Source organism: Bidens hawaiensis, unplaced genomic scaffold (genome assembly GCF_021521415.1).
Source record: "Bidens hawaiensis isolate Kalapana, Puna unplaced genomic scaffold, B.hawaiensis_p1.1 tig00010983_1, whole genome shotgun sequence".
In the NCBI taxonomy this organism is placed as follows: Eukaryota; Viridiplantae; Streptophyta; class Magnoliopsida; order Asterales; family Asteraceae; genus Bidens; species Bidens hawaiensis.
This window is the reverse complement of record NW_027491848.1, coordinates 463,540-535,628: the sequence shown is the minus strand read 5'-3', so window position 1 is coordinate 535,628 and position 72,089 is coordinate 463,540. Positions and strand designations below refer to the sequence as shown.

Below are 72,089 nucleotides of genomic sequence, written 5' to 3'. Positions count from 1 at the left end.
CCGGTGTCATCTTGCTTATTTCTGAAGACCCATCTTGTATCAAGAGCTATCTTTCCTTCCGGCAGTTTAACCAATCTCAAAACCTTTAACTTATCAAACTGATTTAATTCTTCATGCATAGCATCAACCCAACTAGGTTCTTGAAGAGCCATTTCAACATTCTTTGGCTCAATTTGAGAGATGAAGCACGAAAACATACAACTGTTTTTGTGTCTAGTCAGACTTTTGGTGGACACACCCGCTTCAATGGGACCTATGATATTTTCAATCGGATGATTCTTCTGGATTCTCGATGGAATTAAATGATCGGAAACATCATTGTTAGGTTGAAGATTTGACACGTTCTCACCAGAATCTGTAAGGGGATTCTTCCAGCCAGTTGTTGTCGTACTGTGGGAGTACGAAGTACCGATAACGTATTCATCTGGAATGGCATCGGGAAACAGTGTGCTCCCGAATATCTGGAGAATGGAATTCTCCCCCTCAACAGTAGCAGCATCTTCAGACGTGTTCGGCGAACAGTTGGTTTTTGAAGATTCCTTGGGCTGAGTGTCAGTTGTAGATTAATCATTACTTAACTCAGCGACATCATCATCCAGTAACGGAGAAATATGAGACACTACCTGTGAGTTATCTTTCGCAACTTCCACTATGGGACCACTTGGAGATTCTATGTTGATGACTGGAAAAACGTTGAATGGTCTGAAGATTTCGTTGTAATCAAATAACCAATCAGGACCAACACGAGCGTCTGTCTCATTTTCTTCTAACCAATAAACTTCGTAGGACTCAAGAATCTGTTTAGTTGATTTGTTGTAGACCCTGTAAGTTGTATTACCCGTGTAACCAACAAAATAGCACTCATCAGCTGCGGCCTCGAACTTTGGAGTAGATTCAAGATTCAGCAGTGTGCATGGACAGCCAAACACTCTGAAATGTGCGATGGTGGGTTGGTGACCATAAACAATCTAGTATGGATCTTCATTTTGGACTTGTTGATAATAACCCGATTCTGAACATATCATGTTGTATTGATAGCCTCTGCCCAGAAGAACAAAGGTAGTTTAGAGTCACACAACATAGTCCTTGCTGCCTCGATAAGAGTTATGTTTCTTCTTTCAGCTACACCGTTTTGTTGTGGTGTTCGAACGGCGCTATACTGACGAAGTACTTCCTTTTCTGAACAGAAAGGAGCATTCTTGAATTCCGTTCCATTGTCACAACGAATTCCTTTCAGCTTCAAGTTCAGTTGGTTCTCCATAAGTATCATGAACTTCTTGATTAAAATCAGCAGTTTCACTCTTATTTGACAAGAAAAATACCCATGTAAAGCGTGAGTAATCGTCAGTAATAACAAGACAATAAGAGCTACGAGAAAGACACAAAACATGAACTGGTCCAAAGAGGTTCATATGGAGTAATTGAAAAACGGAAGATATAGTATTAATTAACTTTGGCTTGTGAGACTTTCGATGATGTTTTCCCAAAGCACAAGCTACACATTTTCAATAGTCACAAAATCTTTGATTGGTAAACCACGAACCAAATTGTTTTTAGCAAGATGATTCAGATTTTTAGTATTAGCATGACCTAGCCGACGATGCCAAAGAATTGCATTATGTTCTGACACTTTTGTAAACAAGCAGGTTATTTCGTCAGGAACATTTTTGTTCATGTCGATCACATAAGCATTTTCTTTTCGTTGTGATCGAACAAGAATCCAGTCTTCTGGTATAATTATACCAGGATTCAAAATCAAACACTCCTTTTTAGTAAAATGAGTTGAAAAATCTTTGTCACAGATTTGTGACACGCTCAGCAAGCTGTGCTTCAATTCTGGAACAAAATTGACATTTTCAAATTTTAGAACACCGTTACTTACAGTTCCTTCTGAGTGATATTTCCCTTTTCTCCTCCCGCAAAGGACACATACCCACCGTTAAAAGTTTGAATGTTGTGTAGTTGGGTAATGTCTCCTGTCATGTGCCTGGAACAACCACTATCAACATACCAAGGTCTGATGGTATTCCTCCATAGCTGTCCCTGCACAAAATGCCGGATTAATTAGTTTTTGGTACCCAGTCCATACTTACACTGGGTGACCCTGATTCATCTACAGTTGTCACGGATTGCCATGACATGTCCTTTTGATCGTCAAACATGGATTTTGTAGAAACTTTCGCCGGAGATTTGGGCAACCATCTTTGTATGTGTGACTTGGAGTTATAGGTACGAATGGTTGTCGTAACCTCAGGAGTTTTGGATGTGGAAGGAGGCGAATCAGCCTTTTTCTCCTGTTTTGGTCTAGACTTAGTGCTCATGTTTAAATTAGAGTTCGAAACACCTTTTCTGACCTTTCTTTTAGGTGTGTTGGGTTTGGTCTGATGAGGGCTAAACCTGCCAGATTTGTTTCGATTCCAATCATCGTCAAAGGAATAAGCCTGATAGTGCCTGAAACCTTGCCTGAACACATTATGAGGCATGTAGGGCATATTCCTTTGATAGAATCCATAATAAGGAACATATGGACGATGTGGACAGTTTCTGGCAATATGACCAGGAGTGTCGTAATTAAAGCAAGTTTGACGTTTTATGAAAAAGTCATTTTGAACAACTCCTTGTCTGGACTGGTTGTGTGGACCAGTCTGCTTGAATTTGCGAGAATTTTTGTTCTCGTCTTTCAATTTATCACCTTGTTTGTCATTAGAGCATCCCTCCTTGACAAACTTAGGTGCAACATATTTGTTGGATGTTTTTTTTGTTTTTAATTTTATTCGAAACCACATTATCAGAATCCAAAGTTTTAAAAAAATCAACCACACAAAAATCCTTGCTCATTAAAGCAGAGCCCACATAAACAGTCGGAATAACCGAATTCAAAACAAGAAGTTTTAAAGAAAAATCAGAAACAAAATCATTATTAAATTCAAAACAAGGGTCGTCATCCTCATCAGTCCACTCCTTCACAATTACTTTTTCTACACATGAAGTAGATACATTAGCATCTCTCCTGCAGGGAGTACGACCGTTGTGTATATTTACGGGTACTTAACTAAGTCGAACGCTGCGGTGTTTGCTGAGGTGACCTAGAGTAGAGGCCCAAGTTTATAATGTGTTATTTAAATTTTTTATTCCTAAGCCACGTTGGGCCGAGGCAGGCGTAGTCTCGAGGGGTAATAAAGTAAAAGAAAATATTTTGCGTCAGCATGTTCACCAGCATTCGTTGCTGACGTATTTTCTTACATTTTGCAGGTGAACAAGTTTAGCGCTTGGAGTATCGAAGTGCTACCTATATATATCCGATGGCTCGGATTTCTTTTGTAAACTTAACATATTATGGTGGTTTGTAATCATAAACAAGTAAATGTTTTGTTAACTCAAACGGGTATTTTATAATCCCGTCTTTTTGAATATATGTAAATATTATATTTCGATCCTTAAAGTTTTATAAGACTTCCGCAAACAAACGCAACTCTGATTTATTTACAATTACGATACCAACTGTTGGGTCACACGCCTAGGCCGTAGATGGGGGTGTGACAGGTTGGTATCAGAGCCATCGATCTTAGCGAATTGGTAATCATAAAACAATACCCAAGCTTCGATCCAAGTATAGGAAATAATTGTTTATGTGTTTTAGGGATAAGATAGGCTGGTAACCTTTCTTTCCCTCTCTACATTCTAAACCACCCATAATATTAGATGTCATTTAAAGCTCATATCAAAAACTTTGTACGCAAGGCAAAGGAGGCCGTAATCGCCGAACCTTACCCCGAAGACAACATGAGTGATGGGTACTATGAGGCGTACTTTTACCAAGATGTAGAACATGACCTGACCTATCCCATATACTACCCCGGAAGTAGACACTACCCGATAGTCCACCAAAACAAATGATTGAGCGGCCAAGACACTCAAGTTACCATCCACCAACAATAGCGATGTATAATCCTTCTGAAGTACCGATGTACCACCCATCGAAGATTCCAACTTGCCAATCCTCATAAATACCACAATACTTCCCGACTGGATATGTACCGCCAAATCCACATCCGTCATATGCCTTCCTTTCCAACATACCCATCAAGGAGGAACCAAGATCCCCATCTTCCGAATGGATGAAATGCCACTCCGATCCATGTCGATGGTATACCGGAAGCTCCACTTTTAATGAAGTCAGTTCTCAACCAAACAATAATGAAGGGCCATCCCGAAAGCCCAAGATGAGGATTATGATGCCTGTCGAGAGTTTCCAGATGCCTCCAATAAACATTGAAACCACACAACCAATAGAGGAAGATGAACCGGAAGAAGAAGAACCCGAAGAAGAGGAGGATCCTGAAGAAGAAGAGGACCCTGAGGAAGAATCGAAATAACAACAAGATGTCAAGCCCAATGGAGGGATCACTCACTTTCCAAAATGCAAGTTATGGTTCTATGGATCCGTATGTCCAATACCTTGAGAAACTTAGGATTCGAACTTCATCAAGCTTCCCACCATTCCAAGGAAAGATTCCATCAATCCATTCGAGAGCAGAACCAAGCTGTCAAGACTTACCTCTACCTTTCATCTGACATGGACTATGTTCCGTATCCAGAACCGAGGAATCACTAAGAGATGGTGACACTGGGTTCCCGTGACCCACCTCCACAGTATGGATACCCCAACGTAGTCCCGCAATCGTATGAAGAGCATTTGGATCGTGCTTTACACGAAACCGACGATTGGAGAAAGAAGGTAGATGGGGAAGGAAAGAAAAAGAAGAAGGTGGGAGAAACACTCCTTCGTAAGTGTACCAAACTAACTAAGATTGTTAAGAAGTTCATGAAGGACTGAAGATGGTGGAATACGATGTTAAGTTATGTGTGTAAAAATAAGTCTTGTATGTTATGTGTATAAATAAAGAACGTTTGAAACGTTCTTATGTAATGATAGGATAATCAATATATATCCGTCAAAATGATATATATATGTGTGTGTGTGTGTGTGTGTTGTACAATAAAATATATATATCATTGTGATATATATATTAGTGTGAAATAAAGATATGTGTTTAATAAAGGAAATGTTGTTAAAATTTCAGACTTAGTTGAAAAAGAAAAAGAAATATGTCTAAACAAAGCAATAATAACGAGAATGCTCGTAAAGAGAGAGAAATAAAAGATAAGGGAAAGGCCCCGAGAATGTGAATGAACGAGAGGAAGAAATTCCTGAAAAATACATGAATAAAATTCAAATGATGATTAAGAAAGTCGTTAGGGAAGAATCCGAGTTTAGATCTCAATCTAGACAATCCAAACATTCTCGATCTGTTAATCCTTCTGTTAAATCTCGTCCGAACCCGTCTCGTGTCGAGGAAAGTGTGCATGAGTCTAACGCCGATGGTGGAGTTAGACATGAGTTCAAGAAACTCAAGATAAGTGGGTGTTCATTCAAAGACTTTAAATACTATGGACCGAAAGAATTCCATGGTGACAAAGGAGCCATCACAACCGTGAGATGGCTTGAGGAGATGGAGACTATCGTAATTACAAGCAAGTTCTCTGAGGAGGAGAAGATTCAATATTCCGCCCTAATGTTTAAAGGAGAAGCACACGAGTGGTGGAATGCTTTGTTAATGAGTAAGGGAAGAAATGTGATGTATGGCCTGACATGGGATGAGTTTAAGGCCATGGTGATGGGAAAGTTTTGTCCCATGCATGAAACCGACCAGATCCAAACGAAATTCCTCAATCATTAGGTCGTGGAGACAAATCTTCGTGAATACAATACTAAATTCCTTGAGTACTGTCGCCTTGTTCCCCAGCTGGTTAACCCTGAGTCCAGCAAAGCTACAAGATACATATGGGGACTACCGTGGGAAATCCGAGACATGGTGAGGTCTCATTTGCCTCAAACCGCTAACTCTGCAATGGAGTTGGCTGGTTATCTGATGGGCGGCTTGGTCCGCAACAAAGAGGAGGACAAGAAGGTTATTGCTAGAACTGCTCAAGGAAGGACTGGAGGAGGTTCCAACTTCAGAGGCAAGGGCGTAAACCGAAACAACTCTACGCCATGCAAGACATGTAGGAGGTACCACAAGGGTCGATGCAATTTCGCCCCGCCTTCTAAAGTGTGCGAGTCATGCAATCGCACGGATTATGCGGCTGCTGACTGTTGGAAGAAGAAAATGACTTGCTTCAATTGCAAGGAAATGGGCCATTTGAGTTTCGAGTGCCCAAAGAGTAAACCCGCAACTGGTGGTGCGGGTGGAAGTGTCAAGGAAAAAAAGGGAAACGCTCGAGTCTTTGTACTCGATACCAAAAAGGCCGCTGACATGCCGGAAACCATAACCGGTACGTTTCTAGTCAACGACACCTATGCTAGAGTTTTGTTAGATTCGGGTACCAATTTAATATTTACAGATTATAATTTTTTTAGTCTATTAAACGAACCATTAACAAAATTAGATAAAAATCTAAGCGTCGAGACTGCTAGTGGCGAAATCGTTAAGATCTCTGAAGCCCTTGAAAACGGAAAAATGCTTCTAGCTGGTTATATTCTGCCTATTTGTTTGTTACCCATGAGTCTGGTTGGTTTTGATATTGTACTTGGTATGGATTGGTTATCCGTTAACCATGCCCGTATCATTTGCAATAGCAAAACTGTTGAACTTCAAGCCCCCGATAAACGAACAATTTAAATTGAAGGGGACAAAGACGCTGGCCAAGTTAGCATAATTTCTATGATTAGGGATAACAAGTGTTTAAATCAAGGATGCCTCGCATTCTTGGCCTACGTCACTGAAGAGTCTAAGCCAAAAGAAATCAAAAACGTTCCTATCGTTTCCGATTTTTCTGACATTTATCCTGATGAACTTCCCGGAATCCCTCCCGATCGTGAAGTAGAGTTTAGGATCGATCTTATTCCCGATACTGCTCCGATCGCCAAAGCTCCATATCGCTTAGCGCCGACTGAGATGAAGGAGTTAAAGAAAAAACTCGATGAGCTACTTGAAAAAGGTTTCATTCGACCGAGTTCGTCTCCTTGGGGAGCGCCAATTCTATTCGTCAAGAAGAAGGACGGATCTATGCGTATGTGTATCGATTATCGTGCGTTAAATAAAGTTACAATCAAAAATCGATATCCACTCCCTCGTATCGATGATCTTTTTGACCAACTTCAATGTGCTAGCTTATTTTCTAAAATCGATATTCGTTCCGGCTATCACCAAATCAAAGTCCAATCTGAGGATATTCCGAAGGCCGCATTTCGAACAAGGTACGGCCATTATGAGTTCACCGTTATGCCATTTGGACTTACTAATGCACCGGCTGCGTTTATGGACATGATGAATCGTATTTGCAAGCCCTACTTGGATAAACTTGTTATCGTATTCATCTACGACATACTTATTTATTCAAAGTCCAAGGCTGATCATGAAGTCCACCTCCGAACTTTGCTTGAAATTCTTAGAACCGAGAGGTTGTACGCCAAGTTCTCGAAATGCGAGTTCTGGTTACACGAGGTGCAATTTCTTGGTCACATCATTAATGTCAACGGTATTCAAGTGGACCCCGCTAAGATTGAAGCTATCTCTAAGTGGGAGGTCCCAAAGTTGCCAACCGAGATCCGAAGTTTCTTAGGTTTGGCCGGCTACTACCGTAGGTTTATTGAAAATTTTTCTCGTATCGCCGTTCCCTTAACTTCCTTAACGCGCAAGAACATCAAGTATGAATGGGGGACGAAGAAACAAGAGGCGTTTGATATACTTAAGCAAAAGCTCACCCAAGCACCTATCTTGGCTTTGCCAAAAGGTACTGAGGATTTTGTAGTATTTAGTGACGCGTCTCATTCCAGCTTGGGATGCGTACTAATGCAACGTAAGAAAGTTATCGCTTACGCCTCTCGACAACTAAAGGTACACGAAAAGAATTACACGACTCACGATCTAGAGTTGGGCGCCATTATCTTTGCACTTAAGATATGGAGGCACTATCTATATGGAGTAAGATTTACCATGTACACCGATCATAAAAGCTTGAAATATATCTTCGAGCAAAAAGAACTCAACATGCGCCAACGGCGATGGATGGAAACGCTCAATGATTATGATTGTGAGATTGTTTACCATGAAGGCAAGGCCAACGTTGTGGCTGATGCCTTAAGTCGCAAGGAACATGAGAAGCCCAAAAGATTTCGAGCGTGACGTTTAGAACTCCAAATCGATCTCATCGAACAAATCAAATCTGCTCAAACTCAAGCGATCAATGAAAACCAAATTTCCGACGAAAAACGAAATGGCACCATTGACTCGCTAGTCAAAGATGACGATGGTATCCTTAGACTTGGTAATAGGATTTGGGTACCAATCGTTGGAAGTTTGCGTGAGAAATCCTGAACGAGGCTCACAAATCTAAGTATATGATGCATCCCGGAAGTGATAAGATGTACCATAATCTCAAGGCGAATTATTGGTGGAATGGGATGAAAAGGGATGTCGCTTCGCAAGTTGCGAAATGTTTAACGTGTTTGAAAATCAAGGCTGAACATCAAAAGCCTTCAGGATTGCTTCAGCAACCTGAACTTTCTGTATGGAAGTGGGAGTTGATTACTATGGATTTCATTACCAAACTCCCGAAGACGACTTGACAACACAATGCTATTTGGGTGATTGTAGATCGATTGATGAAATCCGCACACTTTATACCCATCAATGAGTCGTACTCAATGGATAGATAAGCGCATATCTATGTAAACACCATTGTCGCTTTGCATGGAGTACCGATGTCTATAATATCTGATCGAGACAGTCGTTTTACGTCTCATTTCTGGAAAAGCTTCCAACAAGCTCTTGGTACAAAGTTGATCCTTAGCACCACTTATCATCCACAAACCGATGGGCAAAGCAAATGGACGATTCAAACGTTGAAAGATATGCTCCGCGCATGTGTGATCGACTTAGGTGGAAGTTGGGATGACCACTTGCCCGTAATGTAATTTTAGTACAATAATAGCTATCACGCAAGTATTCAAACCGCACCATTCGAGGCGTTATATGGCCGAAAGTGTAGAACGCCCGTGTGTTGGTCTGAAACCGGAGATAGTCAATTGTCTGGACCTGAAATTGTCCAAGAAACCACCGACAAAATACTCCAAATTCGAGAACAACTTAAGACGGCGCGTGATCGTCAAAAGAGTTACGCCGATGTCCGTCGTAAACCGTTAGAATTCAATGTTGGTGATAAAGTGTTATTGAAGGTCTCGCCTTGGAAAGGCGTTGTTCGCTTCGGTAAGAAAGGAAAATTGAGTCCTCGATTCGTTGGACCTTTTGAGGTACTTGAGTGAATCAGCAATGTTGCATACCGATTGCGACTGCCCGAGGAAATGCAAGGGATACATGATGTATTCCATGTTTCGAATCTGCGTAAGTGTTTAACCGATGAATCTTTGGCTATGCCATTAAAAGACATAGAAATAAATGAGAACTTAAAACTCGTAGAACGCCCAATTCAAATTGAAGATTCGAAAATAAAAAATTAAAAAGACGAACATTGAAAATTGTGAAAGTTAAATGGGACTCGCGTAGAGGGCCCGAATATACGTGGGAACTCGAATCGGAAATGAGAAAGAAATACCCCCACTTATTCTTGTAAAGCAATCTCGAGGACGAGATTTGTTTCAAGGTGGGGAGGATGTAACATCGTGAAAATTTCGAGTTCAAGATTGTAAGCTTTCCAAAGTCTAGGAACTAAAAATGCCAAATTCCAAACCTTAGGGTTTAAAATGAAAAATCTGTTTTCCTGACCCATCGCGGTACGCGATGGATCAGAAGGGAAACCCATCGCAGTACGCGATGGGATGTCTGACACGTTTTGACACATGTGCCACGTGGCACACGGTGGCACTGCATGCTGCCACGTGGCAACACTGCAGCCACGTGTCACCACGTGGCGCAACATCTGCCACGTGTCGCCACGTGGCAGACCTACTAGGTGACTCGCCTGGGCTATGTCGCGGTACGCGACGGGTGCCCAGGGAGCGGGCGCTGTACGCGATGGGACACCAGATGTTGCCTATAAATAGCAAGGTCGGGATCTCATTCTTGGCACAACAAAAGCAGCTCTCAAACTTCTCTCTAACATCTATCTAAATCTCGACAATCGTATACCCGATCCACCTCGATAAACGTACCATATTTCCTCGTAAAGCGTGTCTCGAACCTTCATTTGTGTACCAACGTTTCTTCAAAGTTTGTGCCACCCTCCACCCACATACGATCAAGAAGGTGTTGTTGTAATGGCGAGGAGTCTCGATAGACGTGCCGACGAGTGTTGAAGTTGGCATATCAAAGTTGATCAAAGAAGTAAAGCAGCGTCGGAGTGCTGCTCAATTTCGTAGGGTTTCCGATACGCCACTAAGGTTAGGTGTAATAACGAATTCAATATAATTCAATATTATATTAAAGGCTTAAGCCTTAAGTCGAGGTTATACTCGATACCTCGATAAAAGAAAAGAAAAGAAAACATAGCAAAGAAATGAATGAATATTGAATATTGTGATTTCATATATATGTGTGTAAGTATATATGTATATATTCTTTGTTTTGAAAATATTATTTAATGAATAAAGAGTATTCTTAAATAATAAAAGAAAATGATTACGTTTCTTGGAGAAGAAGAAACGTCGGGTTTCAATATAAACTAAAGGTTTATAATTTACTTTTAAACTAAAGGTTTTCAAGTAAAAGAAAATGAACTAAAGGTTCATCGAGGTTGAGATATAAAATAAGACTAAAGGTCTTAAGCCGGATCGTGTATCCGACTAACAAATGTTTATACTAGTACTATAGGTGCGAGATAAAGAAGGGAAAGACCCTTGGACGGTGATTGAAGCCGATCCTAAAGAGATAAGATGAATACGCCGCCAAACTTTTAAACTTGTTTTCAAATGAGTCAAACTTGTTATATGAAATTTTTTACAAGGAACTATGTGTTCCTAAAACCGTTATAACTAAGGGTATGAACCTAGCCCTCAGATTGTGGTATACGTATGTCTGGATCCTTACATAGGTGGTACTATGCGATGAATGTGCACGTCGCACCACCCTTGGTCGTAGGACGCTCTCCTGCAGGGAGTACGACCGTTGTGTATATTTACGGGTACTTAACTAAGTCGAACGTTGCGTTGTTTGCTGATGTGACCTAGAGTAGAGGCTCAAGTTTATAATGTGTTATTTAACTTTGTTATTCCTAAGCCACGTTGGGCCGAGGCAGGCGTAGTCTCGAGGGGTAATAAAGTAAAAGAAAATATTTTGCGTCAGCGTGTTCACCAGCATTCGTTGCTGACGTATTTTCTTACATTTTGCAGGTGAACAAGTTTAGCGCTTGGAGTATCGAAGTGCTACCTATATATATCCGATGGCTCGGAATTCTTTTGTAAACTTAACATATTATGGTGGTTTGTAATCATAAACAAGTAAATGTTTTGTTAAACGGGTATTTTATAATCTCGTCTTTTTGAATATATGTAAATATTATATTTCGATCCTTAAAGTTTTATAAGACTTCCGCAAACAAACGCAACTCTGATTTATTTAAAATTACGATACCAACTGTTGGGTCACACGCCTAGGCGTTAGATGGGGGTGTGACACTATAAGAACTTGCATGATTTATTGCACGTTGCTTATCATCCATATCACATGCTTTAATAGTGGCTATCATCTCACTCATACCCATTCTGTTGAGGTCCTTAGTCTTTTTGATAATCGCAACATTCATGTCCTAACTTTTTGGCAATGAGTTCACCAGCTTGTTGTTTTTTATGAAGTTTGAAGAAAGATTTCTGTTGATCTCATTTCAGTCACAAGATATATGAATCTTTGAAGTTGGGATTCCAACGTTTCTCCCAAAACATGATTAAACATATTGAAATTCTGTCGCAGCAGATCTTGGCGACTTCTCTTCATATCTTCATTCCCTTCATAAACTTCTATCAATGCCTCCCACAATTCTTTAGCATAATGATGTTATTTAAACTGAAGGGCAATCTCAGGTGAGAGTGTCATGGTTAGAGTGGAGAGAGCCATGTCATCTTCCTCAACTTTAGCAAAATCATCATCGTCATACTGTGCAACTGGTTTCACAAGAACTTCGTCAGAGCCATCCCTTTGATAGGTGATCCTTTGAGGTCCACTCACAATACTTTTCCAAATTTTAGAATCTTCCATCTTGGCATAGTGTTCAAAACGAAATTTCCATTCACTGAATCCCTCATGAGATAAGAGACGGGGTATACGAGTGGCAGTCCCCATGATGGAATCAAGTTCTTGATGAAGTGATGAATTGGTTGAGTTGCTACCATTCGTTAATTGGGCCATTATGATTAGATTAAGGATTGTTTTTAGGTCCAATTAATACTTAAAGTCCAAAAGTTACTTAAAGTTCAAATATGAAGCCCAAGTCCAAATCAAATAAACCCAAACAGTTAACTGGCTGTAAACAAAATCACACTGGTTGACCGAGTCAGACCGAGAACTCAATATAAGACTGAGTTTGACCGAGAACACTGTCGTTGACAGAGAACAGGTAGTGTTGACCGAGAACTGTTATTGACCGAGAACACACCGCAGCCGAAAACCAACAATAACCGAGAACTAACGGTTGCCGAGAACTAATGGTTACCGAGAACTACCAGTGGCCGAAAACTAATAGATTTTCAACGAACTCGTAACAAACTCCCGAGAGAAGGGGGATTTTGATTTGTTTCCAAACCAAAATTAGTTCCTTCCCTAGAATAACTTCTTCCTTTTCTCCGGTTACTGTTTCACCGGAAAACACAAGCAAATCACCTATGAACCAAGATCTTGAATCTTTGATATCACAATAACGAGCCTGAAAAGGTCTAAGGCTCTGATAACAATTGTAAGTCCCGAATCTGGATCACTACAATTATGATATCAATATAACAAGTAATGGTGCGGAATACCAATACTTGGTGATTCAAGAACACGAGTAAACAATAAGAGTAACACGGAATTGCTTCAAAACACACGTATATTAAGATACGTCGGTTGCTTAAGCAATTATAATACTCGATACCAAAAACAAGTGAATGAACAACCTATTCCTTATACATGACATCAACTATATATAGGGAAACCAAAACACTAGCCCAAATAACCAAAAGCCCACCGAGAACATTAAAGTGTTCTCGGTTTACATAACAACCCGTAGCCCAGGCCCAATACAAGTAGACTAAGTACAAACCACATAAAAGAGGCCCAACATTTGTGTTCTTGACTAGTTTATGGTTAATTTGCAACAATATCATAAAAACAATAATAAATAATCAAATAATATAAATGTGGTGCTAATCTAAATATCTGTGAGGTGATAGAGTATTGATAGGTCTTGGTTGGTAAATTGTTATATTTAGTTTTTCGTGAGGAGTCCGTCTAAGTTTGGTTTGTCGATTATGTCTATCTAGTCGAGTTAATGCATTAAACTATCTTTGATTTCCAAGCTGTGAGGTATGATTTTATATAAAGGTACTTTTTTTTTATAACTGTGAGGAAGTCTGACATTATAAATGGTGTTTTCAATAACTTAATAGAAATCCATAGGTGTCTTATTGAGAATGGTTAGGAGTTATGTTCGGGTTTTCTTTAAGTGACTATTTTACGATCCCCGTTCCATAATAATGCATATTCTGATTAATTAATAACTAATACATTGGGGATTCTAACTAGGTGGTTCATTTGATTAATCATTTAAATTGTCATTTGCTTATTTAATAGTTTAAACTTAGTTTTTAGTAACCCCCCCCCCCCCTTACATAATATAAAGAAAATAGTTGTGTCAATTAGTTGAGTCTAATTAGCTAGTTTACGTAATTTAAAGAGTCTGGCGGGTTCGATTATGCGGACTTAATTTGTTGTACTAGAGTCGACCAGCACACTTGTCGATTAGTAGTTTTAGTTAAGTTTTAAGAGTCTAGAATTATTGCTTAGTGTCTAGATTATTTTATTTTTATTTAATAAATTTTTAACTACTTTTACACATAAAAAATGCAATGACTAAAACTGGTTAATTCCCTATGAGGGCTAAAGTATAAAGTTTACTTGTTTGTTATTAGTTAGCGTATAAGTAGTTAACGATGTTAATTCCATTTTTCTTTGTAATTCTTTTTCCCCAAAATTGGATAATGAACTTTTGCTCTAATTCTGTTCTTGATTCGTCTTTCTTGTTTGATTAATTCTCTGGTACCTGTATTCAACCTTGTCACATTCATCTTTGTCCCCGGCACTTGAGTTTTTATTCATGAACACGGCCACCATTACACAATTGCATCGCCATCTACTATAATTATTACAACAATACTAACATCTTTCTTACAATTACCTGTCATGTCCACTCGCTTATCGTTGCTATCACCATTACCTATAATATATTTGAGTTTTGTCATCATGCATATGGCATATCTTACAATATTTCCACTTTTACTTATAGTATGCATATGACTACAAAAAGCTAGTAATCATCAAATCATGCCATATTATCACTGCTCGTAACAATTTTCTTTATTTAAGTGCCCACGTTTTATTGTTAATTATTAATGTTGGTCCATACTTTTCTCTTCTCTTGACATTCTAAAATGGTCCACACAGAGCATTAGGTTGCGTGGTCTCCCCTTTGCACCATCTGCACACATTAGTAAGGCTGAGGGGTGCGGAGCGCGAGAAGGGGCGCGAAAGCCCTTCCGGGCGCGAGCACCACACCACCGAGGCGCGAGAGGGGCGCGAGCGCGGAAAAAGAGGCAGGCGCGGATGGGCTAGCGGCTGGGAATGGCGTGAGTGGGTCCTTGGGTTGCGTGAATAGAGCCGTTGGGCTCGTTTTTTATTAAAAAAAAAATTTTTTTTTCTCTATATATATCTATATCAAATACAAACCAACAACAATATAAAACATACAATTTTTTCTCTCTATTAAACCTATATCAAACCCAAACCAACACCAATATCACATACCAATATCACATACCACACCCAAAACCCAAAATCACCCCATCTTCCAAACATTTTTTTAAAAACATGGCTGGAAATTGGTACCCAAACCTAGATTCAGATTACAGTTACGACGATTTATGGTCGGCACCGGACCAAGCGATGTTTTATTCGGGGTCGCAACAATCATCCGGCTTTCAACCATCCAACATACAACCGTCTCCTAACTTTGTAGTTCCGGAGACACAAGAACCAGAAGGTGAAGCTGCGGGACAAAGAAGACGCGTCCACCGGAAAAAACAAGTTGCAACGGACGGGTCGGGTTCGGCTTCGACTGGAAGGACGAAACGGAAAACCACTCCGTGGTTATCATATGAGAAGGAAGCCCTGTGTCGGGCTTGGATAGTCATTTCTGAGGATCGGCGTTGCGGTAATTGTTTTAACGTTTTTAAAAATGATTTTTAATAAAAAAGTTAAATAAAAAAGTTAAATGACTTACAAATTTATTTATGCATTTTGCAGCGGACTACCAAAAGAGCAAGGTCTTTTGGACAAAGGTTAGGGAGACGTTCTATTCGCTCGTTGGGAGTACAGAGCGGAACGCCGATATGATTTCGGGTCGGTGGACCAAAATCAGAAAATTTGTCGGCTTGTTTACTAATCTGTTCAACAGGAACGCCGGTCATATGAGACCAAGTGGCAGTGACGATTTGGCGGTTTATAATTTCACTGTCGAAGAGTGGAGGCAGGAGTGCCTGCGGAGGTATGGGACGGTGAAGACGTGGGACGATGTAAAGGTGTGGGAGAGGTTGAGAAGGTGTTCTAAGTGGGTTGAGCTGGTGGCGCCGGACGTTGATGCGGAAGTAGGGCCGAAACGGACTAAAACTAGTTCGTCTGGAGCGTACAGCACTTCCGCCGGGTCGGATTGCCGGGTTGGATTCGACCTATACGTTGCGGGGGAGGAAACGTCTTCACCGCCGAGGAGGCGGCCATTGGGAAGGGACGCCAGGGGCAAAAAACCGGCTGAGGGGGAAGCCGTAAACATCAACGATCTTGTTGAATCCCTCAATAAATTCAACAAAACCATGGAGGTGGTCTCTAATGACAAAAAGGAAAAAAAAGAATGAGAGATTTGGAATTCCTTACAAGAGACTTCAGTAACCTAAATCCGATCGACCAAATGCTGATGGAAAAACAAAAGGAACGTATCCGGAAGAGGTTGATCGAAGAAGACCAAGCCGAAGAATAAGAATAATGTTTTTTTTTAGTACTTTAATTTTTTTTTTAGATATTAATGTGTTTTTTTAATTAATGTGTGTTTTTTTTAAATAATTTATGAGTTTTTTTAATAATACGTTTTTTTAATACATTTATAAAAAAATAAAAAAAAAAACCGCTCGCGCCCCCTCTCGCGCCCCTCCACACCATGTCCCGGGGCGCGAGCACCACAACCAATACCCATCTTATCAAGTTTCTCTCTCTGCCACACGTCACAATATTATTGGCTGGCGCCCCCACTCGCGCCCCCTCTCGCGCCCCCCACACCCCTCAGCCTAATCATTTCTTACTTTGTCACTTAACTCACTATATAATTCAATCTATTTCATTCCAATTTAGTCCTGTTACAACCTCATATGTTTATTGCGGAATTAGAAAATTTTGCTAAACATAAAAAAAAGTCTGTGTTGAGAATCAACACGTTTTCAGTCTTTTGATTTTGATGCATTTAGGTTCATTGTCTCCCAAAGTTGTTGTGTTTCTGAAAAAAGTTCAACGGGTCGTGCGTGGTAACTCATCGACGTCGAAGAACCATAGCTTTGTTTCCAATATGATCGGTAAAAGAGGGTTTCGACCCAAGTTATTGTCCTCTTTATTGTAACTGTATTATTTTTAAAATTGAAAATTTATTTATCTAATGTTAATATTTTTGTATACCGCAAACTAATAGTGTATGCATAAAACAACAAATCATAAAAACCCAAAAACATAACAAAACAAATAAGCACAATACCCATATTGTTTAGTTATTCCGGAAATGACAAGTTTGTTCTAACTCAAATTAGATCCATTATATGATGCAATACCTTGTTTAATTTGATTGGGAGGCTCGGTACATGTTTAACTTTGTTAATTTTTCTTTTTAAATATATAATTGACTTTTTTTTCGTTCTTTTTTACTTCTTATATGTTTCGGGCTTTTATGACGTGCAATTGTCACGATTTTTTCTTTAATTGATATTAGCCATTAAATAGAATGACAACTATATTTGAATTTATCTTAGCATTGAATTAAGCATTGTATGATACCGTGGGCCCTTTAGCCAATGAAAGTCAATGGTGGATAACTAAGGTTCCGTCCGTCCGGATTCATGCCGGCTCGGGCTACCTTTAGCTAATAGGGACCGCGTATGAAATACCCGACGTTTAATTGGTCGTTACAAAAAAATATCGTGGGTCCTTATTCCGACTTAGGGGTTGTTTGTTTACATCTAAATGAAACCATTCAGACGTAAAAATCTGATTCATTCAGACTTCAGACTGTTTGGTTTCAAACAGAAAAACATCTGAATAATTAAATTAGATCTTAATCATTCAGACTAATTGTTATTGCTGAATGAGACAGAGACTTATTTAGATTTGAATAACCAAACAACCCCTTAACCAATAAATAACAATATACAGTGGTGGTAAATATTAAATATGTCATAACAAAAAAAAGAGAGGAAAGTAGAAAAAGAAAAAAAAAATTTATGTCAGAAATGCTTTCGGCTGAAACAGTATACTAGCATTGATAGATTCGTAGCCTCGCCAACCAATACACATTATAAATAAGTCAAACCTTGTCACATCCTCTTGTTTGTAGCCTACACCGTCACTCTATATAGCATTGACTTTCATTATTATTTAAAAAAGGTAAAAAGGTCACTTTACTACACTGAATTTGGTATAAACTTGAATATTTCAAAGATTGTTTTTACGAATTCTCTTTTCTATGTATAAATCAACAATAGTTATTTATTCACACAAGAATGAATTAGTGAATTACAAATGGTTTAATGCATCATAAGTTCAAACTTAGAATATGAATTTTGTAGCCTTTGTTTATTCGTTAATATAATACAGCTGTTAAAAAAATCACTAGCTTCACTAAATAGACTATGAAGTATGATATGATGAATCATTGAATCATACTTTGAACCAAGTCTTCAAGGTGAAAACTACCATAGATTGGTAGAAAGATCAATTGTAAGGTTCGGGTTATTCATATTTTTTATCACTTCATTCTTTATTTTTTTTTTCAAAACAACGTTGTATCTTATTTTTCTTATTCATACTCTCGTCATAAACTCATATAGAGGCACATATTTCTCATCACTTTCATTCTTAAAACATTTTTAATTTTAAATAAATAAAATCAAGTTAATAGTAATAAGAAAAAAAAACAATACAATAAATTATGATAACATTAGTTGCAACATAATAACGCTGGTAATAATAATCAAAACTTAAAGTAACAATAATGAAAAAAAACCTTTTAATACTAAGAGTTATATAATAAACTATCAATTATAACAAACATAACACACAAATATTCTAATAATAAATAAAATAATAAACTAATTGTAATATAACGTAGAAAGTTAACGTACAAATGAAATTAACGTGTTAAATGTGAGAATCATGTAGAGTAGTTATACATACAAGTACTCTATAATGTAATAACATAAGTATTATATTTATATATATAATTACTCTATTTAATTATCACAATTAACATGTAAATTCATTTGTATTTGATCTAAACCCGTAATATAACAAACCCAAAATCTTTTGGAAAGACAAACACTTAGAAAGATTTTTTGGGGGCCTTGCCCTTGTGATAATTAAACTAATTGTAATATAACATAGAAAGTTAACGTACAAATGAAATTAACATGTTAAATGTGAGAAACATGTAGAGTAGTTATACATACAAGTACTCTATAATGTAATAACATAAGTATTATATTTATATATATAATTACTCTATTTAATTATCACAATTAACATGTAAATTCATTTGTATTTGATCTAAACCCGTAATATAACAAACCCAAAATCTTTTGGAAAGACAAACACTTAGAAAGATTTTTTGGGGGCCTTGCCCTTGGGTGGGGCTATGCTTTAACCCGCCAGAAGGCTCTCTCCTCTAACACCATAATTCATATAAACTAATTTATAAAATAGTTACTTTTTCCCTCTAATTTATTTTACTTTAGGATTTCACTTGAAAATTATTACTTTAAAGTATATATTATATAACTAATGATAAAAGAAAAACAATCAATTAAAATTATGGAAAATAGATATGGGGTGAATAAAAAAACTAGAAAACAAGAAGAAAAATCAAAATATTAAACGTTCTAAGACGTGTGTTAAGGCATAACACCTAATATACTATTTATTTGAAACTAAATATATAATCTATATAATTTTGAAGTTGTTAGAAGTCATAAAAATGCTTAGAATCACACACAAGTAATTAAAATTCTGATTTTTATATAATCTTTTAGCTTCTTAGGCTATCCTCGATGGAAGGGGGCAACATTGCCCTACACAATACCACGTCACTGCCACGTAGGCAACGAAGCCCCTTTTCTTAATGCTTCAATGTGGTTTGTCGCTCATTTGTTGACCATTATACACACACATATATATGTATGTGAGAGAGTGAATATTCAGATCCCACCAATCCCCTTTGTCACCCTTTTTTCGTGACTAAATCCCCCCACCCCCTGGGGAGAGGGGGGAATCGTCCCTCCTTTTATCGCCCCCCACTAGTGTTCTCCCCCCCCCCCCCCCCCCGATCATCCATATTTAGCCCTATTGAAGCTCATAGTGGCCGGCCTTACTACTAATATGTAATATTTAACCACGTAAGTTTATAAATTGAAATTTCTAGCGCACACCTAAAACCCCTAAACCAACCTCTTCAAAGTTAAGTATTAAATACCACTTTTACAATAAAGTATAATGTCATACGGTGTACTTATCACTCATAATTCATCGTATTATGTTATCTTAGTCTTACGGTATCTCTTTTCTTCTTTCATTTTTTGAATGCTTGCAAACGTCATTAGTTTTTTATTATTGTTGGTGTAGTTTTTAACATGCATTTTTCAGTGAAGTTTTTTCACAATAACTATAAAAAAAAAAAAAAAAAAAACAAACAAACACGTGATTTTTGTAAGTGGTTGGGTCATGTGATGATGTGACAATTTTTGAGTGTTTTTAGAATTCTTTATTGAATGAGTTAAGATATTTTAAAGAATGACATTTTCGTGATATAATTGTGATATCTAACTACATGGCCGGCTCCGAAAAGACGGATTTTTTTGGGTTAAAGGCGAACTTTTTTTTGGGCCTTAAGTAAAAGAAACATTTTATTGGGTTTAAACAATTTAATTATAAATCAGCTTATTTGTTTATGATTTAAGTCATGTAAAAAACTTTTGTATAAAAATAAGCTTTAAATTGTCTCAAACAAGATTAGAACTCACAAAATTTTAGTTAGATGTCATACCCTTTTACCATTAGACCAAGTTACTGGTTATGTAATTGTGTTGAAACATTAATTATACACATGTTTTTGATAAAAAAAATACATATAAATTTTTTTTGAAAAAAAAAATTTTCAGGCTTAGCGGGGTGTCGGGCCTGTGGCCGTCGACTACCCTGCCATGTCTCAAAGACGGCCCTGTCTAACTAAACATGTTTTTATTAAATTCTTGTTGTGGATGCTCTTATAATTATTAATATACATATTTTTCACCACCGAACCTTTTAAAAAACATCTATAACCGAACGTAGCAGCCTCGAAGCCTTGACCTCGACCAGACATGTCAACTCTAGGTGACCATACCCTAGAAAACAAAAAAAAACTTGTACCATATCGGACCTAGTGATGTCTAATAAAGCGTGGTGACATGAAGACTCCACACATAGGGTACAAGCATTAAAACCACCTTTATCTGCAAAAATTACCCAACAAGATTAAACTTGGTTCTTATCTTTTCCGTGTAAGAGGACGATTGATATCGGCATCGATCCACGTTTTTATTGAAAAGGGTAAGACAGAGGGGACCGTATTTTGGACTTTCTGCTTGTTTCTTTTCTCCCTAACACACCCGATCCATGTATCCACACCAACAAGCATTTATAAATAATACAAACAACATCCCACCATAATAATATTATTATTCATTAGGGTTTGTTTTTTATTTTCTTTAAAAATGGGTGATGGAAACTGTGATGTTCGTTTGGGTTTGAAATCTGAGTATTATCAAGGTGGGGTTATGGGGGCTTCTGGGAAAGTGCTTTTTACTGCGTCTCAGTGGCAAGAACTTGAGAGGCAGAATAAGATCTATATGTATATAATGGCTTCTGTTCCCATTCCACCTCAGCTTCTTTCGCCTTCGTCTGTTCAATCAAACAGTACTTTCTCACATCTCTCACTTTCAGTATCATTTAATTGTTCTCTTTGCACACCAACTGTTTGATGAAATGTTTGTTCATAATTTCTAAAAGGGTGTCCTTTTCTTGTTCAGAAATTTAATATTGGGATTTGGGGGTTTTCAAGTTTTGATTTTTAAGCCCCACGTCCATTAAAAAATATATAATTGTTTAATATCAGTGTTGTGATTCAGTATGCATACCAACTGTTTTGATGAAATGTTTTTTTTTTTTGAACATACAAGCTTTCCTCCTACTATTTACATTATACCGCCAATGCCAGGAATCGAACCTGGACCTCTCACCAAAAGGCCAAAGCCTTTACCATCCCACCAAAGTGGTGATGGCAAAGAAAACGGACTAAGGGACTCGAACCCGCGCCTCCAGCCGTTCACAAGAACCAAGCCAACATGCACCAGCCAACTGGGCTGGCGTCTAACCCTTGATGAAATGTTTGTTTCGAATTTCTTAAAGGATGTTCTTTTTAATGTTGTTAAATGTTTAGAATTTAATATTGGGATATGGGGTTTTTAAGTTTCATGCTTAAAGTTTCAATTTTTAAGCCACAACTGTCACCTCCATTAAACTAGAATTAATTCTTCAATATTAGTGTTGTGTTTTGGTATGCTCACCAACTGTTTGAAGATAGATTAAATGTTTATTTTTATTTGTAAATGTTGAGAATGTATTATTGGGATTTGGGGTTTTTAAGTTTCATGTTTAAAGTTTCAATTTATAAGCGCCACCTATATTAAGATAGAAATGATTTTTGAAGGGGTGAGTACGGGTTTGAGATTTTCAAACGGGTCGGATCCGGAGCCGTGGAGGTGTAGAAGAACAGATGGAAAGAAATGGAGATGTGCCAAGGATGTGGCTCCTGACCAGAAGTACTGCGAGCGCCACGCCCACAAGACCTGATCCCGTTCAAGAAAGCCTGTGGAATCCCAGTTGCATAACATTAAAGAACATCATAGTCAACAAACCAGGTGATCAGTGTATTCCTTAATCTTATGTTATTAAACGCGTCTGTTCTAGCTTGTTCATTGTGTAATTTGGTTATTGTGAACTTATGATTGAAGGTTTATGAAGAATGGAACGATCCCCGTGTCACAATCTAACAAACAATTTCAGCTGCCATTGCAATCAGCAAGTGGAGGATCAAGAAAGGATCATATTATCAAACAAGAGTTTAAGGGAAATCATCTACAAAGTTCATGTTTAGACTGCGGTAATCATTTCATAAACACTAGTGGTGGTACCGATTGGTCAAGAATAGGAGGTGGAGACGGGTGTTCTCTTACTCTATCAATGCAATCGGGTGCGAACGATATTGAGTTTGATCATGAAAGCTTTCAGATGGCGGTTGGAATGTTGCGTGGTGATAAACTAGGGTGTGGAGATGGGTTCAAACCGGCCACCAGTGGCTGAACCAGGTTTCTTGGGCGGGGTCGGTGGGGCGCCTGGTGGACCTTTAGGTGAAGCGTTGTGTCTCGGGATGGCTAGTAGTCAAAGTGAGTCATATTCTCACGGCTATAGCTATAGCACGACTACAAGTGGCTCGTGTGAGGGCGATGGTGGTCATGGGCTTGATTTCAATTTTGTGAACCCACATGATGGTTGAGCTTAAATGGGTGCTTTTGTTGGATGAATTTAGAAATGTTACTGATAATGTCAAGTCTTGTTTGTTTATGTTAGTTAACCTATATGTTGTTACCTATCTATATGATGAGTTGATTGCAACACGACTTACTTACACGCCCAGAAACGACAACTTGTATTTACTTAAACCGGTTTTTAGTCATCCTTGAAGAGAGTTTGGTTGGTGGTAACACTTGCCACACGCCCTTGTGGAGTCAATTCTAATATTGAAGTCCTAGGTGGCACATGGCGTCCTTGAACTTAAGGACAAATCCTCTTATCATTCATAACGAATAAAGTAAAGTTAAAAGATAACGAACTTATATAGACGATCCATGATGGTTGAGAATATACTCATGTCTCAGTATTTTTTTTTTCCACTAACTTCAAATATGGATGATTTGATGTTTTCCAACTTCCAAAATGACTCCCTATACAAGTCTGATCTTAAATTCTGATTCAAAGATATCACCACGTACAAGAACGAATTTATACTATACCCCAGTCAGGAGTCACTAATAAAAAAAATTGAAGGACCTTTTAAATATGACTATTTGAGTTTCAATGCCAAATGCTTAGTGAATTTCATGCCATACATATTTTATTTCTTGGCTAACACACTCCCTCAAAATGTTATTTGTGTGATTAAAAGAATCAAGCTTAAATAATTTTATGCAGGGCCGGCCACAACGGAGGGCAAGGAGGGCTTAGGTCCCAGGCCCATCCTTTAAAGAGGTCCATGATTTTCTTAAAAAAGTTTTTACATATATGTAGTTTTGGGTCATACAGTTTGCTTATTGATTACGTAAAAGGAGAAACACCAAATTTAGAGTTCCTGGAATTTTTTTCCGGCGAGGCCGAGAGGACTGTGAGGCGGCAGTAATATAGTTAATGAAGAAGACACCTTAAACTAAAGTACAATATTTATTTTAATGTTTTGTTTGATTTTTTAATTTGACGGATGGGAGTTACGAAGCATCACTTTGTTACATTAATTCATAAGAGACAAACTTTGTTATTTAAATTTCCTTTAATAGTGGGTAACATTTAGTAAGACTTCTTTTCACATTTTTTTCTTATCTGCCATTCAAAATTATTTTTTTAACCTTTTATATGTATTATTTATACTTCAAATACCAACTAAAGTATTATTATACGAAGGCGTAAAGTATTCTCACGTATAGTACAACTATCGTTTAAAAAATTACCTACATACACTTGTGAGTTATAAAATAAAGTTTTATTCAAACCCCTTAGTTAAAATTTCTTAGTTTCACCACTGCAACAAATAACGGGTGACGAAGAAATGATAAGCTAGAGATTACCTTATTTGCTCCTTACTAGTACCATAGTTGTGATATCATAATCTTCGAACATAGACCACATACCTTCAAAAACTGAATTAACAAATATTATCGATCAGATTTACTACCCCCTCCCCCCCAACCAAAATAAAAAAATAAAGAAAGAAAACTAATGTTTATTAAAAATTTTCATTAACATGTTACTAAGTTATTGATGCTTAATGACCATAGTTAGATAAAAAAAACATAAAAACAGAAATAATATAGAAAAGAAGTTAAAAAAGGCACAAATCGTTTAAGAATTTAGTTAGATCAGTTTGCTAAAAAAGCCTTTTGTTTTGTTTATTATTATCATATTCGTTTAAAATAAAATAAGCTTATATTTAAGGGCCTTTTACTTTTCATGTCCCAGACCCCGAGTTTTTTCCGTATTTTCAGAGACGGCCCTGATTTTATGTAAGTGCTTTTAGTAACCTATAAGGCTAAAATAAAATAATTGTTCATAAGTTTTTTTTTCTTAATATCTCTAATGCAGCAAATAAGTAGAATTAAAAATCAATAGGAAAAAAAAACATATTATGATTTATGGTTGTTTTATAAATAAGCGATTGAGTTGTGATTTATGTCACCCGATACTAGGACAAGTTCTTGTATAACAAAATTTATTATTTAATATACTTCTTATAAAATGAATTTAAAGATTTGTTTGATTGTAGAAAAACAAAAATAAATAGAATATTAATCCTAACTCGTCGCCACCCTACATTTAAGGTTTTGACAACACGTTTGGGTTATAACGTGTCGTCGACGCCCCGTTTATATCATATCCCGTCATTTCCACCTCCTTTTTATCCAGCACATTCAAAATTTAAACTCCCACACAACTTTTCTGTTTCCATTGGCCCCCTCTTCCTTTTGTCATTTACCAAATTTGGGCCAACATGTTTAACTTGTAAACACGTCGGCGGGAGTAACAAACACATCGCTGGCGATGAGATAGGTGAGGGACAATTTGGAAACTTGAATTAGGAGGGACAAACTTGGAATTTTTTTCCATTAAAGGGACATTTTGGGAATTTTTCATTACTTAATATCCTTACATAATCTTTAATGGTCTATCCGAATGATGAGTGCTACGTCAGAATTGACATATCGATGCTCTTTCTAAGACATAATTCAAAATATGCATGTAAGAAAACGATAATCTATTCTTAGGAACGTCATTTAAACCATACAAATACGTGTAGAATACAGTATATTTGACCATAAGTAATGGTTATTGTCCTTAAGGGGTTTTTTTTTTGCTACATCATCATTTTTGTAGTGAAAAATATGTGTAATGGCTAATATCCCTCCAATTATTACCACTAATGTCATTTATGACATTATTGTAGAAAATTCCATGCATATTCAATATGTAATGGCTAATACCTCTTCGAATTTCACAGAAACCCCCCCTCCCCCCCCCCCCAAAAAAAAATATAGTTTTCTTGTTGACATAGACCATTTTTACACACATGGTATGTTGTGTAGAAATACTCTTAAAACACCTAATTTCATATAACAAACGACCATTTTATTTACCATACATCTTCAAATTCAAGCCCTAATTCAACAAGCCCGACAGGGCCGTCTCTACGTTCTTGGAGGCATAAAGCGTATTATAATTTTTGGGCTTTTCTTAAAAACCAAATATAAACCCTCATTTTTACCCGGGTTTGAGACCGGCAATAATAAACTAATAAGTTTTATAGTTGGCGAAGTTAAAGTTTGTGTGTGTGTGTGTTGATATATTTAAATGAAATTCACTCTTTGTGCTTTAATTGATGCAAACTGCTTATTTGAATATTCTTAATCAAGTTCTTCATAAAAATCTTTTTCAATCGACAACATAGCTAAACCATTTAATCTTTCTTGCGACATTGTAGATCTTAAGTAATTCTTAATTAGTTTTAATTTTGAAAGGCTACGTTCTGCAGAAGCTACAATTACGGGAATAGTTAACATAACTCTATAGAATATATGCATTTAAAAAAGAATTAAATGTTTTAATATAACTTATACTCCCTCCGTCCCATTATAAGTGTCCTAGTTTGATTTTTCAAGTGTTTCTTGTTTAACTTTGACCGACAATATTTTTGTTTGTGTTATATAATACGTGATGTAAAATATATGAATGGATTGGGTTTTAAATGTATTTTACATTGATATAATTTTCATCAAGTATTATATGACATGAACAAAAATATTTACGGTCAAGGTTGCAAAAGAAAGACTTGAAAAGTCAAACTAGGACACTTATAATGGGACGGAGAGAGTAGTATATTAATAGGCGTGTCTAATTCTAAATGTATAATATCTCTTAACATGCTTCAATAAATTTTCAAGAAACATACACTTAGTTTTTAAACTTTCTTCATTTAAGGATTTTAATTTTTTTATACTAAACATAAAATCGTAACTATTTTCATACTCTTTAAATTGATCAAATCTATTTTTAAGAGATGAAATAGCTTAATCAACCATACACAAGAAGTAATCCGTTCTAAAACATTCAATAGGAGTTTTCAAAGTTTCATTATCAACATTTCCTTGAAATTTTTTATTTTCACAAATAATACTTTTTTCACGAAAAATAGGTTCAATGCCTATCTCTATAGCAATTTTCTCAGCTTCATTCATAGCCTTTTCAAACCTTTCATCTCTATACTTTCAAAATAAAAAATAAGTGTATCTAGTTGTTTTATAACATCATCAGCACACATATCTTTTGCTTGTAAGTTTTTACTAACTATATTCGTAGCATGCAAAACGTCATACCAAATAACCATCCTCAAAACTTGCAAACTCATTTTCAACTAACGATTTAGCATCACTTTTAGTTTTAGGATCGTCACCATCATATACATATAATATGGCTTCTCTTAATTTTGGAGCTTGAAACCTAATTGCTTTAACACTTTCTAGTCAACTTTCCCAACATGTTTGTGATAATGGTTTAAGAGTTAAATTTGCTATAGCATCTAGTAAAATTTTCCATCTTTTAGGGGATGATGCAAACAAACAATAAACACATTGTATTGAACCAAAAAAATCTTCAGCTTTAATACATGAGCAAGCCATATTAGAAATTACTAAATTCAAACTATGAGAACCACATAGTGTATAAAATGCTATAGGATTAATATCTAAGAAACGTTTTTGCACTCCTTGATGTTTTCTTTTCATGTTTGATCCATTATCATAACTTTGTCCTCTGATGTTATTCACATCAAGTCCTACTTTATTAATTTCTTTAATAATAGTATCAAAAAGATCTTTACCGGTTATATCAACTACTATTGAAAAACCCTAGAAAGTATTCTTTAACTTGTATAGGAGCATCCGAAATATCTAAACATCGTAAAATAACAGACATTTGTTATCTATTACTTATACCGTGAGTATAATCAAGTATAATTGAAAATATTTAGCTTCTTTAATTTTTTTTAACAATTTTTTTGATTTCACTTGCTAATAAATCAATTAATTCGTTTTTGCATATTGTGTCCAAGGTAATGACTATATATTTCATTATTAGTTATCCGTCGTAAATGTTCTTGCATTATCGAATCAAATTCCGCAATCATCTCCATAATACTTAAGAAGTTACCGTTGTTTTCTTCATAAAGTTTTTCAAGTTTCCCACGAAATGGTATATTATTCTTGCGAAAAGTTTTTACAACGACGAGAATTCTTATTAACACATTTCTCCAATCTTCCTTATCTTTATTTATTCGATCTTGAGTTTGTTTATCAATTGTTTTGTTTTTTCCATTCTTGTTTCTAACTCAAACCATACACCCATATTAATAATATGTTCTTTACTTGCTTCATGTTATTTTAGTTTAGCGTGCATATTTCTCCAATCGTTACTACCTTCATCGTCTAACTTACTTTTACATGAATGAACATCAAATAGCTTACAACAAAAACAAAACATTATATTTAACTTTTTTGAGTAAAGCAACCATTTTCTTTCATGTGTTTTCCCCATTTGCCATCCTGTGCATATATAAAGAAGGAATAAAGTTTCTAAAATATTCGTCTTTTGGAAAATTATAATAATAAATATTTAGTGGTCCTTTTTCTACAAGTAAATCTCTTTACTTAGTATCAATACTAGTCCATAGACTTGGATCATCTAAATTTATCGTTTCGTCTACATTTATAGGTACATTGCTATTATTTTCGTCCACATTTATAGGTCCATTGCTATTATTTTCATTTTCATCAACATTAACAGGTTCATCGCTATTATTTTCATCAACATTACAGGTTCTTCACTACTATTTTCATTAACAAACACCGATTCATCGCAATTATTTCATCAACATTTACATGTTCATCGTTATTATTTTCATCAACATTTATAGGCTCTTCTTCGTTATTAAGTTCATAATCTTCTACATTTATATGTGCATCACTGTTAGGTTCTTCTACATTCAAATGTCCATCGCTATTAATATGTTCATTATTGTTATCTTTTAAGTTCGTTACATATTTTAGTAAAGATCCTTTTAGTGACTGCATTTCAGCTTCTTGTTCTTATTTCTTTATCCTTTTAGCATGACCCGACTCATACTTCCTATTTCTATTTGACATTATAAATTCAATAGTTGCTAACAAGTTTACAAATAATCTAACCTGGCTACAAAAATCTAAGTGCATAAGTATAAATAATCTAAGATGCTAGGTATCAACAAAGTAACAAAAATTTCTAACAATCCGCATAAAATCTATGTATAAAAAATTAGGAACAACAGTCAAAATTCACAAATTGGAAACAAATTTAAAACAAGAAGAATTAGTGTACCTTGAAGACTGCAAAATAGGTTCAAACTTCAGAAGAATTCAAGTCCCGGCTGCTCAGAAATTCCGAATAGCCAGTTGCTCGGTGAGTCAATTTTTCCCTTCGGTTCTCAGAATGACAAAAATACAGGGCAGAGCCTTCAAAGAAGCATTAATGAATTTTAGATATCGGACTATAAGCCTTTGAATTAATAAATTTCAGATTTCACAATCAAGTTTCTCAAATTAAATCTTACAATCGATTTGGGATTTGGGGGTGGGTTAAATCAGATGAAATCTTCATCTTCAATAGTTAATACATCAAAAGAGAGAGCCTTGTAACCTGCAGACTTGGCATCTGCGATGGTGAAGATGATTCATTGTAGGTTCCCAGCCGGATCTACACGAGATATCTCGTTCTACGTAGGTGCGGAATCCCTACGTAAGACGTTACGAGCGTAGAAGACGATACGATCGAACACACGTTACAATAAACACAAACACGTTGTATTGCAACCGGAAACACGTGATACAATGATCACTGATTACACAAACTCGTAAACTCGAATAACTGATTTTCTTTTTAATACTGCCGTAACCTAGCTGATTATAAAGGCGATAACTTCGCCTGGCATGTTCAGGCGAAGTTGTCCCTAACTTCGCTTAGTTCACAAGTTCGCCTGTATCAGCGAACTTGTGAGCTAACTTCGCTTACATACAAAAACACAAATCTAACAAACTCGATTACAGACACTTGACACTGAACTACTGACATCATGTACCAACAGACTCCCCCTTGGCAGTAGCTTCATATCTTTATCTTCAAACACGTGTCTTGTAATCTTCAACAATCTTGTATCTTCATCTTTAAGCATGAACTCCTTCACGTACACAAACTGATACAATTCTTTGATATTTCTTCGCTTCGTCTTTCCAAGCAGGAATATAAAATATCTTCTTCTCATTCAGCACCTGCAGATCAGCTTGCGACAAGTTCACTAGATGCATCGGATCATAGACTCTCAGCAGCTCTTGTTCATCTTCGTCTTCCATTACCGCTTCAGCTGTCTCACAATCTATATACCATCACTTCAGGTCTTTGAGCACATCCTTGGGCAATTGTTTCATCGGCACTTCTTTCAAACACCGGATCGGCTTATACTTCATAATCATCCAAGGCTTGCCATCTGCTCTCAATCCTCTATCTTTGTCTTCGATAAGTTTTCCCTTTTGTGGTTTCAACAGCTCGAACTTCTTTTCCTTTATACTCTCCTTCCATACTATCTTCCCGATGACTCTAGCCATATTATCATCACTTCGATTTATCAATCCCAATCTGGCTAAGTCTTTCACTTCACACTCAGGCAATGTATTCAACGATCTCAGCAGGCTTTTGAAGTACTGAACACCATCATATCTCTTAATCACAAAGAGCCTCAACTGCTCATTATATATCCTGCATATAATCCCTTTTCTCGCTTCAGCATAGCCTCTAATGTTGTAACTCTTCTTGAACATAGTAGGGACCGCCAGTTTCTACGTTTTTACAAACCATTGAGCATAGCCTTCTTTCCATCTTGGCTGCTCTTCCCATTCCGTCTCATCATTTCCAATCTCTTTACTCATATCTGCGTTATCGACTTCTGGTATCTCATGCTCCACATTCTCCTCTACTATCTCTCCCTCTTCAATATCATTATCAATCACTATCTCTGCACCAATCTTCTCTATCTCATCAACCGGTAATATATCATCATCACCTATATACTCATCATCCATCTCCTCAACGTCCACTACCACCACATCATCACCACCAGCTGCACTTGTCGACTCCCCCTGAGTTGTGGAAGTCCCATGAGCTTGTTCAGTTCTTGGAAACTCTCCACCTGCACCTTTCGATGCATTGGGATCATCGTCTCTATCATTGCGCTTCTTCGTCCTCAACTCATCGCCTTTACAGCTCGTCTCCCCCTGAGATGCCAAGAACTCCTTCAAAGCATCTATGATTTTACCATGTTCTACCAGCAGGGACGACTGCATCTGATTCTCAGCAACTAGGCGTTGAATAGCCTGGGTCTGGATAAGTTTAATCCTTGACTGTTCTGCCACGACCCGTTCAAGTGCTGCTATTCGTTCAGAGTCTGATAAGGTTGCATCGAAATCAAACCTCAGATGTGATATATCTTGAGTATACTGAGGAGGGATTTCCGATGTAACCGGGACCTCAGAAGTAGGCATAGACGTAACCTCAGGTGGTATCGTCACCGATAACCCTGTAGTGGCCACAACCGTCGACTCAATAAATCGTGCCACGACCTCCGTTGGAGTAAGAGTTGGAGGTGGCAACGATACAATCTCCGGAGCCAATAGTTGGAATGTAGTGGGTGGGAGGCCAAAGGCAGATGAGGTAGCCACCACGGGAACATCCGTGGCGCTTGGCCTTGTAACCTGTAATGATGAGGGAACAATAGTCATACCGGACAGTGCGGGTGGGGTGAAACGTACCACCCATGAGCTCTCACCGGCTCCCGATCCTGCACCTGCCCGTTCCCTTCTTGATCTCCGAATCAACTGATGTACCTCTTCTTCATAGTCTGACTCGCTGTCATCATCAGTTCTCTTTCTTTTTCCTTGAACCCGTTCTTGGTTAACTAGAATTTGTCTCGCTACAGCCACATCATCTTCTGAATCAGAGTCAGCCACCGTTGTAGCTGCCCTAGTGACATTCACACTCGACACCCTCTCAACTGAGACTTGCACATTCTCTTCAGGGTCCACCCTCTCCATGTCAAAGAATCCTTGACCGCCAAACTCTGCGTCAAGATCTACGTTCTCCTCCGTGACACAACAGGAGCAGCAGGTATTACTTGAGGTGCTCCTGCCTGTTGTGGTGCCGGGTCCCGAAACTCGTCCCCACGAGCAGGCACATACTCCGGGTTGTTCAAGTACCCAAATAGTGGAGTATGCCGAGGACGGAGCTTAGGTTTGCTCCTCGCACTGGAGGATCTGCATTGGGCGAAGATCCTTTTGCTCACACTTTCAACGTATCTGATCGGGCGGCGCTGAGGTAGCGTTGGAGCAACATGATTCAAGATCATTTGGAGGAATCTTGGATTAAATCTCTCACGCGCCACCGCTCTTCTCTGTCGATCAATCTCGTAGAAGACCATCTGACTAAAGCTGTAACGCTTATTATAAGTCAGAGCAGTCATCGCCGACTGCATGGTCGCGCCCATGCCATCAGTGCCCGCCTTTCTCCCTGACATGCATACTATCATGACATGCATGAGAAAGCGCCACTGGTCAAGCAAAAACCCCTTCATTCTCTGAGTATCTCCCAAGGGACCAGAGTATCCCATCCTCAGAAACGCTCCATCTCGGAAAGGAGCCACAAAATCTGTCGGGTCATCCCTCGTCTCGTCTCCAAATCGTAAAGCCGCCCGAATCTGTTCAGATGAGAACTGAACAGTGTGATTGTTGACTGTTGCTCGCATCACCGGGGGCTCGCCCCTACAGTCATATTCCACGGTCTGCCAAAAATCCTCAATGTTTGGCAAGGATATTGGCAGTGTTGTCGTAATCGCGTGGAATATACGCGAGCGTAGTAAGAATGTGATGATTTCGCGGAAATCATCAACTCCGCTCACCTCCGGGTCTAATGTTATGTACATGTTATGACCCGGGAAGAACTGTCTTTGGTTATCACCACCGTCATCACCGCCTGCACCACCTACAGCAGCCATATCTGCATCAAACAGACTAAGTTAGATAAACGTCAAAGCAAATCACAAGTTCGCCTGTTACCATGAGCGAAGTTGTGATTTATTCTGTATAGGCGAAGTTAGAGGTGGGGCGAAGTTGGGAACAACTTCGCCTCAACTTGAACTTCGCCGGATAACAGTTAAGTAAAAAGGGCCAGGCGAAGTTAATGATAACTTCGCCTAACCACAACATCGCTTAAGTACTGTTACACAATTAATTATAAGGCGAAGTTAAACCTCAGGCGAAGTTACGGATAACTTCGCCTAAACTATAACTTCGCCGAATATGAAACGGCAACGGATTCGACGATTCAAACTAATTGATTAGGTCAATTTGGAGATTGTGGTCAGTTAAGCACATGTTTTAGAGACGATCTGGACGATTAATATGTTTACGATCACGTGAAAGTAAGTTTGAGAATCGGTTATTGAAGGTTCGAAAAACGAGGTCGTGAATCGGGTCGATACGACCTCTGAAAAACATCAATAATCAACGAATAATCGATGAATCGACACTACACACCTTTAATCGGAGTTGAAAACGAGAAAGAATGAACACAGAATGATCGATGGTTAAGTTCGCTTAGGGTTACGTAGGATAAGTTCGCTGGGTTTTTGAAATTAATGAACAGTTTGACCTTTACTCTTCTTTATATAGGGTCAGATTTATTCAGGCGAAGTTATGGATAACTTCGCCTATTGCAGGCGAAGTTATACACAACTTCGCTGATATTAAAATTTTTCAAAACAAACACCATAATTTGAACAATTTGCAATTAAGTTAGAAAACATCCTTTAAAGCGTTAAATGATACGATCAAGACCAAGTAACCAGGTAAAAAATCATACAACTACATAAGTAGAAAAATTTTAAAATTAAAGTACACGGGATCAAATTTCAGTCTCGATAGTGACTACCATGTTTTAGAAAAGGTCCGAACAGGAACCATACTAACTACGTGACTGTCACACAGATCCGTGTTCAGCCGTATTATGACATAAAGAAACAGGTTGTAAGCAGGTAAATAACTTTGAATGGTTTTCATCGTTTCTGTGATACGGGTTAGGTTCAATTAAGCTCAAAATTTAAATGGGCAACAACTCAGAGATTATGATGCCTCCTATCTATTCTCAAAGCGTATTTGGCTTTCCCCTAGTCACCCCGAGTTGACCTCGACCCGTAGTGTCTGATTAAATAGTAAGTACTCTTCGATCTTCAGACTCTTCTTCCCGTTTTCTTTCTTACATCATGATTGAGAAGTATTAATTTATGAACTCTAGAATATCTCAATAACTCACAATTTTTTTTTTGTTTGTTTTTTTTTTAATAAGCATTTACACAAACTTCAGAGTAGTAAACAACTGCAAGTCCCGAATCTGGATCACTGCAGTTTCTTGACACACTATCTTCACGGGAATCAGAACACTCACGGGCTCGTGTATGACTGGGTAATCGCTTTTTTGCCTATCATTCGGAAAGATATAAATGGAGACATGCACAACTCTTAAGGAGTTTCCATATAAAATCGAGTAGATTTAGTTAGTATCACTTATACTTTTACGCACCATAAAAAGCTACAATGACATACAATGACTGTTCTAAAGTCTTTTAGGCCTTATAACTTCACTAGTTAAGCACACAGAATCAGTATATCTATCACTTTCCAATGTTGGATCAATTTTCTGTTAAACATAGTAAAGGAACTTCTTACGAAGTAGTAGACTTGAAAAATAATTTCATTTCCCGTAAAAAAATTTTAACTTCAATCGCCCCGATCAAATTGAAGTTTTCAGGTAAATGGCTATCCTGAAGATCCAATGGATTAGCTGGACCGACCACATACAGGTATGTGTCCTTCTAACTAAGTATGATCGACTAATTTTCAGCGAAAGAATAAAAGCACATCATAAACCGCCCCGGTCACTTTCAGTCATCTGGTTAATGGCTATCCTCATATTCTACAAGTAGAAATGAGGACCAAACATATCCGAAGATATGTCCTTCAAACTGAGGCAACCGACATAATTCTAAGCGATAGTGACGTTTTTTTTTTTTTTTTAAACAAGTCACAAAACACGGTTACTCGGGATTGATCATCCCATTCAGCTTAACAAGCATAACTCGGACTTCGATTCAGTTGCTTTTGACAGGAGACACGATTCTTCTGTTGCCATCTCAGTCGACCTCATGTCCATAATATACGTATTCTTTTCTCTTGGAGCCTTCATAACAATCCAATCCTCTGGTATCTTGAAACCAGGATATAGCACGATCGCTTCATTCTTGGTAAAGTGCACGGTGTAGTCTTTATCACAAATCTGCGAAACACTCAGCAGATTGTGCTTCAGTTCTTCAACAAAATTTACTTTCTCTAACGTCATCTTTCCGTTAGTCACCGTCCCAATTCCTGTGATCCTTCCACCACTCTCTCCAGCGAAACTCACTCTTCCTCCCTGAACAGGTTTCCATTCGTGTAACAAACTCTTGTTACCCGTCATGTGCCGGGAACAGCCGCTATCCACAACCCATAGATTGTTTGCAGCCCTGTTCAACTGTTCCTGCACGATTAAAGCAGATGATTAAAATCTGGGGACCCAAGACCTATTGGTCTTGGGTCGATACATCCCGTACCTTGGCTGTCCAAAGTTAGTATCAGAATAATTTCTATAAGTCCTAAAAGGATACCTTCTTGGAGATTGACTATGAGGCCATCCAAACCTTCTAGAATTAAATGAATTATTTCTCATGATTTGGTTGTTAACGGGGAAAAACTGAGGTTGATTTCTTTGAAAACCTGGATTAGTCCAATTTCTGAACTTTGAAGAGTTTTCATTTTTACCATTATAGTGATTAGTTCTATTCTCAGTTTTTGAAGGTCTCATACCTCTGAATCTCTGCTTCAGAGGGCAATCAGCAATTAGGTGTCCTAATTGATTACATCTGAAACAACTCCTGTGTTCAACTTTCTTTTCAATAGTTGTTTTAGATGATGAGGCTGCATTACTGCCCGTTTGTCTCACATATGGTGGGACATACGGGTTTAGTGGAGATTTCTTTTCAGTTGTTTTATGTTTCTCTCCACTTTTTGGTAACACTGCCTTTTCTTTTGTCTCACTCGACTCGGACGACTTGTCCGAGTTTGATGAGACAGGAATAGGAGCAGAAATCTTAACACTCGAAACAGGCTTACTTGTTTCGCCTTTACTAACTTCTGGATCTTTAATAGTTACCTTAACCGGAACTGTCTGACTATAATCAACATCAACAGATTTCTGATTACTAGGATCATAAGTGTAATTATGATTGTAAGGTGGTGGAACTTCATGATAACCAATTCCTCCCCTTTTAACTGGGGAACTTTGATCACTAACGAGGTGATCAAGTATAGCCGAGGAATTTCTAAATTTCTCAAGTTTCCTGTTAAGTTCCACCACTTTCACCTGGTGATCAGCTATCTGTTTATCCCTTTCAGCTATTAGTTTGGTTTTTTCTTCTAACACTTCATAGCTCAGATTAATTACTTGAATTTTTTCAGCTAGATTTGCTTTAAGACTCCTAATATCTTTCTCACTAGCTTTTATTTTCACTTTATAACTGTTTTCTCTAGCTTTAGTGAAATGATGATCTTCTTTTAAGGTTTTAAATTGAGCATCCAAACTAACATACTGATCAGTTATAGTTGTCAATTGTTCAGACAGATTTTCACACTTAGTACAAGGGAGTTTGGTACTTACCTCAGAGAGCTGGTCTTTCACATCTGCCATGTAAGCTTCATTTTGAGCTTCTGCCATGTAAGCTTCACTTTCGCCAGTCACTTTCTCAGTATCTGCAGTTTCGATGTTCGCCAAATTGGCCTGTTCGAACACTTCTTCAACATGCAGATTCCAGTTATACTCCCCATTCTGTCTGGATATCATGGCTCTATTATCATTACCACCCCCACTCTGTTGCGTAGACCTGTTTTGACTGCGTTCTACACATTCATTTGTGCACTCCTTCGCAAAATGGCCATTCTGTTGACAATTGTAACACCTGACCTTCGACTTATCGAACCCTGGTCTTTCACCAACAAACTTCCTACCTGTCTTCTTCATAAACCTCTTAACCCTTCTCACAATCATCGCCATCTGCCACTGCAGATCCATCTCTTCCAGATCATCAGCATCGATCTGATCATAGTCTTCATCCAATGTTGCAGGATCAACAATCTTACCCAGAGTGTAATTTTCATACGAAGCAATGAAAGATGCATAGAGAGCAAACTGCTGTTCAGCAGATTTAACACTCATGGGCATCTTTGAGTAGTTGTTGTTCGAAACACTTGGGGAAAAACTACTCTTGGTTGCTTGAGGTTTAGAAGCATTTGATCCACCAGCTACAAAACACACATCACCATTCATATTGAGAGATACATGACATTCATGTGTTGAGTTAGCGCCCGAGTCTCCCTTAGAGTAGTAAGCAGACGATTCAGACTTCGAACTTGAACTTGAGTTAACTTTTGCACCATACATTCCTGGATCCTGAATCTGATCAGTTGGTGTCTCTTTTCGAACCATGTTAAGTTCAAAAGTTCTTAGTTTGTTGACTGCTGTTTCCAAGTCATAGTCGGCAAACTCTTTGTCTTCTCTCATCAACACAGTGTACATCTCCCATTTCGGTGGGAGAGCATCAAGAAGCTTTTCAACAATCTCATCTTCTTTGTAAGTAATTGAATAGTTGCTGAGTTCGGTCATCAGATGATAATATCTCGTGATGATATCATCAAGTGATTCATTCTTCAGATACTTGAACACCGAGAATTGGGTTTTAAGTAGTTTAATCTTTGATGCGCGAATTCCCACATTACCCTCAAAACGGTTTTCAAGTGCTTCCCATAGCTCTCTAGCAGTTTTATACTTTCTGAAGGTGTGTAGAATCTCTTGTGGAAGAGCCATTGTTATCGCTGCATGAGCTTTGCTTTCAGCCTCATACATTTTTTTTTCTTCTTCTTCCATCTCTTTGTATTTCTTTATCTGATCACGACCCTCATACTCAGCAGTTGGTGGAATGTAACCATCTTGTATGCACACCTACATTTTAGCATCTTGGTACTTGACATATTGTTCAAAACGATCTTTCCACGCTACAAAATCGGTTCCCTTAAGCATCTTCGGTGCCTTTGTAGCTGAACCCGCTTCCACTTCCATCTTCACCAGTTCTGTATTGTTTATTGAAGACATCTTTCACGAAACACAAAGAAAACCCGAAAAATAAAAATTTTATTTTTAACAGTACTGTAGGCGAAGTTGTGGATAACTTCGCTTAAGTCTGAACTTCGCTGATTCTGAACTTCGCTCCCTTTGTTAAATTCGCCTGATTCGGCGAAGTTGTAGATAACTTCGCTTAAGGTAAGCGAACTTGTGAAGTAGGCTAAGTTGTGGATAACTTCGCTTGAGATAAGCGAACTTGAGAAGGTAGGCGAAGTTGTGGATAACTTCGCTTAACCTTATATCTTCGCCGAAACCCTACGAACAGTGACGACAACTTCGCCTGATGAACACGAAGTTTTTGCAGGTTTGATTTCTGGATTTTACGAGGTTTGTGAAGGTGTAATGGGTTGTTTATGATGGTAGGAGGTGAGTATAACACAAAAACTCGATAAACACGTCCCGCGAATAGTCGAACGGAACGATTTCTACACCCGCGTGATAATCCCGAACCACAATCACGAGCAAAAGCTCTGATACCAATTGTAGGTTCCCAGCCGGATCTACACGAGATATCTCGTTCTACGTAGGTGCGGAATCCCTACGTAAGACGTTACGAGCGTAGAAGACGATACGATCGAACACACGTTACAATAAACACAAACACGTTGTATTGCAACCGGAAACACGTGATACAATGATCAATGATTACACAAACTCGTAAACTCGAATAACTGATTTTCTTTTTAATACTGCCGTAACCTAGCTGATTATAAAGGCGACAACTTCGCCTGGCATGTTCAGGCGAAGTTGTCCCTAACTTCGCTTAGTTCACAAGTTCGCCTGTATCAGCGAACTTGTGAGCTAACTTCGCTTACATACAAAAACACAAATCTAACAAACTCGATTACAGACACTTGACACTGAACTACTGACATCATGTACCAACATTCATCGACCCTTTGGTTCTTGCGAAGTAGCGCCGCTTGCCTTAGAAAATAGAAATAACCATAATAATAATAATAATAATAATAATAATAATAATAATGTTTCTCTCTTTTTTTTAATGTTTAATGCTCTAAAGTAAATGGGACGGGAGATCATTTATTGGAAAGGAGGGTTTCAATTTAGTGGCCCAACAGCTTCGTAAAACCAAATAGAAGCCCAACTGTCCAATTATGAAAGCCCATATTATATTAACCTGTTTTGGCCGGGGCCTTAACAAGTTGGGGGCCTCAAGCCCTAACTTGCTTTAAACGGCCCACGGGCCGCCCTTGACGCCCGACTACCACTAACCTACACTAACCACCACCTCCACGACTCCACCACCACCTCAAGTGGTGACAATTCAATTTCACCAAGCCCTAATCAACGTCGTGCCGGATAAACGCGCCCATGGTATCACAATTAACATCGCCAGATGTACAGAGCTATCCTCGTCGTATCAGGCGTTGACGACCCCATGCCTTATATCATATCTTCCATCATAAAACCACTACCATATGCTTTTGCCTCTAAAGGGGTCATCTAAAAACATGGGCCGACCTCACTCCTTCATCAAATTTCTTCTCTCTAACCCTTTTCTCTCTCATTCTGCTAAACCCCAAATACTTAATTGCATCTGCAACTCGATTAAACTCTAGGGTTTCTGGCTTTCTCCGTCGCCAAGTATGATTATTATTTTTTTATTCGATGAGAAGTTGATTTGATTGTCCAAAACATATTTATTTCATTTCAATTTGGATTTTTTGAGATTTTGATTGTGCTTCTTCTTGATTTATTGATATTTTAAAATTGCAAACACTAGTTGATTATTTTGTTTTATTGAATTGTTTGATACTTTTGTGGATTTAGTGGCCTGGTGATGAACTAAGTTGAAATTAAAACGTTTAAAGTCGTGAACTGATCCCATAGAGGATGAATAGGGGGTGGTGGAGGTGAGTAATGATGGTGGTCAAAGTGGGTGATAGTGGTTGTGTATTGAGGCCAGGGTTTTATTGAGAAGAATGATGTGGCACCACCACTTTTCAAAAAACTGTATGTCACGTGTATAAAAAAGGGTCAATAACAACTAGAAAACTTAATGTGTTAGTTTGAAGGAATTTAAATGAAAGATGAAAGTGATAGATGACGATTCTTTAGTTGATAACGTCCGTCCGTAGAATGAAAGTTATGATTATTTAAATTCAACCCATTAGACTTTAACAAATGTGAACTTTGCAATTAATGGTTGTTAAATAAATGTGAACTAAATACATACTCATAACGTGATTCATTCCAAATTTATGACAACACCAATCCTTCATTTCACTGTTACCATCCTCACATCCCAAATCTAAATTCAAATATAAAAATAAAACTCAGGCGCTAAAACCAATCACCAAACCACATTTGAAATCAAATTCAACAGCAGACCCTTTTACCCCACAAGTCCACAACCCTAAACCTTCGATTGCTCACCAATCACCATGGGCTGTGTTTCATCACATCTACTCAACCAAGACGACGACTTCACCCAATCCAATTTCAGCCACCACATCGTCTCACTCACTTCCACCACTTACGGCCTCTTAACCCTTGACCCATCATCATCATCCTCACCAACCACATTACTCCCTACACCCCCACGCCGGTTCACCCTAGCCTCACTCTTCAAATCCTCACTCTCCGAACCACCCACATTATCCGAACCACCACCCGAAATCATCGATTCATTCGAACTCATGGCCGATCTTGAAAAACCCCAAGAAAACCCAAACCCAGATCATAAAAATATAGCCTTTATCAAACCCATGAATCATAAACCCGATTTCTTAAACGGGTTTGAAGAAATTTGCCCACCAAAGGGGGAAAATAAGGTTGTGATCTATACGACGACGTTACGAGGTGTCAGGAAGACTTTCGAGGAGTGTAATGTGGTTCGGGCGGTTCTCGAGGGGTTTCGGGTGTTGTTTATTGAGCGAGATGTGTCGATGGACCGAGGGTTTAAGGAAGAGCTTTGGGGGTTAATGAAGGGGAAAGATAAGTGTGAATTGGTCCCACCTAGGGTGTTTGTGAAGGGGAGATATGTCGGTGGGTTCGATGAGGTTTTGAAGATATTCGAAGACGGGTGTTTGGGTCGGTTGCTTGAAGGTTTGCCGAGATTGAAAGTGGGGTATGTGTGTGAGGTTTGTGGTGGTGCAAGGTTCTTGCCTTGTGTTGTTTGTAATGGGAGTTGTAAGATTGTGAGGGTGTTAAGGAAAGGAAGTGATGGGAAGCAATTGGGGAAAAGTGTGAGTGTGAAATGTAGGGATTGTAATGAGAATGGGCTTGTTTGTTGTCCGGTTTGTAGTTGATGTTCTTTGGTTACTAGTTTGTATTTAGGTTCATAATCTATAAATAAAATCCAGAGAGTATTTATGAATGGGTTTAGTCTATAGTTAGGATGACAATCCTTTGTTCTCTTAGTAAAAATCCTTTGTTTTTAGGATGACCGTCTAGCATAAGAATTCTTGTTTTGATGTATTTGCGGAAATGTATGGAAATCCTTTGTTTAGAGAGGATGATCGTCCTGTTTTTCTAATATTTTCTAGGTAGTCACGTCAACATCACATAAGCATTTTTCTTCTTTTCCCTATTTTTACCCAAATAGGAAGGTGTCGTCATCCCAATTTTTCTTATGGGTGCAAACAAATTGAGCTGCTTGGCCTGCTCGCAAGCAACTCAAGATTGAATAAATAAAAGTTCGAAAATGAGCTGAGCTTTGTAGAGCTCGAGCCTAAGCCTCAAATAAAGCTTATTTGGTTATCGAGCTTTAGTCTGTATGGAAAAATTGTTTAGGCCTGTCAAGCCTTCACGAGTTTGTGTATTTTGCAGTTTTGGGCATTCATTTCACATGTCACACTCGAGCTCGAGACGAGCTTTGGCTTGTTTAAGCCTTAAGGTACTGCACACGAGCTCGGGCCGAGCTTAGTCTTGTATAAGAATTTTCTCGAACTAGCTACTCGATCTCGTGCTACAATTTATGTGTACAGGCTGCGCTCTAGCTCAAAAACATAGGCTCCAATCGAGCCGTGCTCAAGACCCTGGAAAGCTTAATGAGTCGAGCTCGAATAGTGTAAGGCTTGGGTTCGACTTAACTCATTTGCACCCTTGTTTTTAATAAACCACGTCTAAAATTATAAATAAGTTTATACATCAAACGTCTCTTGAGTAGCTACTCGTTTCGGTTTAACTTGTTTAAAAAGGCAACAATGTATTTTTATTTTTTACAAAAAACACTCCTTCAATTTTTACATGGAAAACAACTTCTCCGTTCATTATTTTTTCATTATTAGTAACCCATCTTCATGACAAATTTAAACTTTAACATTCAAAAAACTTCTTTTGAAAACAGACTGTTTTGGAAAAGGTGGCGGGCTCAAAAAAGTTTGTCCATGACTCCATGGGAATTTTTCGGTATTCATGTTTACTGCTTGATTTTTGATTTTTTGGTCCTGTTTGTGTCGGGTCACATTTTTCTACACGTTACCACTAACAATCTAAATTCTAGCTTGCTTACATGAAACTAAACGAAATTCAAAACCGGAGTAACTTAGAAATTTTTGGAGTGTTTGTTCTAGGTAAACGTCTATTTTTATGGAGCCCAACATCCTATCGAGGCCCACAAGAATCAAAACAATACCGGCCAAAGCTTAAGCGTTATGGGTCATGGATAATTGGCTTTTGGTAGAGGTGCACAAATCGGGTAATAGAAAAACCCAGGTTCGGGTATGAAATCGAGTTCAGGTATAATCAGGTATTGGAAAATTGGATATTAGTCAGTGGCAGAGCCAGGAATTTTCTCTTATGGGTTTGGAATTTTTCTGTTCTTGATCTTTTTCCGGCGTCAAAGTTTCCGGACCGGATTGGTCGAGTCGGTCATTCAGCCAACTAAATAAAACTCAATATCACTATCATAACAAATGTACGTCATCGTTGTTTTCGACTTGAACTAGCGAAAGAGGCTATAGTTTAGATATGGTTTATAGAAAAGAAATTGACTTGCCGTTGTTTTTGGCTATTTTCTATTTAATTTTTATTTTTATATTATGTTTAATGTTAATTAGGTAGGGCTTATTAACTCATATTGTTAATAATTTTGGGCTTTTTTACAATCTACATAACATATATGGGTTATTATTAGCCAATTAATAACGCTTGTTACTAATTTTTGTAGCTTCTTTTAAAGTTTTTATACTTTAAACAATTATTCATTACTGAAAAAAAACTTTTTAACTGAATTTTTCATAACCAATGGGCTTGAATATTTTTAAAAAATGATGTTGGGTTCTCTCGTCAGAAAAGAATGGGTTCGCTCGCTAGAACAGAATGAGTTCGCTCGTTAAATCATAGCTATATGTTATATATGAAACCGAAAATTGACCGGGTTCGGCCGAATCCGGTGAGGCATATGTGGCTCCGCCACCGGTATTAGTAATATCCGGGTCGGGTTCGGGTCCGAGTATTGGCTTGAAAAACCATATCCTATGTGCCGGGTTTGGGTCGGGTATTGAACCGGTTCCTCAATAACATTTTTTTCCTGGTATTTGAATACCCTATTTTCGGGTATTAAAAAAACCTTTTAATATATGTTGTGAGAGTTTTTGGAGACTATATAAGCTAAATAGAATGAAAGATTAAACTTGGTTTGACATTTGGAAGTCAAACCTTCAAGAACATATAAATAAAACAACTTTGGATCTACGGAGAGTTGAGAGAGTTTTTGGAGATGTAGCAAGGAATAATGAAGGGGAAAGGGTGTGTATATATAGGGTAATGTTGGTGGTCAAATATGGGTGTTAAACACAAGGAGTTTCGTGCAAAAAGGGGTCAAAACAAGCACAAAACAACAAAAACCTGTAGCTGCAGCTGATGCTGCTCGCGCTACGCGACGGGATTGGGTGTCCCCCGTCGCGCGGCGCGACGGGATTGATTTCCTGATTTCCCAACTTTTGTTATTTGGCATATTTAGTCCCTGTAGTTCGTTTTAAGTGATTTTTACGCGTTTTAAAGACCGAAATGAATGTTTTCAAGACCCAACAATTGTAAAACAATATTGTAACATAAAATCCATCATTTTTATTATATCCAAGGTTTCAGTTTACAAAACAGGTCGGTTTACATAGTAAAACAATGCAAAACGAATATAAACAAGACCCGAAATTGATGAACGTCACAGTAACTTTGGTTGTGGTTTTTGTGATCTTTATTTGTTTATATTGGAACGTTTTTAGGGCTTTGGCAAGTGTTCTAGGTGATCCTATGTGTGGGTCAGAATTATTTGTTTGAGGTGACGTGGTTTGGGTAACTAAGGAATGGGATACCATCTTAGAAGTCAAAGGAATAGTTACCTCAAGTGGAGGTATCTTTGAAGGCAAAGACTTCTTGGAGTCCTTAGCCTCTTTCAACCATTTAAGTGGACGTTCTGGCTCGTCTTTATCTTCTTCAGTATTAACAGCAGAACGTTTAGAAGATTCACCCACCTTCCCCTTTTTCTTCTTATTGTGCTTGTTCTTCGACATGTGTTCACCTTCCACATTATTAGAATCATCAACAGGCTCATCAAATTGTTCCTCTTCATTACTATCATCTCCTCCATCCTGACCATCATCAGGATCATCATCATCCTCTCCAACAACTGCCTCATCCATATCCAACTCTGTCTCAACGAACTGACCAATTTTGGGACCCAGTTGTTTACCCTTATACTTATGAGTACCTTTGCCAGTAGGTTTTAGAATCATGGTCATAGCCACATCTCTAACTTCCATCACATGAAACGGCTCAACAACCTTTCTCTAATCAACATGATGTGCAACATTCTGTAATGCAGTGTTGTTCATCAATTTTGGCTCAACATCTCTAACTTCGTGATTGTCTCCTTCTTGGTTTTAAAACAACATCCTCAGATTTTTCAATCCTTGGATTTCTTTTCTGCTTTCTTTTTGATGAATTGTCATACTTTTCAGTATTTGAGTTCCTTTTTGCTCTCTCCTTCTTAGTTATCCAAAAAGGAGGTTTGTCATTCCTTTTATTTTTGGATCTCACGTCCATTTCACTAGCAGAGCTATCAGGTTGATAATTTCTATTACTTAAGCTTGGTTTAGCTCTTGAACGGAATTGATTAAACCAACTGTTCGTTTTCCTTTTCATATCATGTCACTTTTTGCAATGTCTTGCAAAGTGAGAAGGGTTACCACACACAAAACAAAACTTTCTTCTCTCTTCCTTATAGAAACCGTCAGAATTATAATACATAGGTGGTGGTGAATAAGGAGATGGTTGTATGGGAACAAACAAGCTGTCACATCTGTGACCCCGATCATCAAAAGCATTTTTATAGAAAGCATTTGCATAATCTTGTGGATAAGAACCATAGTAGCTATTATCAAATTGATTGTACAGTTGAGGTTGATAATGTTGATTGACAAAAATGGTTTCTATGAGGTGGCACATATTTACCAGATGTACTTACCCTTTCCTTTTCAAAACGATTTTCATTAATTTTAGGTTCCTCCACTTTACAATCATTTGATGAACAACTAGGTAGGTTAGTATTCACGGATACAGTTTCATGCACAGTTCTATTAACAATAGTTTTATCAAAAATAGTTTCACAATCACTATCGTAAATAGAAACATCATTTTCATTTTCAATAGAGGTGCCAACATGAACATCCTCGTCACATACATCATTGTTCAAAATGTTTTTGGAAAAAAAATTATTACAGACGGGTTTTACAATAGATGATGAATCAAAAAGCAAATTTTTATTTCCATAACCCATGTTTGTTTCCATACACCCATTTTCTTCTACACAACCTGCTACAGAAGATGAATCACTATTAGGATTAACTGAAGAATTAGCTAAAATAGCATTCTTGGGAGCTGTAGGAACACATGTCTTTGATATGGGTACATGGCCAATACCATAGACCATTTCTTTCTCAGGAGGAGAATTAAAATCAAAGTGAGGAAGGCTAGTATAGTTATTGTTAAACAGCAGAACTATCATAGCCTATACAAGTCTTTAATCTTAATTGCATTTGTGACCCAATTAGTTTGTTCAGCTTTTCGGTGGCTAACACAAAGTTTTCTATGGCAATCTTCTTTTGGGTTAACTCAATTTCTAATTTAACAATTTTTGCGTTTAGTTCAACTACTTATTTTCATGACGTTTTGCTAAATTTCTAGCAATTGAAACTTGTTCCCTAAGATCGACCATATCATTATCATGAGTGTTAATTCTGATAGTGTAAATCTTTGCAGCCTTTTTTAAGATCATCATTCTGAAATCTAATTCTATAAATTTGTTCAAGAATTTTAGCATTATGGTTTAAATAGTGAATAACTTTATCAATACATTCTTGAGAACAAAGTTTGTGTACCTCGGGAATGAGCGAGGCAGGTGTAGGAATTTCATCTGAGGTGCTTGAACAGGTGCCAGACTGATCCGTGAATGCCATCCCAACAAAGTTAGCTGAAATAACATTCTTCGGAGCTGTAGGAACACATGTCTTTGATATGGGTACATGGCCAATACCATAGACCATTTCTTTCTCAGGAGGAGAATTAAAATCAAAGTGAGGATGGCTAGTATAGTTATTGTTAAACAACAGAACTATCATAGCCTATACCAGTCTTTAATCTTAAATGCATTTGTGACCCAATTAGTTTGTTCAGCTTTTCGGTGGCTAACTCAAAGTTTTCTATGGCAATCTTCTTTTGGGTTAACTCAATTTCTAATTTAACAATTTTTGCGTTTAGTTCAACTACTTGATTTTCATGACGTTTTGCTAAATTTCTAGCAATTGAAACTTGTTCCCTAAGATCGACCATATCATTACCATGAGTGTTAATTCTGATAGTGTAAATCTTCGCAGCCTTTTTTAAGATCATCATTCTGAACTCTAATTCTATCAATTTGTTCAATAATTTTAGCATTATGGTTTAAATAGTGAATAACTTTATCAATACATTCTTGAGAACAAAGTTTGTGTACCTCGGGAATGAGCGAGGCAGGTGTAGGAATTTCATCTGAGGTGCTTGAAGAGGTGCCAGAGTGATCCGTGAATGCCATCCCAGCAAAGTTAAGAGGATTCTTTAATTCTTCAAATTGATCCCCTTCCCAGTCAGGTACAGTTGATTCAACATTCCTAGAAATCATCGCCTTAGAGCTCGACTCAAAGTTCCCGTTTGATGAGCTTTCTTGATTGTTTTCGGGACCCTTGACCTCGAGCAGTATTTTGGGATGATTATTTTATCTGGCCTCTTACTGCTTTCATTGTCAGACATTTCAGTGATCTTGATGTCTCCCACAGCCATAGGAGGATTTGTACATTCACGAGCAAAGTGACATGATTCCCCACAGTTGTAGCACCGAAGCTTATTTTTCTCAAAACCCAAATTCTTCCCATCTTTGAAACTATCCTTCCTGTACTTCTTCATAAAGTTTATGGCCCGATAAACAGCCATGGACATCTGGTATTTGATATCCATTTTCTTGAGATCATACTTGGTGATCTCAGGAAGATCTCCTTGTTCAAACGATGGAGGAAGCAACTTTCCTTGTAACAACTCCTCATGACTTGACAGGAAGGCATGAATCAAAGCCACATTGGAGTCATCAGTAGGTAGGGGCTTTGAAGCAATGTAAACTTGAGTGCTTGGGTTAGGCTTGATTCCATGAGATTTAAGTGCTTGAGCCACGACTTGATTAACAACAGATTGAAATGAGCTTGAGTTTGCACTTGATGAAGCTTGAGACACACCAGCATTCTTGAAGGTTGAACTTGGATTTTGAGTAGTGGAGTTTGAATGGCTTAAGAATACTGAACTCACACCTGTTCCAGTTTCCATACCTGCCTTTGAGAGAGAACTTATGTGATTTTTCATCCTTAGCTTCTCATCCATCACGAATGACTTGATAACTAAGGCTAAGTCCGACAAACTCATGAGATGAAGGTTGGAAGTTCTCCTGATGGTGATAACTCTGCTGCTCCATGAGTAAGAGAGAGAGAGTTTAGAAGCTCCTCGTTAATCTCAATTTGCTCGAAGTCAATTCTCGCACTGTTGATTTTTGTAATCAACATTTCAAATCTTGAGATGAGACTATCAATTGATTCTCCTTGAATGTAGTTAAACATGTTAAACTCTCCCTTCAACATCCCTTTGCGGCTAAGGCATCCAATAGACCCTTAGCAGTGGTGTAGTCTCTTAGTGTCAATGCAATTTCTCGTAAAAGGGATACAATTAAGATACCAAAATCCTTTTGATCTTCAGTGATCATTCTTCGATCATCATCATTGTAGTTAGCTACTGTTTTGGGAACGTCACCATCAGTACCAGTTGTCATAAGACGGTGCGGACCTTGTTCAATAGGTCTAATAAGATTGTAATCAATGATCTTGAGATAGTTGTAAAACCTCCACCTAAACTCATCAAAATCACAGTCCCATTTCATCAACTTTGGAGGCTTAGAAGTGGTTCCGGCCTCGTTCTCAAACATCACATATTGAACAGCTTCAGCACTAGCAACAGTGGAAATTGGGTTTTCCATTTCTTAAAATCAGCTCAAAAACTAAGTCTAATGTATTCTAATGAGAATTGTATTCTAATCAAGTTTGATTAGATTACAATTGTCTTAGAATAAAAATATCACACGAATGTAAGCTAATGAAAATTGTATTCTAATCAAGTTTGATTAGATTACAATTTACTTAGAAAAATTTTGAACACTGGATGATAGTAACTGAGTGAAGATTTTGTATGCAACTGATGATTGTAAGCGACCAAGGAATGTATGCGAGTTAGGGATTGTGTGCGAGTCTAGGGAATTGTAAGCGAGTCTAGGATTAGTGTATGCGACTTGAGCTGAGGCTACGAGTCTATGTATACGAGTTAGGATGAAGGTGATCAAGGATTGTATGCTACAAGGTTGTATTTGAGTAAGAGAGTATGAGTGATTGTGTGCGAGTCTAGTTAAAGCAAGTGTATGCGACTTGGATGGTGTATGCGATTAGGAGAAGGGCTGGGTTGTGAGTTACAATCTTGTAATTGAGAAGGGAATTGTTTGAAGTATTGTAAGCTAATGGGTATTGTATTCTATTCCCACCAACCCAACTCTTATATTTGAAAATTTTGAACCAAAGAAGTAAGTCACCAACTCACTTTCCTACACCTTTATCAAACACACCCATTTGCATGATTATCCCAACTTTTCAAGCAAACTAATCACATGCATCAATACAAACAAAATCCTTTGAGAATCAAAACACCAAAACCAACCACTTTTCAACCAAACTTCATCATCTTCTTGAATATTTCAAGAACACAAGAAAACCGAAAACCACTTATTTCGTTAAAAATTCCGCTCTTTCACACACAAGACCAAAATCCAAGGTTATGACCCAAGAACTACAACTAGTCGAGCCCGAAAGCTCTGATACCAATTGTAGGTCCCGTGACCGAATCAAACAACAAAAAAAACTAAATACTAGTTGTTCTTGGATCAACCTCACAACTAGTTGGCGGAAACAACTAGTTGGACCGAGATCTCGGATCTTGTGTGTGTGTAGGAGAGGCCGAAAATAAGAAGAATGGTGAAGGAGTTGAGAGAGTTTTAAGTTACTTGGAAGAATAATAATTCCAAAGGGTTACTTGGTGTATTCCATATACACAGATTATATATGTGAGTATGTTATACACCATTCTATTAATAAATGCCCAATGGGCTTCAAGTACAAGAGGCCTCGGGCCCAAAACATACAACTGTAAACGAACATAAACGTAAACTAATGTAATACAAATACGAAAGACTTAAATAAACAAAACCGGGCCTTACAGTTTGAGTGGTGAAAGGGATATTCTAGAAGAAACTAAGAAGTGAAGACGTTATCCACTTCCATGATGGTTGACACCATCACACCAACATGCATGCAACTAGGAGTTGTCCACATTTTCCTATTATTTTTGCAAATAAAGTTTAAGGTACGTAGAGTAGTGGTTATATTCAAATCTTTTCAAAAGCGTTGTAATCTTTCCAAAAGTCGTCTTATTATTCTTGTTACTCCCTTTATCTGGGAGATTGGCCGTCTTAAAGTAAGTCTAACACCACTCGACCTTATTTTGTGATAGCATCGAGTTTTCTGAAAGGAAAAAGTAAATGCCAAAGGGAGTTCTCTTTATATTTTTGAATGATTAAATAAGTTCATTATTAAGTCAACCCAAAAACACTCAAAAGTCGAAACAATTTTAGGTTGCAGCTAAATAATTTCTAAAATGTAATAAACCTACTTAATGACAACAAAAGAAATTAATATTTCCTTAATAGAAATTATTAGAATTAAACATGATCACCCAAGTACCCAACACATCAAATGTGGTTAGCATGAAGAATGATTCAGTTTAGAGTCAAAGTAGACTTTCCTAATTTGTTCTGACCGGATGTATCTGAGTTTAGTTACAGCTAGACACGCATAAATATATAATGGATACATATAAAACCCAAGTGGACAAACTATCAAGTATGTTGGCTCCTTAATTTTAAACTTAAAACTTTTGCTAGCCCACGTATGTACGTGTATGTAACACAACGCTGCGTATTTTCTCTTCTCAACGTTGCATTTCAAATACACTACTTTTGAGTAGAGGTGGGCAAACAAACCGGTTAACCGACCGACCCGAAAATTAAACCGAAACCGAACCGGTTTGAAACCAATTATGTAAAAACCGGTTTGGAACCAATTGAAACCACATGTTCGGAACCGGTTTGTAATTTTCTCCACCAAAACAGGTTTCAAACCGGTTAACCGAAACCGGCCAAAACCGAGCAAAAACCGGTCAAAACCCGAACCAAAACTGATCAAAACCCTAACCGAAACCGATCGTAACATGTTAAGAAACCGGTTTCAACCCGAACTGAAACAGATCATAAACCGGTTTTGACTTTTGTTGACCAAACTGAACCGATTTTAACCCAAACGGTTTTGAGTTTTAAACCGGTTTGTGCACCTCTACTTTTGAGTATCAATTAGGGATGACAATAGAATGGGTTTGGGGTTTAGGCATTATCAAACCCATAGTTGGTTAGCAAAGCCCGTCTCAAACATGTCGCATGTCAAGTAAACCCGCGGGTTTCGGGTATTTCAGTCGGGTATACCTGGATGAAAACATGTTGGGTATTTATCAGATTTTAACATTTTATAACTAGCGATTTTCATAACGTAAATAATTATTAATCAATTACAAAAGATAATTATCATAAAATGTTGTCAATAACTAATCAATTAGAACAACCAATTGTTGCTAATAAGTTTTGACGAATAAGTTTGCTTCATGTTTCATATGATACATGCATCAAGTTCTTCAAAATATATATAATACAAAAAAAAAACAATTCCATCAAAAATAATTTTTTTAAGGTTTATTATTTGTTGGGTAACTCGGGTATATTATCGAATAATCTGGCATATTACAAATCAAATACCCATCCCAAACCGGTAAAAAATTTCAAAAGTAATCGCAAACCCGTCCCATACCCTAATGGACGGGTATTACCCATCTCAATATTTCGGCTTTTGGGCTTTTCCATTGGGTTCATATTTAACTGCTAATGTATAAGAATTTATACATATTTTCACTAAGAATAACTCCAAAGAAGCGTAATATCGGTAAATATATTATAATAGATAACCACTAATGTTTATAATTTATATCTATAGGTAAATATAGCTATAAAGAATAAAACGAGCTGATATACGAACAAAAATGAAGATAAACAGTGAAAACAGACTCAAAACATCCCATGGTGAATCAAGACATGACCATGCCTAGAGCACACGAAGTAAAGACATAAATCGGGAAGTCAAAGCATTACCATGTTAACCTAAACACACACATGTTATCAAGAACAAGCGGAAAAGACAAAATAGATAATTCTGAAGCAAAACATGGCCATGCCTTCCAAAAACACGGCCATGTCTTCATTACAAGAGAAAATGACAAAATTGGATGAGATTTGGCTGTTGTGGACTCACGACGGCCGTGCCCAACTAAGCACAACAATGTTAACCCATGCTGTACGAACTGATGATGAAACATTTAATGCAACAGGACAAAAAAGTCACCATGTCCGTGTTATGCTTAACACGTCCGTGTTATGGACACCTGGACAACCTATAAATTGGATGCTCATCTCCTTCATTCAATACACCTTCCAACCTCATTTACTCCACTTTAACCACCTCTTTTCATTACCATTAATAAGGGAATAATCCTATCCATCCAACTCTTGAAGATTAATGAAATTAAGCTCTTGGAAGAAGTAATTAGCATCAAAGATTAGTCATCCAAATTTGTTATATTGTTTCAATTTAATCATGTTTGCATCTATTACTTTGATGATTAACATTATGTTTATTACTGGCTACACTTTCATAGTATCATCTTGGGTTATATTGAATCTTAATTAAAGTTTAATAATGATAGTTAACCATGTGATTGGTTTTTAATAGGTAATGGTTATGTTGCAGTTATCACTTGACGAAGAATGTTAAAATACTCTTAAAAAGATACTCCAAGTGTCAAGCTTGACGATAAGTCAAGAAATTGCTAGTTTTGTGAAGCATTGGCGAACCTTAAAATAGACACCAAATACCGAGCTTGACGATAAGCCAGGACACTGCCACTCTTGTAAGGGCTTGGTTATTAAATTAAAAATCATTAAATGAGCCGCCAAGTTCCAAGCTTGATGTTAAGTTGAGGAATCGCCATTCTTGTAAGGGCTTGGTCGGGGAAAAAACGTGTATCATAATATTGAAATGGACCAAGTGGAATATCAGTAGTGATTAATCACTGTAAAGGGACTTATCAATAATGTTTGTGGAAACGAATTGTTGATATTCACGCACTTAATTCGGTTAATTACTTGTTGAGTGAGTGTGTAACATAACCTATTTTAACAACTCTTGGGTGGTTATTACATGAGTTCTATAATTGTCTACGAGTTGTGTGGATTAACATTTGGTAATTCAAGGTTAATCCTTTACGACTCAACTAATATTAATTGATATTTTATGTATAATACAAATGTTATTTATACTAATGTATCAAGGACAATTCATTTAGTAATTTAAGTGATTGTCTCATCTTTAAAGTGAGTTATCTTATAATTATTTATCATAAACCACTTGCTTACATAAATTGATGTTTTAGTGGAGATCATGAAGTTATGCATATCTCTTTTTTAAATTATTATGGAATAACAGGACTTAGGAATAATGTGTTATTCCCACATTTTATCACCATAGCAAGCTCACATCACATGTTTACCAATTCATTTTTAAACCAAAATTAAGAGGAGTTTGAACCAAGATGATACACTTTTATCTTTTATCTTCTATCTATCTAAAAAATATAAAACCCAAAAATATTGTCTTTTAATTTATATCTAATTAATTTTGTTAAACTTATTTATCAAAACCAAATCAATATGATATTCACTTTCGGTTAAAATAAATATAACGATTTAATAGTAAAAATCAAACAAGTGTGTCCGTGGATCGATATTTGGTTCTTACCTACTTTACTACATATACGATAGGTACACTTGCCTATTTGTGTGTGGTTTTGTTAAGATAATAATCATTTTTATAAATTTAAATCTAAACATTGTGTGAACAAACCTTTGAAAAATTTAACACCTTTTTCATATACCCCCACATCACATCAATTGCCATCCCTAATATCAATATCTCATTCACCTTATCTTCATTATATCTTAGCTTGTTGTGTGATTTCCCATTATGAAAATAACACAAACTATTAGACTGCTTTTATACTTATTATATATAAAGGTTATTCAAATATAACTTTATTCTCTACACATAGAGCCTCTGTATAACTTATTATAAATACAACTAATATCGTAATCCACCACTTGTGGCCTAGTGGTAGGGGGCTTGGGTCTCCGCTCACTTATGTCACTTTTGGTGGCTTATGACAATGAAGGATTTTTGAGCTATGCCTTGTGAGGTTGTGTCACAACCCGCCTCGGCGGAATCACGAGGGGTGATGAATATGGTTGTTAAATCATGTTAGAGCATGATTTGTGACGGATGATTTGCAGTTACAGTATTCAAGGTTAAAGTATTCGATAGCTACAGAAAATGGGGAGTCTGTTAGTGCATTATTTGGTGTCCGTAGTCTATCGAATAAGTTAGAGATAGTCTATTTTGTACATTTATTGTAAAATGGCCCAACGCTATGGATTGTATGGCGAATGAAATCCATTTGTTATAGACTAGCTATTCGTTAAGTTATGAGTACATTCGTTATGGATTGTATAGAGAATTGAGGCGCAACTGTTAATGTAATCTCTATTCGTTATAGAGAGATCACGAATGGGAAGCAATTCGTGAATAGGATCACCCATTCGTTAGTGTTGTATAACTAATGGGGTCTATTCCTATTAATAGACTGATCCTATTCATTGAATAGAGAGATCCGTGCCTAAGTTATTCTATACAGTTTCCATGCCGGATTCACTCTAGCTTAAGTTATTTCACCATAATGTATGTATTTCACCATTAGCATATTGTACAAAGTATTGTATTTAATGTGTCGCTGTTAGCGGCTAGATCTTGGATTGTATTTCATTTCTCAATTGGTATCAGAGCAGACGGCTGCTCTCGATGCATCAGTTAAATGTATGAATCTAGTCAGAATCATGTTCTTCGTATTCATCAAGTTTTGGTATTAAGTTAATTTTAAGGTAGATACAATGATCGTGAAAAAAAATCCGAGTGTTCGTGTTGATTTTCATGGTTAATTATGGTGTTTTGATGATTTTACCATGGATGAAGTTCAAATTTGCATATTCCGACGAGATTTATGTTTTTCCGGCCGCTGTAGCAGTATTTTACGGTGAAAACGGATTTCTTTTGAATAGTAACAGATTTAACTGCTCATTCGTTATATTATTTGGCTATTCTTTATGGGTTTTTAACAAATGGAGGCCATTCGTTAATTTAAGGAGGTCATTCGTTATGGAGTTTAACGAATGTGTAATGGGTTATTTATAACGAATGTGGATTCATTCGTGCAACTATTCTAACGAATGTGAAAAGTTATAACGAATGAAGCCTGATTAATTTATAACGATTGTGGTTTCATTCGTTATTGGATTATAAGAATGTGATCCTTAACGTATGTGACCTCATTTGTTTAACTACTTTAACGAATGAGGATGTTATTTATAACGAATGTGGTATATTCGTTCAAGGGTAATGAATGAAGACACATTTTTAACGTATGTGGACACTGTTATAACGAATGAGAGACTTTTTGATGAATGGTGATCATGATAATGTATGGGATGAAGAATGAAGCCTCATTCGTTTATTGAGCTCATTCATCATTGGTTTAAGGTAAAAAAAAGAGTATTTTAGAAAAATTTTCTTAAAAGAAATTTTTCTGGGCTATTACTAATGTATTGGTTACTCTTGTAAATTTTGGTGATATATTTTCCGGCCGACTTTTTAAGCGTTTCTACTGGCCGAGGAAGAGACCACGTGTAATTAAAAGAGGATTTTGTTTGTGAGTTTTGAAGATTGTTCAAGACGTTGCTGAATTTTTCAAGAAAATGGGGAGATAAAACTTTAAGTTGAGTTTAATTTGCTTGTATCTTCCTATGTTTGCAATGGTTTCTTGAAAAATTACTGCAGGTCGGGTGATAATTCATGATTGCAAAGCTACGTTTGACCGAGTTCAAGACTGTAATTTTTCTTCGATTGCCGATTTGTTTGTTCGGGATTGAAACCTGACTACGTGGGATACGAGTGTCTGTCCGTTTACTTCTTTTTGAGGGACTTTGATCCTGACTATGTTGGCTACGAGTATTCGGCGGATTACTTTTGTTGAGGGTGAAAATTCTCGTATGGGTTGATCTTACTGAGGAATGTATGAGTCTTGCCATTGGATTGAAGAATTTGATCATTCAGGGTTTATTAATAGAGGTTGGAACTCTGTATCATATGCCCAAACATTAGTGCATCTTTGCGAATGGGATGTAGAAGAGCTTCAAAGAGTATATTTGGGATATACGTTATCAAGAGAGGGAAAACCGAAGTGAAAGATGTTGAATGATCGGGTTGTTTATGAAGATGTGTGAAGTGGTTAAACGTAAAGATATGTTTTCTTTACCAGTGATGACAAATAATTGATGACTTGCTGCTGATTGTTGAAAGATTGAATAATATCATACGCAAGTGGATGATCGGGATGATCTCCAAGAGTTGTGAGGGGGAGATCTAATATGAGAGGCTACAAGTTATCGGTTTGCTGAAAAAACTTAAAGATTGTTTGCCTGCACAAGACCGAGAATCATTAGTCAAGGAGGAATCTGTTAGTGCATGATTTGTGAAAGATGATTTGCAGTTAAAGTATTCAAGGTTAAAGTATTCGATAGATACGGAAAGGGGGGAGTCTGTTAGTGCATTATTTGGTGTCCGTAGCCTATCGAATAAGTTAGAGATAGTCTAGTTTGTAGATTTATTGTAAAATGGCTCGTTCACTATGGATTGTATAGCTAATGAGATCCATTCGTTATAGACTAGCTATTCGTTAAGTTATGAGTCCATTCGCTATGGATTGTATATCGAATGGAGGCTTAACTGTTAATATATTCCCCATTTGTTATAGAGAGATAACGAATGGGAAGCCATTCGTGAATAGGATCACCCATTTGTTAGTGTTGTATAACGAATGGGGACTATGCCTATAAATAGGCTGATCCAATTCATTGAATGGAGAGATCTGTGTCTAAGTTATTCCATACTGTTTCCATGTCGGATTCTCTCTAGCTTAAGTTATTTCACTATAACGTAGGTATTTCACCATTAACATATTATATAAAGTATTGTATTTAACGTATCGATCTCGTGTTTATCGTATTGATGTATCGATGTTAGCAGCTAGATCTTGGGTTGTATAGCGTTTCTCAGTTGGTATCAAAGATCCAATTGTGTATTTATTTTTATTTTGTTTTAATTCAACTATATAAAAAAATAATGACCTGTTTTTAGTTTATTTTCTGTTTTATTTTCAATTTTCGAGCTAAAGGGTACAAATTTAATCAAGAAAATATCAAAAAGATTTTCCCACGTTTTTATTTAATTTATGTAATTAATTAGTTTAAGTTAATCGATTTTTAATTTAATTCGTTTAACTTATGTATTTTGAACCCAAAGCACGTTAAGGTATTTCATCTTACCCCGAGTGGTAAGATTTTTAAGACAAAGTTCATAGGGACACGTGTCTCGATGCATTATTTAAACCTCAACCAAATACAGTTATGTCAATCATATGAGAATCATAAGGTAAAACCGACACAAACGTGACGTTTTTTGTCGAATTTCATCCACGTTTGATTGATTAATTGACAATTTTTGTAACATGGTATATGTGTGGAACTGAAATCAATTTAAACCTGAGTTTTATTATCAGTGGTTGATTACAGTGGTTCACCATGCATATACAAGTTCAATAATGTGGAGATTTCATCGATTCATCGTCATACATGAGTTAGTTGAAATTTGTTTGCATGTTGACCATCTGGGTTTCTATTTAATTTTGACTTTGACGAACTGATGTCAAAGTTGTTAATTATTGGTGTCTATTCGTCATGAATAACGAATAACATATGTTTATTCATCATGAATTACGAATAGCAGGTCATTCGTGTCAGAAAGAAACGAATGAACTCATTCGTTGAGTATTCATAACAAATAACTTCTATTCGTATCATATGTAATGAATGAATATCCATCTGTCTTACATCTTTGACGAATGAACTCATTCCTCCATATCTATTCGTTATTCACTCTTTCGGCTTTATGTTGATAATGAATGACCCCATTCGTTATTACGAATGGGTAATGATGTACATAAAATTATACATCTTTTCGGCATCAAATAATCCCTAAAAACTGAAATTTCTATTAAATAACATAGCACAAAAAGCTACGTATCATAATAAAATGTAATTTCAGGTGAAACCAAGCCCCAAACGAAGAAACAAGCAAAATGACAAAGAAAAACGGAAGAAAACACAAGAAAAACAAGAAACACGTCCCCATGCTTCTGAACACCAGAAAAGACAAAAATCTACAAGAAAAGACAAAAACTGGGAACAAAAGCACGGGGCCGTGCCTCTCAACCACGGGGTCGTGGTCGTCTACAAGAAAAGACAAAATGAATTTGGCACATGTCATAAAAATGCACGGGGGCGTGGCTACGTAAGCAAGGGGCCGTGCTTCACACTCCAGATTGCCTATAAATAGTGGCCCATGTTGCACTCATTTAGTGTGCCTTGAAGAGAGTTCTATCAGGTTTTCACTTATAAAAACACACACTAACACTCACATTGAAGATCTAGTGAAGAGTTTGAAGGCTTGGAGGTCATCATCATTAATTATCATTATTAACCATCATCATCATCATTAAGAAGGAAGATTCATCCACATTTGGTTAGATTTTTCTAGTTTAATCATGTGTTTGTTATCATCATCCATCCTAATGTTAATCACTATGCTCATTATGAGCTAAACTCCAGTTACCATCTAATATCTATGAAGAAGCTTTGTTTTACTTGATAATTATATAAAACATGTGGTTTAGTCTAGTAAAGTACATGGTTATCTTACAATTATCTTTTGATGAGAAATGTTTCACCATCTTAAATCAACAATTTAAAGTTGGTGATTGTCAATTCTATTGGCAATCATTCATGATCGATTCATGTTCTTGAAAAATAGAAATACTTTGATAAATTATCGACACATGGATCCTTATATTGTACTTAGAAATGATGAGATATAAGCTATGATCTATTTCTCTAAGTCTTGGTAATCCGAAAATGGCATTGCTTAGGATATCATGCTAGTAAAAGAAATCATATGTTAACGGAATGTGTAATTATAACCTACTTAAATCAACCAAGGGGAGGTTGTGTGACTAAACTACAACCACTCAAAGTTGTTAGAATTGGTATTTGAGAAATCGAAGTTAATCCTAATCTTTCTACTTTATGAAACTACTTTCCAACTAAAATTGACATTCTCGAGGTAACATGACATTCGGAAAGGGTAGACTTTAAAATGCGCTTGTTACTCCTTTTCTGTCAAAGATGCTCACTTAAGGCTTAAGGAGCTATCTATCATATATTATTACGGAAAGTTTACAACATGTTTACATATTAATTATTAATGCTAAAATGGAGTGGATTCTTGATCTTAGATGGTAACCTTCATATAATTGAACTACTTGTTTAGAATCTGTCGTTTTGGCCACCTATATATTATATAAGTATTTATATTTTATAAAAAGTTCAAAAATTAACCCCAAAATGATTGAAACCTCCGATTAAAGTAAAACAACGATTTATTATTAGAAACATTTGTGTCCACGGATCGATACTTGGTTCTTACCATTACTATTCTACATATATGGTAGGTACACTTGCCTATTTTGTGTGTTTAGTCTTTGTAGAAATCATTTTTGTAAATTTAAAACACGATCTTGTGCAAAAGCAAATCATCCCATCAATCATCCTTTATATTTCATAATTATATACCACACGCACGCACCACATCAGGTAACGAATGACGCTTGTAATTATTTCAAACAGAATTCAATTTGTTTAAGTATAAATTGAAATTTTGTTTTATGTTAAATATTCATTTTACTGATCTTCGGGCTTGTGAATTTATAGCAAAGGCCGATGAGATGATTCAAGATGCTCCTGTTGTTGATCCATAACTTGCTGCTCAACCATCACAACCTCCTGTACAACAACAGCCAGCACCAGCTGCTCCAATGTTGCCGTTCGATAAGAAGCACAATATTTGTGCATTCGTGTAGGACAATTTTGCCAATCAAGACATCTTTGGCGATATCATCACATTTGTACGCGACCTCAGATTCATTATGCCATAAATGCTGATCTACTTGTTCATTTCAGTGTAATCCGTCCATTTTGGAATTCAGCAAGATATGTGGAGTCCAAGAATCACATCGTCGCCGAGATTAACAAGACGACGATCACGATCACTCCCTGTGTGATGCGTTGAGTGCTACGATTTGCTGATAACATGGATTTTCCATGTGAATTCGATAAGCCGTTAATTCGTGGACTATTCAGCGTTCCCAATACAACAAGGTGTACTTGTGTGCTCCATACAAGTACTATTTACATGTATTGATTCATTGCCTTGGGGAACGCGAGGGAGGCTTTGCTGAATGTCGGGTAATGCTCAAATCCACGTTTGTTGCTCTCATATTGAACAAACCGTTCAATTTTTCTTAGCTCATCTTTTATCATTTATAGGAGAACTGCTTGATCAAGAATCATCGGAGAAAGCTTCTCATGTATCCACGATTTGTGCAGTTATTTATTCAGGACTTGATTCCTGATATGGTGATTGATCAATCGCTACAAGATTATGTGTTGCGATTAAAACACATGACGGCTGATACGATGAAAAGAATGAAGACATATAGTAGCCAAGCACCAGAAGACCGTCCGAGAGCCAAGAGTTTGATTGGACACGTGGATAATCCGGATTATGAATGTCCTTCTAATGATTTTTGGATCCATGATGACTTGGATTCTGAACGTGAAGAGGGACTAGGTGGGAAAAATGGTGATGATGGTGATAATGATGAGGGTGGAGATGGTGGAAACGGGGGTGACAAACGACATGTTGACGTTGAGGCAGCAAGCTCATATGCTGCTCAACAAAAATGTAAGGGCAAGGAAAACCTGCAAGAACAACCGCCCAAGTGTCGTATTAGGCATGGTTCGGGGGTGGAGATAAATCCACAGGTGCCTAGGTCGTCTGTGCAACAACGACAGGTGGTTTCTCTTACGGTTAGCACCCCGGTACTTACTCTGACGACGAATGTTTCATCCGATCGAAGGCTTGGCTCAATTCCTCAATCTATTTTATCACCTATGCCAATGCCTCCTGCAACATCAACGGTGATTTCTCCTACTTCTAAAATGATGCCAACACAGCCTTCGGCTTTAGCAAGAGTACCTTATTCTTCAACTAACTTGAAAAGACGACGTGTTAAAGACATTGAAGAACGATGATGAAGATAAGGATCCCGGTGCAAGTGGAAGTGAGCCGAAACAAGCTCACGGCTCATCAACTGTGTAGCATCCTGCGTTTGAAAAGAATAAATAAAATAGGTTTCGTTTATTTAATAATATGTCGTTAATCAGTTTAGATAAATAAACTATTAGAGTGTGGGCTTGGAATTTAAAAGATGGAATAAGAGATGGAATGGGCATTAGGTCCATGAGTTTAAGGGAGTATAAATACCCCTTAAACCCTAATTCTTTCCATTTTCATCCATCTCTACACTCTAGCCTACACCTTCAAAACACACACGAACACCATCCTATATCCCGAGCCAAGATCCGAAGGAAAAGAACCGAGCACGTTGGTGCTAAAACGTTGTGACGAACCAAACCAACATCAAGACTAGATCTTGTTCGTAGATCAACTCGTATAAAGGTATGTTTATAACGAAACACTTGTCGGCTCGTTTAGTATTCCTAGATCTATGTATAAATGGTAAAAACGAATCAAACGAAATGATTATTAGTGCAATCCGTTAACTTTTGATAGGGTAATCATTGGTCTAAAGAACCGTATATAAACATCAATCAAATACCCCATTAAATGCGAATGTCGGATGTTTGAACGATTGGGGTTAGTAGGCGCTGGGTATACGATCTTAATGATACCAATTTCGTGTTGTTTCATCGTGATTTGAGGTTTAATTGCAAATCTGCTGCGTGTTGACCAAGTGTGTTCTTGACGATTTTGACTTTGACCTCTGAGTCAAAGTTTTAGATAGAACTGATGCCCATTCGTCATGTTGAGCGAATAGCTGATCATTCGTTAGACAGACATAACGAATAAGGTACATTCGTATGTTCCGGTAACGAATGAGCCTCCCATTCGTCATGTAGAAGTCACGAATGATATATTCTCGTTACTCATTCATTCGTTATGATCTGATAGCGAATCAATCCATTCGTTATGGATAAATTCGCGTGTTTTCGTAACGAATGAGCCTTTCATTCATTCATTCGTTACGAAAGGAACCATTCGTCATAACGAATGGGATAACGAATGAGGCTCAACCCGAATACCATTCGTTATAATGGATGAGATAGTAAATAAAACCTTATTTATTAAAGAATTCCAATGGAATTTTTGTTAAGAACAGCTTAACCCCAGCCAGGGGCTCTGCCCCTTGGACCACGCCAGGGGCTGCCGCCCCTAGAACCCCGCTGCCAGGGGCGCTGTCCCCGGACCCCCGCTCGTTGAGGGTTATATTAAACTAGAAATTTGATATGGGTAGTGATAGTTAATTGATACGTGTAATTGTTATACAATTAGCCATGCCCAGCTAAAGAACGGAGTTACCATTAACTCTGAAAGGAACCGAGTTCAGGTGGGTTTTTAGCCCCAATTCCTTGTTATGTTTTCGGGGTTGTGTGCATACTCGATGTGATTAGTTAATACACTTATCCTAAGTGGTAAGTGTATGACTTATATGAGTTATGTGATAGTGTTTGAGAATGTGAATGAATGTTTGTCGGTATGTGAATGATCTTCGGATATTGCACGTATCGCCAGGAAAGATGAGTTTTATATCAGTTGCATAAAAGATACATGAAGGATTAAGAGTATGTATGAAAGTATATAATATTATGTATGTGTAAAGAAGTGAAGGTATGGTTGTATGGAAAGAAGGGACCAGACCTTACCATTATCTGAGATAGATGGGACCAGACCCTAAAAATATTTGAGATGGTAAAGATAGTTAGGTATGTAGTATGAAAGTATGAAAGAATGTACGTATGAATAAATGTATGTACGAAATAAAGGTAAACAGGTAAAGTATATAATATGCATCTTCGGATACGTATATGAAAGTAAGTGTATGTATTGTATGTTATCTGATTAATTAAAACTCACTCAGCGTAGTTGACTTTTTGTATGCACCCAGGTAAATAGACTGAGACAACTGGCTTGAGGGGAACACATAATAGGATCTGAAGAGGCTGACATCTGAAGATTTTTCATGATAATTTGATATTATATTTTATGTTATGTTTGAAAAGACAAGTTATGAATATTTGTAATGAATGGTTGACCCTTATTATTATTCCATGAAAGTTTTAATCAACTCTGATACTTAGAACTGTGTTTATGAGTAAATCCAACGCCAATGTAGGGCACCGGTGTGACATTCGTCAATTTCGGGTCACTTTTGTATTTGTTTTATTATGTAAACCGATCCGTTTTGTAAACTGAAGCTTATGTTATAATCAAAATGATGGATTTTATAATACAATATTGTTTTACACTTGTTGGGTCTTGAAAACATCCTTTTCGGTCCTTAAAACGCGTAAAAATCACTTATAACGAACTTCGGGGGCCAAAACTGTCATTTTTGAAAGTTTGGAAAAATCTGGTGACCAGCCCATAGCGTAGCGCGATGGCGTGGCCAAGCCCCATCGCGTGGCGCGATGACCATCAGGTCTGCAGCTCGTATTTTTGTTTTGTGTTTTGTTTTGAACCTTTTTGCATGAAAACTCTTGTGTCTAACACCCATATTTGACCACCAACATTACCCTATATAGACACCCCCATTTCCCTTCTTTTCCACTGCTACAACTTCAAAAACTCTCTCAAACATCAAAGATTTAAGGTTATTTTCTTAGTGTTCTTAAAGGTTTGACTTCCAAAAGTCAAACTGAGTTAAATCTTTCATTCTAATTTGTTTATAAAGTCTTATTAATACTTTATTATGGTGGTACAATATATATATATATAATATAATACCCCTTTTTACCTTTGGTAGTTACTTCTCCGATTACGGTTGGTGAGGTTTCGGACCTTGTAAGGCAAGGCTTCTTGGAGGTTTCGGACGGTTGGTGAGGTTTCGCACCGCAAGCCAAGGTTGAACCCGCACCGCAAGCCATTAACTACTTCAACTCATCTGTCACAACAACAATAACAAAAAGAAACCCAATACCAACTACCAAAACATTTCCGTTACCCAACCTCAACAACAAACTCAAGCTCCACCACAAAACCGAAGACCTTATACCGGTACCACCCGCTATGTAACACTTGTCAACTTCACCACCCACCAAACATGCCTTGTCTCCATTGTAATATTTGTAACCGACTTGGTCATCTCCACACCACATGCCGATCTGCCCAACGAACCCAACCTAACCAACCTAACCAACCAAACCAACCAAGAACCTTTCCTTAAAATTCCGAAAACCGATATGCACCCTACCCACAAAACCAACCCCAACAACCCCGAGCTTGCTTCAATTGTGGAGATCCTAACTATTTCCGCAACAATTGCCCACGTTTAACTTTTGCAAACCAAGCCCAAACCATGACCGTACCCTACTACCAAACCCAAGCCTAGTAAGTCCAAACTTACCAACCCCAAATTCCCCAACTTAATGCACCACTCATCCAACCCATCCAAGCAATCCAAGCACCACCTTCACCTCCACAGCAAGCACCTCAAGTCAACCATGGCAACCAAGGACGAGCTTTCATGATGAATGCGAATCAAGCTCAAGGGGCAAACGATGTCGTGAACGGTATGTTTTTGGTGAACTATCATTTAGCTTCTATTTTATTTGATACTGGTGCCGATAGAAGTTTTATTTCTTTGAAATTTGATTCAAAACTTGCTATGCCTCGAACTAAGCTTTCCCGACCGTTTTCTGTTGAATTCGCCAATTGCAATTCTATTACTATCAATTCCGTCGTCCGCGATTGTTCTCTTATTCTCTCCAAGCATAAATTCTCCATCGATCTCATCCCGATGCAAATGGGAAGTTTCAATGTCATGTAGGCATGGATTGGTTATCTTTGTACCGTGCCGAAGTCGTTTGTTTCGATAAACTCATTCGCATTCCGCTTGTCAACGGCAAAAGTCGTGCGCTCAATCTCAAGTCGTGCGCTCAATCGTAAAAGTACTTATGCCAAAAGTATGTTCTGTTTTTATCCCTCTCCGTGACAAAAGACAAAAAGGAAAGGAAAATCCAAGATATTTCCATTGTTCGTGATTTCCCCGATGTCTTTCCCGATGATGTCATCGGTCTTCCGCCCGTTCGTCCGATTGAATTCCGTATCGATCTTGTGCCCGGTGCGATGCCCGTGGCCATGGCTCCTTATCGTTTAGCCCCGTCGGAAATGCAAGAATTATCAAATCAACTCGAAGAACTTTCCGATAAAGGTTTCATTCGTCCAAGATCTTCTCTTGGGGCACTCCCGTTCTCTTCGTGAAAAAGAAGGATGGTTCATTTCGTATGTGCATCGATTACCAAGAGCTTAAAAAACTCACTATCAAAAATCGTTATCCTTTGCCACGAATCAACGACCTATTCGACCAACTTCAAGGCACAACTTGTTTCTCCAAAATCGATCTTCGATAGGGTTACCATCAATTGCGTGTTCGGGAAGAATGCATTACTAAAACCGCTTTCCGTACTCGATACGGACATTTTGAATTTTTGGTTATGCCCTTCGGGTTAACAAATGCACCCGCAGTCTTTATGGACCTCATGAACCGCATTTGCAAACCATTCCTTGATAAATTCGTTATTGTCTTTATTGATGGCATCCTTATCTTTTCTAAATCCAAAGCCGAACATGACATCATTTGCGTACCATTCTCGAACTCCTTAGAAACGAACAACTCTACACCAATTTCACCAAATGTGAATTTTGGCTCGAGGAAGTTCAATTTTTGGGACATATCGTAAACGACAAAGGTATTCATGTTGATCCTGCTAAATTTGAGGCCGTTAAGAATTGTAAAACTCTAACGACACCCACAGAAATTCGATCCTTCCTTGGTTTGGCCAGATATTATCGGCGTTTCATTCGAAACTTTTCCAAGATTTCTTTGCCTCTTACCTCTCTTACTCATAAAAGGAAACCATTCGATTGGGGTTCGAAGCAAGAGGAAGCCTTTTGTACTCTCAAGGACATGCTTTGCAATGCTCCTATTCTAACCCTTCCCGTTGGAAACGACGATTTTGTTGTATTTTGCGATTCATCTCATCAAGGACTTAGTTGTGTTCTCATGCAACGAGGTCAAGTCATCGCTTACACATCAAGGCAACTAAAGGTTAATGAGAAGAACTATAAGACTCACGATCTCAAACTTGGTGTCGTCGTTTTCGCTCTCAAAATCTAGAGACATTAACTTTATGGTACGAAATGTGTGGTTTTTACCAATTACAAAATCCTTCAACATATTTTTGACCAAAAAGATCTCAACATGAGACAGCGACGATAGGCCGACTAACTTAGTGATTACGATTGCGAGATTCGCTACCATCTCGGTAAAGTGAATGTTGTCGCCGATGCCCTAAGTCGAAATGTTAATGTTAAATCCGTTCTACTTCTAAGTGTTGTTGTTCAAACCGATCTTCAAATCCGAATCTTCCAAGCTCAACGTACCTTCGTTGAAGAAGGTAACATGTACGAAGAAATGTCATGTGGAGCTGAACTTCAAATCGAAACCAAACATGATGGTCTTTTGTACTTTCTCAATCGTTTGTGGATTCCCGATCGCGATGACCTTCGTACTTGTATACTCGACGAAGCTCACAATTCGCGGTATTCCGTTCATCCCGGTGCGGATAAGGTTTATTTCGATCTTCGTGCTACCTTTTGGTGGCCGTGTATGAAAAAGGACGTAGCGTTGTATGTATCTAAATGTCTTACTTGCTCAAAAGTCAAAGCCGAACATCAAAGACCTTTTGGTCTACTCGAGCAACCACCGATTCCCATTTGGAAATGGGAAGACATTGCTATGGACTTTATCACTAAACTACCCAAAACCCAAAAAGGCAACGATAGTATTTGGTGATCATCGATCGTTTGACCAAATCTGCTCATTTCATTACGATCCACGAAAAGTATTCTGTTGAGCAGCTTGCTCAAATCTATGTTCGGGAAATTGTGTGCCGACACGATTTACCATTTTCTATCATCTCCGATCGCGATGCTCGTTTTACCTCTCATTTTTGGCGTTCACTTCAAGAAACTTTGGGAACACGTCTCGATCTTAGCACCGCTTATCATCCTCAAACGGACGGTCAATCCGAACGTACAATTCAAACACTCGAGGATATGCTATGAGCGTGTGTTCATGATTTCGGTGGGAATTGGGATTCTCACATTCCGTTCATCGAGTTTTCCTATAACAATAGCTATCATTCTAGCATTGATATTGCTCCTTTTCAAGCTTTACAATCGTAAATGTCATTCCCCGATTAGTTGGAACGAAATCAGCGAAGCTCAAATCATGGGACCCGAAATGGTCCAAGAAGCTACCGACGTCATTGATCAAATCCATTACGCTGACAAACGGCGAAAGCCTATCAAATATAATGTTGACGATCTTATCCTTTTAAAAGTATCTCCTTGGAAGAGGGTAGTCCATTTCGGAAAGAAGGGTATTCTAGCTCCTCGTTTCGTTGGTTCTTTCAAAATTCTTGAACGCGTTGGGAAGGTAGCTTATCGATTCGAACTACCGGAAGAACTTGCCGGTGTTCATCCGGCATTTCATGTTTCGAATCTTAAAAAGTGCCTAGCCGAGGGTAATCTCCATATACCTCTCGACGAAGTACATGTAGATGAGTCAAGGATCATTGTTGAACGACCCGTTAAGATCATGGATCGCAACGAGAAGAAAACCAAGCGTAGTCGTATTCGGTTAGTCAAAGTTTGATGGGAATCACGGCGCGGTGCTAAATTTACGTGGGAACGAGAAGACGCAATGAAAGAGAAGTATCCACATTTGTTTGCATCGCCGTCTTCATCTTAATTTCGGGACGAAATTTCCTAAAGTAGAGAATACTATGACATTCGTCAATTTCGGGTCACTTTTTTATTTGTTTTATTATGTAAACCGACCCGTTTTGTAAACTGAAGCTTATGTTATAATTAAAATGATGGATTTTATGTTACAATGTTGTTTTACACTTGTTGGGTCTTGAAAACATCCTTTTCGGTCCAAAAACGCGTAAAAATCAATTAAAACGAACTTCGGGGGCCAAAACTGTCATTTTTGAAAGTTTGGAAAAATCTGATGACCAGCCCATAGCGTAGCGTGATGGCGTGGCCAAACCCCATCGCGTGGCGCGATGACCATCAGGTCTGCAGCTTGTATTTTTGTTGTTTTGTGTTTTGTTTTGATCCTTTTTGCATGAAAACTCTTGTGTCTAACACCCATATTTGACCACCAACATTACCTATATGTACACCCCCATTTCCCTTCATTTCCCCTGCTACAACTCCAAAAACTCTGTCAAACATCAAAGATTTAAGGTTATTTTCTTAGTGTTCTTGAAGGTTTGACTTCCAAAAGTCAAACTGTGTTAAATCTTTCATTCTAATTTGTTTATATAGTCTTATTAATACTTTATTATGGTGGTACAACACATATATAATATAATACCCCTTGTTACCTTTGATAGTTACTTCTCCGATTCCGGTTGGTGAGGTTTCGGACCTTGTAAGGCAAGGCTTCATGGAGGACTTCGTGTCCTTGATATATATATATATATATATAACTTATTTATACATATTAATCTTGCTTAACTTCTGCTCATTTTAGTTTGTTTGTCATATTTACAAGTTTTTCGTTATTTGGGCATGTGGAAACAATCTATGAACTTGTTGTGAGATGGAAACCGAACCAAACCGAACTTTTGTTTAAAGACTTTGTTGTTAACTTTTTGGTTGTAAAACTTAAGTATTTTCATTTGTACATTATAATACAAGATCTTTGATATTTGGGCATGTGGAAACCATCTATGAACTTGTTGTGAGATGGAAACCGAACCAATCCGATTTTTACTCGCTTAAGACACACAAGTGTGGTTTAGATATCAATACTTGTATATTTCTATAAAATTAGTTTACAAACTAATTTTAATTATTTTCTTAAGTACTTGGAAATGTTGGATCCAACTTGATCTCATAACAAAGTTTGGACCGACAAAACCGAACACTCGCTTAACGTGCGTTGTTAGTTCTAAAACAATAGAACTACATACTTGGTTAAGTATTAATAAGTTTTATTGAGTTATCTCATAACATTCATTATTTTGGAAAGTTGACTTTGTGTTTGACCAATTATCAAGACCCGAACCAACAACCTGAACACTCGTTAAAGACCCGTTTTAGTATCTTTATCCCAAAGGAACTTGCATTTTTGCATTTTTACCACCTTATTACTTAACATAGGTTAATTAAATATTAAGGTTAGATACTTTAACCCGGTTTCGAGCAAATTTACATTTTAAAGGGCTATTATTATAAATTCTTAAATAGTTACATTTTAAACCTTAAACTTTAATTGTTTACTTTTCGCAACAATTATTTTATTTAATGACCTTCAAGACAACCTTTCTAAATCCAAAAATTTCTTTTATTTAGGCTTCGTACGTTAAACTCGTCGTTCCGGCAAATCTTCTAATTATCATCTTTCTAGTTTATTACTTGAATGTGAGTACTTTCATACCCCGTTTTCTATCTTTCTCTTTGGGGTGACATTTCATGCTTATTCAACTAAATGCTTTATACTTGAATCTTAACCCACAAACGTTATTGTATATTTTACTTAAATAATTGCTTGATTTGGTGTTCTATGATTATATGCCTATGTGTTTATCGCTTTTGGTTGGTAGAACTATAAAATTTTAGTCTACGTGGCATCCCCATATAGCAAGGCGTCGTTAACGTAATGCAATTAACGATAACTATAAAATCTTAGACTATTTGGCATCCCCTTATAGCAAGGTGTCGCTAACGTAATTCTATTAGCGATTTTATCTATTTATCCAAGTTATTGCTTTTACTTATTTTTTCGTATACAAGTTTTGTGGCTTTTCTTACTATATAATTATATGCTCAAACTTATGAATTGTTCACCAACCTTTGTGTTGATAAACTTTATATTATGAAATGTTACTGGTTTACATCTAGGTTGATGGAGTTGAAGAAAATGGCATCGAGACCTTTAGGATATTTAGCAAAAATAAACAATATTTGATATGCTATTTTTGTTATATTTTGTTGTGACCATCTTATGAATATTGTTATGTGGCCTTTTTGATGTTGTGAAATGAAATGAGTTTGTTAAATATTGTCGCTTTAAATAGTGTCATGCGCTTATGGGCAATCGTTACACCTCGGCATGTTCCGCCACCTTTGGTAGAGGTGTGACAACCGGGAACAGGGCCTTACAAACTGTAGGTACTAGCAGTAGTGGCGGTGACGGCAATGATCGACAGATAGTCGTTTACCAATATACGACTAATATTAAGCCGATCGAGTAGAACAAACCCAACACCGTGTTATTTATGGATTATAAGGTTGGTGTGGTGATGAGCACCGACAATGCTGACGAGATCGAAGAGGGTGAGTTTGTTGATCATGCCCTAACTCGTGATTAGATATCATTATTATTGGGGTTGAACGATGAAGAGATGGATGAGTTGGAGGCTGAGAAAGATGTGGAGATTATGAATGATGAAGAACTCTTGCTTGACACGAGTATCCCACACGGAAATACGTCGTATATTTATGAAGATGAGGAGATAGAGATCGAAGATGTGACGGCAGAGGAGTACCCTGATCTGTATCATCGTTTAAATGTTGATCAGGGTGTTCCAACATTCACTGAAGAGCACGTCAAAGCTGCCGAAGTCATCTCGAGAAAACAAATAAGAGGAAAGAGAAAGTATCGGCAAAGGAATCAAGCTCGTTGGATCCTGATGCTAAGGGTCGGTTTGTAAATCACAACAAGTCCCTGACTTCGAAGATCATTGAAGCCCATCATTATGTTGATCAAGAACACAAGTTGGATGTCAGTGCACGTGCCAAAGCAAATCAGAAGACTACATTCAAAGCCGTGCAAACAGTCAAATGTGATATCGTCTCTTGGTTATACGATTCGGAGTTAAGAGTTGTATCATTAAGTGGGAGAACGGCGTCCAATACTTTCAATATATTACTGACATTCTCTCACTGCCAAGGTGGGACGTGTGGACGCTCGCCAATCGGCCTTTCATCATCTGTGGTGGAAATATATTACTGACATTAGCAAGATGGTTTCACCAGCATCTGCTCTTTGAGATCAACCACTAGTTTAAATATTTTAAATCGCAGTTGCCAACCAGGAAATATATTGATGAGATTGATCCTCGTACTGGTTGGAGAAAGCTTGTACTTAAAGTTAACCGCCTAAGACTATGAAGCGTGTACCAGTGAATACCTTTCCGTAAGATCTTCATTTATCATTCAATCGATGGTACTACAATAACAAAACAAGCGAGGTAGTCATTGTTCTGGGCAAAGGGCTGAAGACTAATTTTATACGAGTCATAGATCCAATGTGGCTTGTTAATTTATCCGAGACAGAAAATGAGTTGTTGTTCAATAACAAGTGCTCTTCGCCAAACATGAAGACTATGATCGGGCTATGCAAATCCAAAGCGTTGTTCGTGTGTGTCACACGTTTGGAGTTCATACTTGTGCTGACTGGAAAACGAAAAGGTTCAAGTAATTTAAAGACAAAGAGCACGAGACGAGGGGGTGTTTGTTAGTGCACAATTTTGGTCGTCTCGAGTCTTTGTAATCGTTTGTAATTAATTATTATTTTAATATAAGGGCATTTTAGTAATTTATAAGTCACATTCGTTATGTTTATGACTCATTCGTTAAGGATGTC

At 37.4% G+C, this 72,089-nt stretch overlaps 1 protein-coding gene and 1 pseudogene across 2 annotated transcripts; both read left to right on the top strand.

Annotated features, from left to right (window-relative positions):
- Window positions 1-21,247: 21,247 nt before the first annotated feature.
- Window positions 21,248-23,466, top strand: LOC143536876 (uncharacterized; annotated as a pseudogene). Its single transcript, XR_013135952.1, has 3 exons — window positions 21,248-21,461; window positions 22,255-22,465; window positions 22,559-23,466. The product of XR_013135952.1 is annotated as an uncharacterized LOC143536876 (transcript).
- Window positions 23,467-40,669: 17,203 nt separating this feature from the next.
- LOC143536875 (uncharacterized protein At3g28850-like) lies at window positions 40,670-41,603 on the top strand. Its single transcript, XM_077030772.1, has one exon. The coding sequence runs from the start codon at window positions 40,670-40,672 to the stop codon at window positions 41,534-41,536; it is 867 nt and encodes a 288-aa protein (XP_076886887.1). The 3' UTR covers window positions 41,537-41,603.
- Window positions 41,604-72,089: the final 30,486 nt, after the last annotated feature.

What these genes read in the sequence shown, in the direction of transcription:
- LOC143536875 (XM_077030772.1), top strand. Translation starts at nt 40,670, where the DNA reads ATGGGCTGTGTTTCATCACATCTACTCAACCAAGACGACGACTTCACC.